At 37.4% G+C, this 60,948-nt stretch overlaps 7 protein-coding genes across 9 annotated transcripts in view; 2 read left to right on the top strand and 5 right to left on the bottom strand.

Moving 5' to 3' along the window:
- Positions 1-1,077: 1,077 nt before the first annotated feature.
- Positions 1,078-4,030, bottom strand: LOC104598120 (intracellular ribonuclease LX-like). Of its 2 annotated transcripts, none has more exons than XM_010260034.3 (4): positions 3,715-4,030; positions 3,401-3,556; positions 1,858-2,056; positions 1,078-1,507 (listed from the first exon to the last, which is right to left on the bottom strand). In XM_010260034.3, the coding sequence occupies exons 1-4, from the start codon at positions 3,814-3,816 to the stop codon at positions 1,284-1,286; spliced, it is 681 nt and encodes a 226-aa protein (XP_010258336.1). In that variant the 5' UTR covers positions 3,817-4,030; the 3' UTR covers positions 1,078-1,283. The 2 variants fall into 2 exon arrangements, with proteins under 2 accessions (XP_010258336.1, XP_088760641.1); XM_088904515.1 differs by having other exon boundaries at positions 3,401-3,549.
- Positions 4,031-11,524: 7,494 nt separating this feature from the next.
- On the bottom strand, positions 11,525-12,707 carry LOC104598204 (protein RKD1-like). Its single transcript, XM_010260129.1, has 4 exons — positions 12,616-12,707; positions 12,360-12,502; positions 11,911-12,260; positions 11,525-11,806 (listed from the first exon to the last, which is right to left on the bottom strand). The coding sequence occupies exons 1-4, from the start codon at positions 12,705-12,707 to the stop codon at positions 11,525-11,527; spliced, it is 867 nt and encodes a 288-aa protein (XP_010258431.1).
- A 2,668-nt stretch (positions 12,708-15,375) lies between these two features.
- On the bottom strand, positions 15,376-17,652 carry OTP85 (Pentatricopeptide repeat (PPR) superfamily protein). Its single transcript, XM_010260036.3, has one exon. The coding sequence runs from the start codon at positions 17,374-17,376 to the stop codon at positions 15,565-15,567; it is 1,812 nt and encodes a 603-aa protein (XP_010258338.1). The 5' UTR covers positions 17,377-17,652; the 3' UTR covers positions 15,376-15,564.
- Positions 17,653-23,848: 6,196 nt separating this feature from the next.
- On the top strand, positions 23,849-28,300 carry LOC148792046 (uncharacterized). Its single transcript, XM_088904532.1, has 2 exons — positions 23,849-24,856; positions 25,138-28,300. The coding sequence occupies exons 1-2, from the start codon at positions 24,112-24,114 to the stop codon at positions 25,170-25,172; spliced, it is 780 nt and encodes a 259-aa protein (XP_088760658.1). The 5' UTR covers positions 23,849-24,111; the 3' UTR covers positions 25,173-28,300.
- An 11,948-nt stretch (positions 28,301-40,248) lies between these two features.
- Positions 40,249-46,431, top strand: LOC104598123 (amino acid transporter AVT1I-like). 2 transcript variants are annotated; one of them, XM_010260037.3, is made up of 4 exons: positions 40,249-40,393; positions 40,681-40,881; positions 44,975-45,582; positions 45,688-46,431. In XM_010260037.3, the coding sequence occupies exons 2-4, from the start codon at positions 40,788-40,790 to the stop codon at positions 46,198-46,200; spliced, it is 1,215 nt and encodes a 404-aa protein (XP_010258339.1). In that variant the 5' UTR covers positions 40,249-40,393; positions 40,681-40,787; the 3' UTR covers positions 46,201-46,431. The 2 variants fall into 2 exon arrangements, with proteins under 2 accessions (XP_010258339.1, XP_088758578.1); XM_088902452.1 differs by lacking the exon at positions 40,249-40,393 and having other exon boundaries at positions 40,775-41,004.
- Positions 46,432-48,264: 1,833 nt separating this feature from the next.
- On the bottom strand, positions 48,265-50,375 carry LOC104598124 (uncharacterized). The gene is made up of 2 exons (XM_010260038.3): positions 49,813-50,375; positions 48,265-48,745 (listed from the first exon to the last, which is right to left on the bottom strand). Exons 1-2 carry the CDS (start codon positions 50,209-50,211, stop codon positions 48,425-48,427), a joined length of 720 nt encoding a protein of 239 aa, XP_010258340.1. The 5' UTR covers positions 50,212-50,375; the 3' UTR covers positions 48,265-48,424.
- Positions 50,376-60,386: 10,011 nt separating this feature from the next.
- LOC104598125 (amino acid transporter AVT1I-like) overlaps positions 60,387-60,948 on the bottom strand; it is a 4,492-nt gene continuing 3,930 nt past the window's right edge. Inside the window, exon 3 of the mRNA XM_010260039.2 lies at positions 60,387-60,948. This exon is cut by the window's right edge and continues 171 nt beyond it. Within this exon, the coding sequence (XP_010258341.1) occupies positions 60,604-60,948 (345 nt within the window). The 3' untranslated portion in view covers positions 60,387-60,603.

Raw genomic sequence — 60,948 nt, 5'->3', positions numbered from 1 at the left:
GCTTTCAAATTAATTGCCATATAAACCTCTCTTTTGATATTATTATCATTGCCTATTGTTTAATCAGTCGATGTCAGGCAAAATGAATTAAAAACCTTGGAGCTTTCCACCATGCTCGACTCAGTCACCAACCGTGATGTGGAGCTGGTTGCTGATTGTTTCTTGTTTCCATAAACCGTTGAAATATATGTTATTACCCTGAGAATGAGGTTGAATTAATCCAGATCAAACTTGTCTTCAAGTCTTTTACATTATTGTAGTTATTGTACCAATCGGGTCTCATATGTAGAGTTCAAAATATTTAAGGCACATGGTTAGCAAGATGTGGGTTTTATGTGTCAGATCCAACTAAGGACTTGATAGACTCTAGATACATGCATGCATCTGCTACCAGAAGGGCAGATATAAAATTAATTTTATGCTGTGTTTAGCTTGAAGGAAAAGATAGGGAAAGGAAGAAAAAAATTTAATTTGTACAGGTTTCCCTATCTATCCCTACCTCTTCAAATACAACATTTTGTCTCTTATCCTGGTTTCAATATCTCTATAAATAATATAAAGTGTAAGTCAAATAAGATGGACTGGTTTAGTGATAGGATAAGGAAAAACCAACTGAAAATAAGCAAACTTGATGCAACTATAAGGTAAGTATATATATAAGGACGAAGGGAAGAACAAGGAAAACTTGGACTGGGGAGATGAGGAATGATTAAAGGACTAATAACTAAATATTTAATATTTTACATAAGAAATTAAAGAGCCAGATAAAAGCATATGGTGGGACAGGATTCATATGGCTAACACCTAGAGGCGGAGCCAAAATTTTTTTGTGAGGGGGCCAAAACCTAAAGTAGAACGGGAGAGGGGGGAATAAGTATGGATGGACCCATAGTGGGGCCAACCATTGGGGTGGGGAGTTTGGGAGGGGGAATTGATTTTACATGGAAAATTCTATTCGAAATGGAGAATTCTGGGGGCCATGGCTCCCCTGGTAACACCCAAAAAGCTTCAAGTTATCGTGACTGCTATTTTAACGTACTTTAATCAATAACAGTTGTACGTATAAACAGGGGAAAATTGATTTGCATATGTTCAAATTTGTTTATAATTTCTCAAATAAGATGACATGAATTTTCCTCCACTTTATTTTTATTTATACATTTTATTATCAGCATCAGCACAGGGGTCTAGTTATGATCGAGGATATGCATGATATTTGAATTTAATATAACAACGGTTACAACGTCGAAAGAGAAACCCCTCTGGCCTCTGCCGTTCCTTGCTCAGAAGGAAGGGAATTCGATTCTCGAACTGCACCTGCTGCTCGGGAGTATTGGGCACTGGATGAAGTTGGAGGCCGATGTGTCCACGCACAAGTATATCTGATATAGCTGACTATTTCCGGACTTATCAACGTTGCACTCTATTCCAGGAGTATATCCAATTCCTTGTGTTAAGGCATCCTTAATACTGTCCAAACTATAAAAGCCTCCGTTGGGCTGGATTCCTGCAATATTTAGTGCCATTCATTTAGTACACAGACATGAACTCAGGAAAGGTAATCGAACTGGTTGGAGCCCAAGACCATTGAATTCAATGGTACGCCCATACACCAATCAAATCAAAACCATGTATGATCGATGTAACTAGGTGTAACAATCACCCAAGCCCAACTCAATAGAAGTAGAAGCCTAGCCCATAACTAGTATGGGCCAGGCTGCAGCTGGCTGGAAAAGTAGGTTTCCATGGACCATGATTGAAATTGTAATATGTCAAAGTACGTACGTGTAGGTGATGAGGGATGTGTATCATGAATCATGAATCATGATGAATGGGGGCAGACCCATTACCCATTACCTGCATTTCGTAGGATTTGGAGGAGGTTGGCTTTGTTCTGGAGATTGAGAGTTGACTGGAAGTATCCGTGTTGATCGAGGACAGACTCTGAGCAAGTCCCATGCTTCTGCCATTCATGCGACCAGAACTTGAGACCATCACTGCTTGGGCAGCTAAGCGATGGCCAACTCCTCTGCATTCTACTGGTCAAGTCCGAGATCTGAGCACCACCAAATAAGGCGAGCAAGTTTAATTTAGACAAATTGGCATCAAAAGAAACCTCTGCTGTTACCGTTCTATTTTCACAGCGGCGCGAGAAGCAGATCCCGACGACGAAACCCCAAGTTGAGAATCTTGGATGGATGTTTTGCGTGAGTGAGCTGTATACTTTTGTGGTCGTGGGATTGTTTTTGGCAATTAATTTGCATTGTCATTGATTGGGTGTTGGTGTTGCCTACACAACCTTTACTTGCAAGATTTTCTTGTCGGCGCTTCGCTTCCTTTGCAAGGACAAGCATTGTGGGTTGTGGCTTTCAATTCAAGTATCTAACAGCCGGTCCATTAATGGACTCGCGTCAATACAACGACCATCCCAAAATTTACACGCTCACAGTTGCTGAAATTTGTAAGAGAAACTGGTTTTATCATCGCCTGCCCGGTTGGTCCCAGCCTCCCAGCTATCAGCCTCGGGTGTGTGTATGGACTAGGGAGGGGTCGGCTCCACACCACTAGATATATATAGTTATATTACTGACCTAATGGGCCCAATCGAGGTCACATCAGCGCCCCACAATGCCCCCACGGCACATTCCTACCTTGTATTAGGAATATCTCCTGGTGATGGTACCGGAGATTATAAGACTTGGTGGGGAGATGTCCACAATACAAGATTGGGATCTCCTCCCACGAGAACTCTGCCTATCCACAATATAATTATCCTTGTGAATTGGAAACAAACATTTTTCCTTATATAATCCTTCTTTATGTATACTTGTAATAAACATGAACACCCGTGGGCAGGAGATCCGGACTACTTATTAAAGGTCCGTTTCTAAATTACCAACCCCGTGTAGTGTATGTTTAAACTTGAAAGGGCCTGGTCTGATGATTCTGATCTCTTGTTTTCTGTAGCTTTCGTCATCAAAGATAATCGTTTACGTTAGTGGTTCTAGGCTTCCAGCCTTGGGCTAAAACCGACCGTTATTGCTGTGGCTCCACCTAAACTGGGTGAAATGACATTAAGGTGGGGGCCACAGAAACACACCGGCGGCTATGATTTCACGGAAGCCCTAGTCTAAAACCATTAAAAAAAAAGTTGGAAATCTTAAGAAAGGTCAAGCGAGAACCAATACTGAATAGGATGGACGGACCACCAAAGCACAAACCCCATATATGGCTGTGTTCGTCAGTTCCAAATCCCCTATTCTAAATTTTAACCCACAAAGAAAAAAAAAAAAAAGAAGGGAGAACAAGCCGGCAACCTCATCGATCAGATTCAAATTCTCAATATCTTCCACTCAAATTTTCAATATTGTCTAACCAAAAAATAGTATTTTTTTTTTACCTCCGATGAATCCAAAGGGCTATTGGGATCACAGTTGGATGGGTACGATCCATCATTGTAATTGGGCCAAAGTCCATGAATGCTGAAATCCGATGCAGGCTTCCCTGTAGCTGGGTAGCAGCAACTTTGCTTTGTATCACAGTACGAACCTGGCCACTAAAATTAATAAGTAGAGAATAAGAAGATGATGACGATGAAGTGGAGGAAGCCATTGCATAATGAGCTTTTAGAGAGTGACCGAAACAAGTGGGATTATAGAAAAAAGGAGGGAGGAATTGGTTGATCTTCTTTCTTCAACAACAGAAACTACTCACCTGTTGAACAAAATAGAAGAAGTCGAAATCCTGTGAAACGCATAGCGCTGCCAAAAATTGTATTATAAGAATCTGAACGAGGATTGGGTGAATGGATTTCATGGTTTCTCTATTTTTCCTTCTTACTTTAGGGGCTTTGTTTGCCTTTGTTTTGCTTGCAGTTGTGGTGACTGGTGAGGCTGCAACCTCGTCGGGATTTCTCTATATTTATAGGCAAAAAGCAAGAGCAGGCGGGATTTGATCGGAATATTCGATAACTTTAATCCTTGATATCGTAGTCTTGCGTGATGGGCCTGCAATGCTCTGTGTCGATTTGCCTCTGCTAATTAATTGGCAATAACGCCCTTCTTTATTTGCCTTGTTGTTTTCTGGAATAATCTAATTAACCCGGCCAACTCCACAGATCCACTCCACTCACCCGGAAGTGAGAAAGGGAAAATAGGAAAGAAAGGCATACTCTTACCAGTTGCTTACACGTGTTGATAAGAAGTGAGCAGTTACAAAACAAAGGTCTCCCTCCAAAACAAACACCTTTCACGTGCGCATGCATGTTATTGGCTTTATTCATTGTCTTTAAAGTTTAAACTTTTAAACCATGCAAGAACGAACGAGACTCAGACAGAGACAAACACACGGACGGAAGGAAGAATTTGGCTTGGGACTTGGGAGATATATGTAAAATTAAATTAATTAGCAAAATGTACAACCTGCTAATAATACTAGACTGCGCAGTTAGCGCTGTTTCCTAGTTACTAGTTAGTACGTGATAGTATAGACCGATAGGGCTTTCAATATTTTATTCAAACCCTAATATGGAATTTTTTTATTGGTCGGAATTGGTTTCCAAATCATAATGCATTAGTTCTGTTATCATGTGCTGTACTCCTCTGTCTTTCTTTTTCCTTCAAGCCCCTTCATCGTTTGAACACGGCAACCAAAAAGAGCGCTGATGCCCCCAAATGTGTCGGCCTTTTGCGAAAGTTTTATTTTTATTTTTTTAATTAAAAATGAATGCCATGGCCAACTTTCTTTGTTTCCCGGAAATTTGGTTTTTTAGATCTAGGGAGAGAGAGAGAGAGAGACACGGAAGTAAGTGTAGGTATATACATCGATAGTAACCCGGACCCGTTTAGTGGCGAGAGAAGGGATTAGCTGGACAATTTTGATAGGTGTGTTAAGTGAGAGGATGTGAAACCAATTATTGTGGTGCATGTGAGCCATATAGACTCCATATGGAGGCATTGTCTATACTATCACGTAAGCGGGGTGTATTGGATGAGGATGTGGCATTTAAGTTGGGTTTTCCTTTTCGGAAAAATGTATTGAAAAATTGGGGTCATCGAAATTTAAAACAGAAGCTCTTAGGTGTATATGTTATTTTCTCCTATTCAGTTTTATTGACTTTGCTGTTGGGATACTGGCAAATTCATTTCCAGGATACAATTGAGTTTTGGGCGATAATTTACAACTAGCAAAGTTGAAGATTTTTCGAAGAAAAAACTCCTTAAATAATTTTTGAAGAGTCATGGAACATAGGGTTGTTCATTGGTCAGGTTGCATTGGTTTACTAGTTTTTTTTTCAACCAATCCGACTTGGTTGGGTTACCTAAAGAGTAAACCGAAACCAACTTGGTCGGTTTGGGTTGGTTCTGGAAATATATTTAAAACTGAAATATACATTTTAGAACATATATATATATATATACATACATACATACATACATACATATTAAACTAGAATATACATATTATATATAATATTTTAGAATATATTTTTTGGAAATATATTTAAAACCAAAATATATATACAAATATATCAGAATATATGTTTCGGAAATATATATCTGATATATTTCAGAATATATATAATTTTTAGATATATTTATTATTTAAAACTGAAATATTTATATTTAACATATATTTTTTCAGAATATGTATTTTTCAGATATATATTTATTATTTAAAACTGAAATATCTATATTTAACAGATATTTTTTCAGAATATATATTTTTCAGATATATATTTTTTCATATATTTCGGTTTTGATGCAAAACAGAAATATCTATATTTAATAGTTTTAAATATAATATATATATATATATATATATATATATATTTAAATTAAAACCAAAATATATATTTAAATGGATTAGTTTTTCATACAAAACTGAAGTTTTTTGTGCAAATATATCATAAATAACCGGATTTTTTTTCAAAGCTTAAACAAAACACAAATAAAATATATCAACTATTAACATGCATTAAATTTTAAAAATATTAAATAAAAAAATACTAACCTGTGAATGTGATGCTTGAGTCTTGAGAAGTTGAAACTTGAGAGTTGAGAGAATGAGAGTTGAGATTTGACAAGATAGGAGAGCCAAGTGAATGAGTGATATTGAAATTTGAAAATCTTGAGAGTGCTTAAGCCTTGAGGAGGCAGACCAAGAAAGAAAGAGTCAAAGAAGAATGAAATTTGGAAGAAAACTAGGACTTGCAGTGCTTACAGAATAGAGAACCTCTAGTTTAGGAAAGAAAGGACTCCTATTTGCCTATTTGGTGTAAAAGATAGTGGGATACCTTAGGGAGTAGAGAACCTCTCTTTTAATCTTTTTAAAAATGCAAGAAGCCAATCTTTCTAAAGGTATAGGGAGTAGAAATTTTGCTTACCTTGCAATGCTTGCCATTAATGCCAATCCTAAAGACTAGAAAGAATAAATAACTAAGTTAGTAAGTAACTAAAAAATTAATGCTAAAAATAAGTAACTAAGTTAGTAACTAACTAAAAAGTAGGATAGAGATAACCTACTTAGATAACTCGGTTCGGTCGGGCTGGGTTAGTAACAAACCGAATTATCGATTTATCCATCTTTACAATTTGAAATTGATTGGTGGTGAAGAAAAACTGGACAAATCAGTCGGGTCGGGCTGGGTTGGTCGATTTGGCATTGTTTGTGAACAGTCCTAATAGAACATAGGAAGGTGCTGGTTCAGAAATAGTGCTTTTTTATCACACTTGATGGAATTGTGTGTGAGGCTGAGCAAAGCCGCCATTCGCAAGCCACGCTGGTGCAAACAAAGTGCGCCTCATTATTCCGCACATACATACAATATGGGACAAGTTTTATAATTTTCTAAGGAGTGTAAATAAGCTCCTATTTAAAAACTTAAAACAAGTTTTGTTAATTTTCAATATAGGACAAGTTAAAAACTAGTTTTAATAAAAAAACTATTTTTCAAAATATGTGTACGAATATATTTTTTTATATAATTAATTAATCAAATTCTATTAAATTTAATCTTTAATGAGATTAAAATCCAACAATATGTTGCTGGACGCCACACATCTAAGGAAGGGTGCCTTTCCTCAATTCCTCTGCTTGTTACTGTTTAGCACAGAAATTGAACACGGCTGATGGTCCCAGGCAGGCAGGCTCCCAGCTGCTGTGCAAATGCATGTGTGCCCATTGAATAATACAACCCGTAATAAAATGTAAAACCAGGGGTTCACATGGACTAGTGCTTAGTTTGGTAATTAGGCAAACTTGAAAGTTGAAGAATCTCCAGATTTTATTCATAAGATTTACATAATAAATATGTAAATCTTATAATTAACATAATACAGTTATATCAGTACTCTTGGCTCATTTATTGAGTATGAATAAAATTCATTAACCAAGTAAGCTGACTCAATTATACATAAATATTTAATAAGAATTTCTATCACCAAATAATTAATTGTATGGATGATGCATGGAACATTATATATTCAAACCTTCAGAGGATCAGGACCTATTATTTTCTTTTTCTTCAACGGGGGTAGCCCATCTTCAACTCAGGTGCATGTCAATCTCAAAGTCTTTGTTACAATCAATGTTTTTGAATCGTCGTTGATTCAGACAGTAAGACCGTTTAGTCTGAAAATTGTCCAAACAACTATTTCTATTTTACCTCTAACCTGTATCTGTTGCCGCCACTTTGCCATTGCCGCCGCTGATGACATTGAACCATCATCTTCCTCTTGTTTTTCTTCCCTCCTTTATTTCCTTTCTCTTCTTTTCTTTTTTCCCTTTTTCTTTTCTTTCTTTCTTTTCTTCTTTCTTTTTTTTTTTTCTTTCTTAGTCAACGCCTCTTCTCCACTCTAATTCTCCTTTCTCAAATCTCATATAAAATATTTGCCCTAACCCTAATATACAAACTGTTCAAACCATTTAACCCGAACAGTCGAATCGCTGACCCAGAAACCGGTACCTAGAACAATTCTATTTCCAGATCGGTTTTTAAAACCTTGGTTACAACCAATAGGATACTGGATACCTTACCAACTAAATAGTTGGCACCTTGCAGGATCAGGGCCTACTATAGGATCAGGCCCCTATAAAAAATCTGACTGCTAAGATGACATTAATTTCTTATCTAATTTCAGAACTTGGAGAAAATAAATTTTGATAAAACTGATTTGTGACATTCAAGTGCCTGCACCAAACTACTAGGAGAGACATGGTGGGCTCCAGGGTTTACGGGGATGTGCCAACAACTCATGAGACTTCCTCGTGGCAGAACAAACTAATCTGGTCTGGGGATGCACAACGCAAGATGTAGCGCTAGCGGCAAGTTCAATTTTGCTCTGAATCCGGCAGCTTGGGTTGAAGACGTCCACTGGGTTGGGTGGACTTGGACTCGGGTCCAGGCAGGCAGGCAGATTGTTAGATCTTGGATGTGGATAAATCCTTATGCTATGTTTGGTTTGAAGGAAAATGTAGGGAAAGGAAGGTGGTGGTGCACGATGTGATGCTCCCTATTGGTGAAGAGTTTGGACGGCGGACTAGGTAGGTCATTAGGTTGAGCTATAAAGAAAGAGAGAAAAGATCCGAGTACTCGAGCTATTTTGCCCGGTGTGAGTATTCCGATGCTTAATTTAGTGAAATGGAGTTTTTAGAAAGCTAGAGAGAGAGAGAGAGAGAGAGAGTTTGAGTGCTAAATCGCACGTCCCTTTCTTAGAAAATGTCGGTGCCTGGTGTCAGTTGGCGTGAACTTCATGCACCGCGTCCGAGATCCCCAGGACAATGTGACTAGGCTGCAAATAAGTCGAATTAGATCCGATCTGAATTTCATATCAATCCGTTAAGAGGCGGATTTGGTTATCCCTCTTGATCCTAACAAATCAGATCGGATCAGAAAAGCCGATTCGTTAACTTAACGGATCGAATTTGGATATTGGCCGATCCAATCCGTTGTGACACGATTTGATTTGTTAATTATGAATATTATATATGATGTATTATTTACATATTATATATGTATATTCTATATATTATTTATATATTATATATTATATATTTTAATATATTACAATATTATATAAATAATATAATATATTATTTTATAAATATAATTCTAATCGAATTGGATTCAAATCGAATATCCAATAATATATTCAAATTCGAATTCGAATCATACTTTTGAAAATCTGACGGATCCTTATTAGGTTCGGATCAACCAAATTTTCTTAATGGGTCAAATTGGTATGCCCTTAATGAATCTGATCCGATCCATTTATAGCCCTAGACGTGACTTATCAGTCTGAAGTCCTCGGAGGTAGTTTCGCATGTGGGCTAGGCTTTCATGCCTTATTTGGTTGCCTCCAGAACGATCGGTGTGGGAGCTAACTTTTGGAGGACCTGGAAGTGATAAGGCGCATGCAGGTCGGCGAGCACGTCTCGTAGGTCGCCACCTGGACCTTAGTCAGGTCGATAAGTCCTTCGGGGGAGGTTGCTCCTCATGTTGAGGTCCCTTAGACCGGTACTGATGAGGTACCACAGGTCGGCCCTAGATGAGGTGCTGCTAGCCGCTCCCCCTAGGTGTCTGAGCTATGTACGAGTTGCTCGGACTAGTTCTGTGGTGTGCCTCCTTAACTTAGTGAGATTTGCAATTGTTCGTGTGACACTAAAGTGCTATGTGATGGTCTATTGTGCCACGTGTTATGATATCATTTGAGGACTAAATTACCCTTATCAAGGTAGAAAAATCTATGCAAGGTTTATAAAGGTTTCCTTACTTTTTCCTTCAAACCAAATAAAGCCCTACCGTAGAATGCTAGGGTTGGGCTTAGTGTGCACTCGATAGTCTCGTTTTGAAGATTTTACACTACATTATTTCCAGGCTTCCGAGCAAGGTTGGGCCCGTTCAACTTTTTAGAAAATCCCAACCCAAGCCGGCCCAAGTTGAACTACTAGGTTGGGGCAACGCCCCAGGCCCTAGCCTTGGTGCCGTTATCCAACATGGGATAGATTAAATTCCGCTGTGGCTGCAAGAAAAGCTCGCCCTAGAAAACTTTTAAAAATCTTGGGGCGTTGGGAAAGAATCCTCAAGGCTGCTGGGCGTTGGCTTACTTGCAAAAAATTAAATGGTATAATCTGTAATAGCCTTTTCAGTGGAGCAAATGAGACAAAGTGATGAGGAAGTAGTTTGTTTTCAGCGAAGCAGTGGAGCTGGGTGGTGCGGCTGATGAATGATGAGGAAGGAAGCCTATTACACTTTACACATCGGGAGGAGGAGGGAGGTCCTATTTGCGGGCAATGCACAAATAGAAATGTTCATGCATGTTTGGGCCTTTCCTTTCTTGGATGGTGAGGACTGAGGAGCAGACTAGGGAAATTTCCAAGGAGTTGGAAGAAGCAGCCATTAGACCAAGACCATCCAAAGATTATCTGAGAAAGAGGGTAAAGAGGCAGTTGATGATGTGGATGCAGATCTTTGTTATTTTAGGAGTTTCTCTTGGCAACAGAAAGTTGAGGAATCTAGTGGGTTTAAGGTGGTTCAAGAGGGTTATAAAGGTCCAAAGAGCGTCAAGGGCTGAGAGAGAGAGAGAGAGAGGTAATCAAGGGATGAAAACGGCTTAATCTCAGAGATTGGTGTGATTAGGAGGCTTAATTAACACAAGAGCTGTGAGTTGGTAGCTTTATTGAAGTTTGTCTGTAAATTAAATATTGTATGTTTTGGCTTGGCTGATTGTAAATCATGTACATCTCTTTTTTACCACTGCTGCTTGTTGTTTTAGGTGGGCCGGCTGTTTCTCTCAAGCCTGTTTGTAGATGCTGTTGGACTAGATTTTTTTTCGGAGTGGGTTAAGGTTGTGGGCTTTTTTATTGGAATGGCTCTGTTTTGTTGGGGTGGGTTTATGAGCCTCTTTTGTTGAGTCGGGCTCTTTTTTATCTTTTTCATTTCAATAATTTTTTTTTTTTGCTTTACTTTCAGAAAGGAAAAAAAACAACAACAATAATGGAGTATGAGAGGAAGCATAATTGGCTCCACTTTCTCCTTAAAAAATCTTTATTTTTCCCTTTATTTGGTTTATTTTCTTTATATATATTTTCTACCATTTTTTTCTTGTATCGCACGTGAAAAGCCTTTCCACGCTAATGGGGGGCAATGGAAACAGTATCAACAAAGTCAACAGACGTGTCTTGTGTTACTGTAGAGGTAGAGGATGCGATATAATTCTCCATTACCCCCTTTTTCTTATGTGCACTTGCACAGTTTTGATTAATGCACAGGATCACAAACAGATATAGAAAAATCTAATATATTTGATGACTACGATCATGTGATCATCACCCAAATTGATTTACACCCAAAAAGAGGGAGATTCAAGCTTCTGAACAAAGAATTAGTAATTTAAGATTAAATTAGCAGAACAAGAGATCATTGGTGCATAATATGAAAGTAAGAATTTGATGGATATATACCATTTTGTTATCAGCGGGATGGGTAACATATTTTTTATGAGCTTGATAGAGATGATACCAGTTACATTGAACTTTGCCCTCTTTTTTGAGTTTGAATCTCTCCACAGAGAGAATCATAAGACTCCGGCCATGTATTGGTGGTTGACGAAGTGGGTAAATCTATCATCCCCATAAGTTTTCTCTTTTTGTAATTGGCCTTGAAACAGGCTTGTCTAAGCTTCTTCGTCTTTTCCTCAAGTTGCAAATCAGGCATTTCCTCCATCAACTTTCTCTCCTGCTCCAGTATCTCCACTGCATTCCTGAGCTTTTCTCGACTCACATCTCGGTTTTCTTTACCCAGTTCCTGATTTAACCATGCCATTAAGAAAAAAAAAAGGTTAACGCAGCCACTGATACGTGTGCATGAGAGAGAGAGAGAGAGAGAGAGAAACGCTAGAGCTTAAGTACCTGAACGTTTTTGATGAGGGTCTGCAAGCTAATCAATTTCCTATGAGGCCATCTCCGAATTCCTAATTCCCTACACCTTTTCTTCAAGAGTGTTAACCCAATGTTTAGTTCTTTGGCAGCTTGTGTGATGGGCATGTAGAAGTAACGGGATATGGTACTACGGGTCAACTCATTCGAACCTAAACTTTTTTCTTCCCTGACCCTCTTTGGCTTCTCTCTTATCAAACTCTCACCAGCCTCTTTACTATTATCATTATACAAAATAATCTCTTTCCCTGTTTCAACTTCAAATCCAAAATTCAGGTCGTCCCAGATTCCGATTCCATTTCTATGACCAATGTAGAAATCCTCTACAGATGATTAAAAAAAGGGAGCGATTGAAAACAATCAAATATAATTACAGGAAGGCAAAAATCAATCGTAATGGTAAGATTGAAATGGATACTCACCTTGGCATAGAAATGGGTTTTCAAATTCCTCAATTGATGTGTAAATAGGATCAGTTGGGAAGCTCTCCATTAGAGGTATAGGTTCAAAGATACTCTCGGGGATGGGAAACTCCCATTGCCAACTTAGTGGAATGGGGTATCCACTTGAGAAAAATACAAAGAAAATTCGTTAAAACTTGCCGGTTTGCGTCTTTTAAATAAAAGATATAAAATAGAGCTGCAGCTCACAAACTCAAAATCAGAAAGGTAATCTTACCTAAAGTCAAGATGAGTCAAGTATTTTGAACATGCATCTTCTTCACACGCCATTTTCTCATATCCACACCAGTTGAGTGTCTTGGTTTCCATGCTGGAGTAAGATGCAAACATACACTGTGAGAGAGAGAGAGAGAGAGAGGTTCTCTGGTATTGCAGGAGAGATCTAGTTAGAAGGACCCAAAAAATAGTGGAGGGGAGATTAAAAGGAGGAAAGGAGCGAGAAGTGTATCTATGACTTGGAGATCGTGCGCCGTCCAAGGATAAAAACTGCCATGCATTAGCTTGATTAATGATGGACGTGTGAGAGTTACAAGATTATAGAGAAGGAGAAATTTGAGGAAGTTAATGATGATGAGAGAGAGAGAGAGACGATTGGATTAAGTTAAACCGAAACAGCCACACCTCCTCCCATGCATGGGCCACCTCTCCATTATTTCTTCATTACTTGAGAGAGATTTATTTGAGACTGGGCAATCAACTCATTTGCATGGAGATTGGAGAGAACCACAGGTTTCAGGCGTGCACGTTAATTAGTAGGACAATTTGGAGCGTTATTAGGCCAAAAATCATCAGATTGGAATCCTTACCTTCTGGTGGAGCATCTGGCTACAAAATGCCGCCTTAGCACTCCATAACTATAAGCACAACCATAGACTCTTCCAAAGCAGCTCGAGTCCACATTTCCGCCCCACACCACATCTCCGCCGGAGATGTTCCCAATACAAGGCGGGGATGTGAACTCCCAAAGCTTTTTTTAATGCAAATGACACAATGACACACACACGAGGCTCATCGGGAGTGGTAGAATACTGCAATGTGTATGTCAGTATGTGGGCGTGGGCGGCTCTTAATAATAAAGTTAAATCTTAATACGCTAAGATCGTAAACCAAGGCTCTCTCCCCCGGTTCAGCTTGCAAATCATGACAAGTACAACAACTACTTCTCGTCGGTAAGAGTCCCAAATGATGTTTTTAGTTTAATGCAGAGCCAATCAATCAACTGTACTCTATTTGTTTTGGCATCTATCGTGCTGCCCCTCGCAATTTGTAAATTGTAAAACACACGTCTGGACTGTCAAGTATAATCACCATTTCTCCTTCAATCTCAAGGTTTGGCCACTGGAGTAAGTTAGCATGCGTGAGTGAGTGATGCACCATCAGGACTCTATGACTATCCAGTGCTTCTCTGATCTCTGCAACTGCAAGGAAGTGGAACCACTGGATCGGGAAGAGCTCAATAAGTTACACTCAACTCAACACCCATTTCTAAAGTAACTCAAACCATTTCTTAGCACCGATTAGCTCAATGACAAGTGTATATTTAGGACACTAGAAATTATAACATAAATGAAAAATATTGCAACTAATTAATTTACTTATTTGAGTTGTATGGTAATATAGGATTTACATAACTTATAATAATTTATTTGATTATGAAGAAATTAACAGTGTCATAAGTAAGGTATATGGGTAGTATTTCAATTTTCAAAGAAATGAATAAGCCTTCAAATCATGAAGCAGCAGTGCTTTAAAACTGGCTCGTCAGAGTGAAATGATTATCGGAACTATCTATTGTAGTCTTTACTACTAGATTAGAACAAAAGAAATACGCCTTGTTGAGGGGGAAAAAAATTAAAAGGAAGGGAAATGATCAGTTAAACATCAAAGTTAGGCGCTACATATCAGAAAGCTAAGATTTTCTCAGTTCTTAGGGGACTAACAGTAACAGGCTATTCACTATTGATTGGAGGCGAAATCAAGGGCCACTACATTCTTCAATTCTTATGGGTAATATATGTACATAATTTCTGGGCAACTCAATGCCAAAGTAACGCCACCATCATCGTCTTGGATGAAGTAATTGGAATAAATGCAGAGAGTTTCTACATTATATACTACCACTAGTAAAAATATTAATGATTGCTATAATACCTAGCAAAAGATTAGCTTCTTCATTGAACATAAGTAGTGGTGATGGTGTGCCTTAATCCAATAAAGCGGAAATTAATGAAGGGGGCGGGGAGGAGGTTACACCTTACACGAGCGACGAGTTGGTTGGAATTTGGAAATATCTCGTCTCTCGTCGTCTGTGCAAATGGTGGAGGTCTTTCCTTCCTTAAAATTATATTACCCATGAAATTATATTTTACCAAATCAACATCTGGTCCTACTTTTTAAAGGTTGAATATCTATATCAACAATTCACCATCTGGTTGTAGACTAGTAGTAGTGCAATTTAGAGTTGGAATACACATTATTGTACAATATACAAACTCCAAAATCATTAAATTACGCACTTGCAGTCATCCAATCAAGTTCAATTTTGGCCCCGGTGATTTCCTACAAGAGACCCAATGTTTCTCACATGTTAAATACATCATGGTTCAGGGCTCGAGCTAAAAGAAAAAGTAATTAGTTTGGCTCTAGCATTTTTCCATAATTACTCTTGAAACTTCGTTCCTTCTTTTGTTCCCTCTTTTTTAGAGCTTTTCACAATCCAAGCCAAATGAATACCAAAAACAAAATTTACTCTTGGTTTTCCCTTCGCATATCTCTTGGATGCTGGCATTCAGCATTTTGAAGATGGCATGCATATTTTTTGCTAATTCAAACTTGGTTGGCAGAGGAAAACCAGAGATGAGCTCATAACCATCCAGTCCATTCAACAGCAAGACCATGTCATCTGATTAACAGAGCAGGGGACTCTAACCTTTCTATCACTATGAGTAAGAAATGCATAGCTCCATAAAACCAATCCGAAACTTGACATGCATGACTTTTGCTGCAACATGTGTACATACATAAGACCGATCCAATGCAATTGTAATATCCATAATAATTTGCCATGGACCATGGTAATGCCCTTGCTTACAGAAAAAATCACACAAACTGTAGCTGTAGGTATTATATCAACAACAGAATGTACATTCTATAATGAAATTTTATATTACCAAAAATCCCCACAAGAGCACTTTCCTTGCTTAAAATGATGGAAGCGGTGGAGGTCTCGGAGAATTATTTCTCTATTGAAGATCATGGATATAAATTTTGCAGCAGAATGGCAATCCCCACAAACACGAAGGTTCTTCACCACTCGTATGGTTGTTCTCGGGGGAGTGTTTATTAGACCAAAGGCAATTGCCAACTTCTCACTGTGATATCTAAGAGTAGCTTCTTTTTCTTTCTCTGTCATATCTGCGTGAAACACCAGAGAGGTATCAGGCACATATCCAACCATCTTCAATTCTTCAACCAACTCATCCAGTACCCTATACAACCCTCTAGATTCGGGATGTTTCCCATCCCCTGAGAAGAATTCATGCACCACATTGTCCACCTCAACCGAGCTACACCCAGGTACCTTGGTGACTCCCCTGTCTTTCATCAACTTCCTCACATAATTTACATCCTCCCATCTCCCTGCTCTTGCACACATGTTTGATAAAATCACATAGTCCCCACCATGTGAGTCGTCTAATTCGAAAATACGCTTGATCACGCGCTTGCCCAACTCTACATTGCCATGGCTGCTACAGGAAGATAACAATGTTCGCCAGAGTATGGGCGTGGGCTTGATTGGCAAACCCTCAATGAACTGGTAAGCCTCTTCCAGTCGTCCAGCTCGGCCTAGCAAATCCACCATACAACCATAATGTTTGATCCCTGGAGCAACACCATAAAGACCATTCATGGCACGGAAATATTTGTAACCTTCCTCCACCAAACCTGTATGACTACACGCGTATAAGATACCAAGAAATGTAACTTCATCTGGTTGAACTCCTGCGCTTTTCATCTCCTCAAACATGGATATGGCTTTATTACCATGCCCATGAATAGCATAAGCCACGATCATTGTTGACCACGCTTGCGTATCTCTATATCGCATATTCTCAAACACAGAAACAGCATCCTCCAAGCTGCCGCACTTGGCAAACATGTCAATAAGGGCGGTGTTGACCTTCACGTATTCATTGAACCCATTCCTTTTGATATAGTCATCTATCCACTTTCCTAATTCCAGAGCGCCTAACAAAGCACATGATAAAAGTATGCTGAGCATTGTTACATCCGTGGGCTTGAGATTACTTGCTTGCAGTTCTCTAAACAAGGACAATGCTTCGTTTGGTCGACTATTCCTAACATAACCTGTGATCATGGCATTGTAGGTGACAACGCACGGTTTTAGAATCCTGTCAAAGATTCGGCGAGCTGCAAGCACATCGCCGCACTCCGTGTACATGTTAATAAGAGTGGGATGGACATAGATGTTACGATAAAACCCAAGCTTTATAGCAAGGCAGTGGATTTGTTTGCCTTCTTCCAAGGATTTAGAGTTGGCACATGCCTTGAGAAGAGAAGGAAAAGTGTAGTCATCCGGGAGAAGACCCGACCTAAGAATGTGAACGAAAAGGGCCACGGCTCGAATGGATGTGCCTGTTCTAGCGTACCCACGAGCCATGGTATTGAAGAGGACAATATCTGGTTCGGGAATTTGGTCGAAGAGGTGCTGGGCGTAATCCATGGTTGTAGAGGGATTAAGGGTGCAGAAATTGATGAGCTTGGTGATGACGGAGAGGTCGTGCTGGAGGTGGGATTTTATTGTAGCGGCATGGATTTGCCTCAGTTCTCTCAGGGAGCTGCATTTGGGCAAGAGGGAGAGGGGAGATGGGTGTGTGTCCTTTGAGCTGTCTGTCTTAGATGTAGAACTAGAAGAGAAAAGAGGACCTAAACTTAGAGGGAGAGTCGCCACAGACATTATAATAGTTCAGTTCAAATCAACCAGCCAAAGAGGGAAAAGGGAGATAAAGAAGATGAAGATGAGGAATCCGGCACTGCCGTGACAAATGTTTACCAGAATTGGACAGCTGTTTGCTCATGGAACTCCAAATTCCACAAGTCCAAATAGTTGTCTAGCACTGATAGGCACGAGGCAATGCAAAATTTGCTACAATATCCGCTGATCGAATATCCCAAGATAGAATATAAGGACCACTTATCGGAATCTCATGAATGATGATAGGATAGGAGTAGCCGAGTAGGGCTGCATAGGGGTGTCAATCGAATTGGTTTGAAATCTCATAAAATCGGATTTAGACAGGTTCATTATAATTATTAGATTGAGCCAATCTAAAATAAATTAGATCTGAATCAACTTTTTAATAGTCTGATCATTAGGTTAAATCTTTACTTAATTTGAAATCAATTAAAATTGAAAATAGCATAAAATTACTTTTATGAAAATATTTTTATGGAAACATTTTTATAAAAGTAATTTTATGAAAAGTACTTTTACAAAAGCACTTATAAAAATATTTTTACGAAAGTATTTTTACAAAAGTACTTTTATAGAAGTAGTTTTATAAAAGCACGTTTATAAAATCATTTTAATAAAAGCACGTTTACAAAATCATTTTAATAAAAGCACTTTTACAAATGTACTTTTATGAAAACACTTTTATAAAAGTACTTTTACATGAAAGCACTTTTATGAAATCACTTCTACAAAAAAAAAAAACTTTTATGAAAGTACTTTTATGAAAGAACTTTTATAGAAGTACTTTTATAAAAACACTTTTACAAAAGCACTTTTAGAAAATCACTTTTATAAAAGTGCTTTTAAAAACACTTCTACGAAAATACTTTTACAAAATCACTTTTATGAAAGTACTTTTACAAAATCACTTTTATGAAAGTACTTTTACAAAAGCACTTTGCTTTTGTAAAAGCATTTTTATGAAAATATCTTTATCAAAGTACTTTTACAAAAGTGTTTTTTCAATGTTAAAAGTGCTTTTATATAATTTTTGATATTTCATTCCGTTTGGATTGGATCCAATCCAATCCATTTACATTTTAATGGATTGGATTGGATTTGGACTTTTGTCCATTTATAAGTGGACTCACATTGGACTAGATCGGGTTGGACCAAATCTGTCCAATTGACACCTCTAGGGCTGCATGTCGGGTTGAGGCCAAGCCAAGTCTAAGTTATAAACCTCCAACCGGACCTATTCAATTCCAACTCTATAATCTTAATATTAATTAAATTCCCTCAATTTCAATCTAATCCAAAATCAACTTTTTAGACTTGGATTGGGTCTTAGTGTCCAATCCAACTTTCTTTCTATTTCTTAAAATCCTATAAAATTTTTTAATTTCAAAATTTAATTCAATGTTTATTATACATTAATTTTATGTTTTATTAGTATTTTGTTTGTTGGTGTTTTTATTGATTCTTTTAATATAAAATTAAAAAAAAAGTGTTTGAAATAATTATAATTTATTATGAGTTAGGATTTATGATAAATCTTTTATAGGCAGAAAGTTATGGGTGGCAAACAACAAAGAGGAGATGAAGAATAAAATATATAAAAAACATAAAATATGTTATTAGGGTTTTCATTAGTACTAAGTGAAGTGATTATATTAAAGAAATACATAATAGTATATGATGGGAGCTATACAACTATCATACATATAAACAAATCAATATATAATATATCATATATATAACATATATTTATATATGACATGTATTATAGAGTCGAGTTTGGGTTATGTCAGGTTGTTCGAGGGTGTCAACTCTAACCCAACCCAGAGTAAAGTCGGATTCATAAATTTCAACCCTAACCGTAATCCAAGCATCAACCCATCCCAATCCAATTCAACATTTTTGAGTTGAGTTTGTATTGGGTTTGGGCCAACCTAGCCCAAGTTGCAGCCTTAGACGGGAGGATGCAAGCAATGGGAGTAAACCCAAACTAAACTCACATGTGTATACACAACTCTCATGCAAAAAGGGTTCGTATAGGCTTGTCAATGATATGGGAAAAATTTGACATCCGATCCAATTATCTCGTATTCGGATAATATATTTATGTAATTGGATTGGATTTGAATTTTGCAATCTGCATCAATTAATAATTGGATTGGATTTAGATTTGACTCCATATGGTCCAATTAAATCCGAATTCAATTATATTATAATACTTATTAATTTTAATATATAAATTTTATATAGTTATTTTAAAATTATAAAAATATATTTTTATATTATATATATTCAATGCGTTATATTTATATTAATTTGTTATATATAAAAATTGAAAAATAATTAAAAAAGGTCGACTTGTCAGGTCAGTTTAGATAGGGTAAACCCTTAGACCTTGGAACCGGTTTGGGTGGGGATCAATTTCAAGAATTTGGAACCATACCCTATAGTATAATAGATTGGGTAGAGTCGGTTCCATTCGGTTTCGGGTAGAACCTACCCATTTGCTCACCCTTAATACATGGGACATGTGTGAATATTTTGATATTGGCCCCATTTGGTGCGTCTTTCTGCGAGGTCTTTCGGCTATTTACAAGTCGGGCAGACCGTGCCGTAGTCTTTTTCATTTGGTTCGTAACAAATTTAGCTGCCAAAAGTCAATGTGCCGAAAAGACGTGAGAAGCCCATTTTGGGCTGATTTCGGGAAGCTCCATATGGAGATTTTTGCATCTTTCTCACTTTATTCTCATGCGGAAAGACATAGAAAGATGCACAATAGGCAAATTATCTTCAGGCTGCTCAGATCTTCATGCAAAAGCTCAATGCGTCTTTTGACTGTCAGAGCTACCAGAAGATCTTCCCAAAAAGACTTGCCAAACGGCCCTATTGTCTTTTAATTAGTATGTTCACCGGGTATACTTATCAGATCAAGACTCAAAAGCTATAGAGAGTTTATCATGGTTTTCAAAATCGGACTGGACTGGATGGTTGGACTGGAAAAACCGGGAACCGATCAAGTGACTGGTTCCATTTTTCTCCAAAAATCGTTGATTTTGGTCAGCAAACTACTGACCCGAGCGGTTAACCATTCAAACCGTTCGAACGGTTTTGACCATTTTTATTTTTGATTTTTATTAAATTTTTTTTGTCAGAACGGGCCGACCGATCGACCTAGAAACCAAACCCTAACCGGTTCGTTCTCCAGGTCACTTTTAAAAACCTTGGAGTTTATTGGACCAAGATAGGATCTACAATATAAGAGTTAGAAAAATAAATAAAATAAGCTTAGTCGAAGTCTAATAAGCCAATCTTTGCTCAAAGTTGGTCAAGTAAGCCTTTTGGGCTCAGGCCTTGGACCAAGCTTGAGCCAGCCTTGACTTGTGACCTCCAAACAGTTTATAAGGCAACCCATATCTTTCAAATGTCTGTTACATGTTATGGGTAGGGGTGACAACGAGTCGAGCTTTTCACGAGCTGCTCAAGATCGGCTCGGTTTCAGCCGAGCTCGAGCCCAATTCAGTGGCTCGATTATTAAGAGCTTGGCTCGTGAGGTTTGCTAGTCGGCTCGAATATATATATATATAATAAAATTATAGAAAATAATATATGTAATAAAAATATTATAATTCTTAAAATTTTAAATATAAAATAATTTTTTTTATATATAATTTTTATTTTTATAAAAAAAAATTTCTAAATATTTTTATAATAAAATATATAATAAAATATTTTTATAAAATATAAAACAAGTTGAGTCGAGCCGAGCTCAAGCTTATGAACTTTTGACTCGAGTCGAGCTCAAGTTTATGAACTTTTGACTCGAGTCGAGCTCAAGCTTATGAACTTTTGACTCGAGCCGAGCTCGAGTTCATGGTTCTAGCTCGAATCGAGCTTGAGCCTTGTAGAATAGTTTCGAGCCGAGCTCAAGCTTATGAACTTTTGACTCGAGTCGAGCTCGAGTTTAAGGTTTTAGCTCGAATCGAGCTTGAGCCTTGTAGAATAGTCTTGAGCCGAGCTCGAGCCTGGTACTATTTGGCTCGGCTCGGCTCGAATCCACCCCTAGTTATGGGGACCCAACCAGGCAACCATCTAAGGGCTTGGAAGGGGTGGACTGGATACAAATCTAAACTTTGACATTCTTTTAATACAAAGTGAAACCCGTATTCTCATGCTAGTAAGCCTGAGATGTTATCATAATGGCCCCTGGTTCCATGTTATGGGATCTATGTCTTTTAATTCTTTTTCTTATGATTTTTAGGTTGTATTTGACATTCTTTATTGTAAAGACTTATCTCCTTTTTACAATTAAAATATCCTTATTTACATTGAATTTTTAATAGTAAAAAAGGAAAGGGAAATTGTCAAAAACTCACCATGAGTTTTCAGTATTTCTCTTAAATTCACCACAACTTTTCAAAATGTCTAAAATTCAGCATGTCACAAACTTGACGTTAAAGAGACTAAGGGTTGTTAATATATTACCATTTTAACCTTCATATAAAAAATATAAAATATATACATATATAAAATATATACATATATTTTAATATTTAGACATGAAAAAAGGAAAAGTTCAAAAAATATTTTCAAATATAAAATACAAAAAACACAGAAATTACAAAAAATATAAAAAATTATAGAAATTGCACACAAAATAAAAAATTGTTTTCAAATTATAGAAACTATAGAAATTGAAAAACAAAAGTAGAAAATGTAAAAAAATACAAAAATGTTAAGAAACAGAAATTATAAAAAATATTAGAAATTATAACAAAACACTAAAATTAAAAAAAAAGAAATTTGAAAAATGAAAAAGACCCTTTTCCTCTAACTCGCCATTCAAGAGTGATTTGGTCATAAAAATTGTTATTTATGTTGATATGAACACTTCTGTTAAGAAACATTAACGGTGCACTAACGGAAGGTGAGTTTTAGACGTTTTAAAAAATTGTGGTGAGTTTAAGAGAAATGCTGAAAACTCATGATGAATTTTAGACAATTTTCCAAAAAGAAATAAAGTCCTAAAAATAAGAAATGCCAAATGCAGCCTTAAACAGCCTACGTTATGGCATCCTCAGCCTCTTGGCTGAAAACCAGAACCCTATCTCAGATACTCAAAACTCCAACTTGTTCCTTTTTTTGGAAGAAAGCTTTGACTTGGATTAGACTAAATTCAACCCCAATTAAACTTAGTTAATAAATTCCAAGCTTTTCTTCTCTTGGGTTAGGGGCAAGGCGGGTTAAATTTTCCCCTGTGCGTCTTTCAAGTTTCAGCAATATTGACAATAGTTAATAAAATTTTAAGACTATCGCCCCTCAGGCCACCTAAAATAAAAAATAAAAAAAATTCGAGACATCAAGATAGGGCTATTATTAGAAATGACAACTGAATTGATATAAAATGGGTTAGCTTAGGATTGAGTTATAGGGCAACCCATTTCATTTTTCTTCTCAATTCAAAACCCTTAAACCCACACGTACACACACTGTTGAATAATAGAAGGTGAAGGGGCAATAGAAATAGTATAATGTCATACAGAATACATAATCAATCATGATAGTATGATACTACGCCTGCGACGGAAATAGAGTTCACTATTCTAATTGCAAATAAAATTGCCTATAACACAAAACCGTCCACAAGGAATCAAGATAATGCAAGTACATTAGGGATGATCATAGGCTGGGCCGGGTTATGACAGGAATATTAGAGGACTTAGGGCTGAGACTGAGAGAGAGAGCTTCCACGAGAGGTTATAAAATAGGATCCATTTCATGATCTCACCAATGGTCACCATGTAAACATTTCTTATAAAATCTAACCCATTTCGTGATCCAATCTCTAAAATCTGTTACTTTTGAGTTTTGAAAAGAATATTGAACAATCTCACCTTGCCACGTGTAATTAGAAAATTTGGATCTCATATAACATCGCAGCCACACATGGAGGACATCTCATCCTCCTACATAGTATTATGCACGGGAGATGTTCCCGGATAGAATATTGTGGGTAGACAAGGATAGAGATCTTATGGGCAGAATATCTAGAATCGTTAGAAATGCCCTGCTTTTCTTTGTTACAATGTGAGGTTGAATACATGATTCTTGGTACAACCCTCCCACAAATGTCACAATGTTATGTAATCTAGTGTTAGTTTGGCTTGTCTGTTTCTTTGTTACCCACATTCAGTAAAAGTGTGCACATTGATTTCTTTGTGTTAATTAATGGAGATATTGTAGATACTGTATATATTTAGAAAGATATTATTTAGGAAGTTGCTAATATTGTATTTAGGAAGTTGCTAATATTGTGGATAGAGTTTTAGGAAGTTATGGTTTTAGAAAGTTGCTAATTTCTAGAGTTGCTAATTTGATCATGATGTAATTGTATATATATGGGGCGGTTGCCTCCATTGAAAGACAAGACAGAATAGTCATTCCTTTGAATTTTGATCCATACAATTCTTTATGGTATCAGAGCCATACTTACACTATGGCTGATTCGAAATCCCCTTATTACCTTGGTTCGCAAGACAACCCCGGCTTGGTCGTGACCCCTATCGTCTTGAAAGGGGATAACTATGATGAATGGGCAAAAGCTGTGAAAAACGCATTCCGAGCAAAGAAGAAATTAGCTTTCCTTGAAGGAAATGTGACGAAACCTGGTGATAATGCCGGCGAATTGGAAGATTGGTATAGTGTGAATTCCATGTTGGTAGCATGGATATTCAATTGAAGAGCGACTTGGCCAATTGCAAACAAGAAGGTATGACTGTATCCGCATATTATGGGAAGATGAAGACCATGTGGGAGGAATTGGCTGGGTATGTGAAGAACCCACAATGCACATGTGGTGGATGCAAGTGTGGAGCGGCGACCGAGCTGACGTTGGAGCGGGAAAAGGAGAAAATTCATCAATTCCTCATGGGTCTTGACAGTGCAGTTTATGGTACTGTTAGATCGAACATTTTGAGTACAGAACCTTTACCTTCTTTAAACCGAATATATGCAATAATTGTGCAAGAAGAACGACACAAAATGGTGGCTCGAGCACGTGAAGAACGAGTAGAGGCTGTAGGATTTGCTGTGCCAACTAGAAATAGAACCAAATCTCAAAACAAGGATGAGAAGACATGCTCTCACTGTGGGAAAACTGGACATGAGGTACTCGAATGCTTCCAGCTTGTAGGCTACCCAGATTGGTGGTTTGTAGGCAAAGGAGGTCGCTCTGGTGGTCGTGGAGGACGAGGATGTCGAGGCACGGGAACCGGAAAAGGTCGAGGAGGATCTGGTTCAGCGGCGGCCAATGCTGTCCAAACACCAGGAAATTGCGACACCAGCACCACTGCTGCGGTTGTACGGACCAGCGATAAAGCTGGCTTTCCCGGACTTAATGATGAACAATGGGCAACATTAATGGCGATGATCAATTCACACAAGGAATCCACTTCAGAAAAATTGACGGGTAAGAAAATGTGGTTGATTGATTCAGGGTGTTCTCATAATATGACCAGGAATTTGGAGCTATTGAAGAATGTGCATGAAATCGCTCCGTGCGCCGTTGGACTCCCTGATGGAAAGAATATGATGGCGTTGCAAGAAGGAGAAGTACAACTTGGGAAAGGATTGAACTTAAAACATGTTTTATATGTTCCCAACTTGAATTGCAATTTGATATCTGTGTCTCAATTTATTGATGAATTAAAATGTACAGTCACGTTTTCTGACAATTTATGTGTAATGCAGGACCCCACTTCGAGGACAGTGATTGGTGTGGGTGAGAAGCGTGATGGGGTCTATCTTTGGCGTTGTGTGGCAAGGACAAGTGCATGTAGGTTGGAAAAGGTGGACTCATATGAGCTGTGGCACAGGCGAATGGGACATCCCTCAAAACAAGTTGTTAGTTTACTTCCTACTATTAAAAATAAACTTGCTAGTCAAGAAACATCCAGTGATTGTGTGATATTTGTTTAAGAGCTAAACAAACTCGTGATGTGTTTCCTCTAAGTTCTAATAAAGCTTCTGCACCTTTTGCCTTAATTCACTGTGATGTTTGGGGACCATATCGTACTCCTGTTTCATGTGGTGCTATATATTTCCTGACTATCGTTGATGATTACTCACGGGCAGTGTGGATTTATTTAATGGCAGAAAAGAGTGAAGTTGGTGCTAATATTGTGAAATTTTGTGCCATGGTAATGACCCAATTCGACAGTAAGGTTAGGGTGATAAGAAGTGATAATGGGTCGGAATTTGTAGCCTTGAGTAATTATTGTAATATTCATGGCATCATTCAACAAACATCTTGTGTAGGGACACCTCAACAAAATGGCAGGGTGGAACGCAAGCATTGACACATTTTGAATGTTGCACGTGCTTTGCGTTTTCAGGCAAACTTACCGGTGAGTTTTTGGGGTGAATGTGTGTTGACTGCCGAGTACCTAATTAACCGTACTCCAAGTTCTTTACTTGATGGAAAGAGTCCATGTGAATTGCTGTTTAGGAAGGAACCAACTTACAAACATATTCATGTTTTTGGGTGTTTATGTCATGCTCATTATCAGGGGCGTGACAAAGACAAGTTTGGTTCTTGAAGTCAAAGGTGCATATTTGTTGGGTACCCTTTCGGTAAGAAAGGATGGAGACTCTATGACTTAGATACAAATGAGTTCTTTGTATCTCATGATGTTGTATTTTCCGAACATATATTTCCTTATAAAGCTGTTGTTTCTGAATCCCTTAACCCCGGTGTGGCCAAGCAACCGTCTGTCTGTAATAATGATGTACAATTCTTTGATGACCATGAGGCGAACAGTGCAGAAAATTCGAATGATGAATCAACTCCTGAAGAAGATGTGACTCCAGAAGCAAGGGGGAGTGGTGAAGATCTTTATGAACAGAGAGAGGGCAACATGAACTTGGAAAGCAACAGTGAAGGAGAAAACCTTGGCCGAGGATGTAGGGAAAGGCGTCCTCCTGAGAAGCTGAAGGACTATATATGCCACACAACGCAGCACATTAACGACCCCCTCACGGATCATGCCACATCATACCACTCCTGAGGTGCGTCCTATCCTATTACACGTTACGTGACTTGTACTAACTTTTCTTTGAGACATAGATAGTTTTTGGCAACTATAACTGCAGGGAAAGATCCCACATATTTTTCAGAAGCAATCCGTGAGTCACATTGGAGACAAGCCATGAAGGAAGAAATTGAAGCTCTCGAGCGCAATGGGACCCGGACCCTTGAACCGTTGTCCCCCGGGAAGCGAGCCATCGGGTGCAAATGGGTATACAAGACCAAGTATAATTCAGATGGAACGATCGAAAGATACAAGGCAAGATTGGTGATTTTAGGGAACAACCAGAAGGCCGGGATAAACTATAATGAGACTTTCGCACCAGTGGCAAAGATGGTGACTGTTCGGTTGTTCTTGGTTGTAGCAGTGGCACGAAAGTGGGAGCTTCATCAGATGGACGCGCATAATGCCTTTTTGCATGGTGACCTGACGGAAGAGGTGTATATGCGATTGCCCCCGGTTTTTTATCTACACATTTAGGGAAAGTATGTCGTCTGCGCAAATCTCTGTACGGATTGCGACAGACACCCAGAAACTGGTTTGCCAAATTAGGTACGGCGTTAAAGACGTATAGTTTTACTCAATCACATTCAGACTATTCTTTATTCACTTACCATAAAAAACGGAGCTACACTATGTGTTTTGGTGTATGTGGATGATCTTGTCGTGGGAGGAAACAATGGGGAGATGATACATCAATTCAAACAATATCTGAGTTGGTGTTTTCACATGAAGGATCTTGGAACACTAAAGTATTTTCTTGGCATCGAAGTCACTAGAGGAGATGAGGGCATCTATCTCTGCCAACGAAAATATGCATTAGATATTATTTATGAAACAGGACTACTGGGGGCTAAACCGGCCCATCTGCCCATGGAACAAAATCATCGACTCGCATTGGCCGATGGGAAGTTCCTGGATGATCCAGAAAAATATAGACGTCTAGTAGGGAGATTAATTTATCTTACTATAACACGACCTGAGATTTGTTATTCTGTGCATATATTGGTTCAATTTATGCAACAACCACGACAAGAACATTGGGATGCAGCTCTACGGGTGGTCCGACACTTAAAAGGAAATCCAGGACAGGGAATCATGTTAAGCGTCAATAGTGATCTCAGATTATATGCTTATTGTGACTCCGATTGGGCCAGTTGTCCTTTGACACGACGCTCTTTGACTGCGTATTTTGTAATGCTTGGACGGTCTCCTGTTTCCTGGAAAACCAAGAAGCAACATACAGTCTCACGATCATCTGTAGAAGCAGAGTACAGGTCTCTGGCTGCTGCGACGTGTGAATTGAAATGGTTGAAGAGTGTCCTTCGTGATCTTGGGGTAGAACATCCCAGACCTATGAAATTGCATTGTGATAGTCGTGCCACTATGTATATTGCGGCTAATCCGGTGTTTCATGAGCGCACCAAACATATAGAGGTTGATTGTCACTTTGTTCGTGATGCCTTGCATGCCCAGACTATTGAGACTGCTCATGTACGGACTTATAATCAGTTGGCAGATATTTTGACCAAGGCACTTGAGCGACGACAGTTCGATTTTCTTCTTCGCAAGTTGGGCATACGTGACCTACATGCTCCAACTTGAGGGGGAGTAATGGAGATATTGTAGATACTGTATATATTTAGAAAGATATTATTTAGGAAGTTGCTAATATTGTATTTAGGAAGTTGTTAATATTGTAAGTTGCTAATATTGTGGATAGAGTTTTAGGAAATTATGGTTTTAGGAAGTTGCTAATTTCTAGAGTTGCTAATTTGATCATGATGTAATTGTATATATATGGGGCGATTGCCTCCATTGAAAGACAAGACAGAATAGCCATTCCTTTGAATTTCGATCCATACAATTCTTTATTAATATGTGGGAATCTCTCATGTTGATTTGATTTAGGGGGTCTTTTACAGTGTGAATTGTTTTTCTTGTTGTCAGTTCCAAAAAGAAATCAAACCCATCTTGTTTAAAAACAGATTGTTTCTTAAAACATGAACACAAAAAACATGTTCTTGGTTGTATGTGTGTATTTTCTGTTTTCAGAACTGAAACCAAAATCATGTTCTTAAATCTGGTTTCAGAAAAAATGATTTCATTTGATTATTCAACATCATCATGTTTCATAAATCGTCTAATTTCTATACTAAAAGTTTTGTTTTTGTTTTCAAAACCAATATTTTGTTGGTTTAAAAAACATGTATTTTTTTTGAAACAAAACCAACTTAGTTTATCCTTTAAAAAACCAAAACAGAGTTAAAGAACATGTTTTTGTTTTCTTGATGCGGCGATTCCAAAAACAAATTAAAAATTCATATTGTACAACACCCCCTTAGTGTTTCTTTTGATTTGATATCTCTTGCCATGTGGTCTACAGTTGTGGGTTTTTATTCTTTACAAATGAAGTAGTTTTTTTTTTTTTTTTTTTTTTTTTTTCTCTCCTAGCTTCCTTGCTATGAGCGCACCATATTTTTTTTTGTTCTTGAGGTGATTTCCGTTTTACTGATTTCTTTTGTTATTTTCCTTTTATTTAGTTAAATTTGTGTGGTCCTAGTAACTCGATTAATGCTTTTTGTGTAGCCTCCGCTGCTCATGGTAGGCTTTGTGGTTTGACATTGAAAATAAATTCATTCTTCCCATAGTAGTTTATGAACAAATAAACTCATTGGTTGGACCTAATCATCTCTTAGAGACTTAGACTTACCATTACCCGTATTTGCTTTGCCAGTATATAGTTTATGAACAAATAAAATAACCTTCGTTTTCCTGTCTTGCCCCGTATAAGCAAAACAGATGTTGCTTTAATTAAATACCCTTTTGTTTCTCATACTTTTGGTAAAATATATTTTAATAAAACTTAGCTTTGTTTTATCTATCAAATTCATTTATGACATGCTGCATTTCTCCTACAAGTTATATGGCTTAATTAGGGCTTAATGGTTACAGCATATTGTCAGGATATGCTGCACCAGTGACATTGATTGAAAGAGGCATATTAGACATTCTTGTTTTGGGACGTAAAGGATCTTTGGTTTAATTCATTTTGCTGTTTAATGGGAGATGAAGTTTTTGTTTTCATTTTCTTTTGGAATTGCCACATCAGAAAAAATTAAAAACGCATTTTTGAATTCTGTTTTTGTTTTCAAAGGAAAAAGTAAATTGGTTTAACTATACATGCTTTTGGAATCAATAAAATATTGGTTTTTAAAACAAAAAACATTTTTTCTAGTATAGAGATTATATGATTTATGGAACATGATGTTGAATAAACAAATGAAAACATGTTTTTGAAAACAAGAAACACATACACAATTGAGAACAAGTTTCCTGTGTTTTTGTTTGGAGAAACAGGCTATTTTCAAACAAATTGATTTTGATTTATTTTTAGAACCAGCAACAAAAAAAAAACAATTTATTTCAGTTGCCGGTGAGCATATTTAATGTTGGGAAGGACTCTAGTTAGCTGGACAGTTAGGTGTGCCTGGGTTTTCTTAGAGCTGATTCCTAAAAGGAAGGGATTAGTCTTGGGGTGTAAGTGGAGCGAACTCAAAAAGGAAAAAGGAATTTGATTCAATATCTGAACTCAAATGTGATTAGGAAACCAATGATCTGAATTTGATTCAATATTCGATAGGCCCCTGAAAAGACCAACTGAATTTGCTTTTACTTTGGTTTTGGTGGTTGGGATGTTTTTTTATGGAAGTCTCTTGTTGAGTTTTAGCTCTGTTGGAGGCATAACCCTCCTTCTAGTATCTTAGATTTGCAGCGTTTTGTAGAGCTCTCACAACTTGTTTCTCCCGGGCTCAGAGTCAGAGTCAGTTTCTTCTTCCATTGCAGATTGTTTTGTAGTCTGTTTTCGGGTTTATTTCTCCATTTACCTTGATTCCTTATTGGACTAACTTGTAATTCCGGGCTGTACTCTGAGCTTTTATTAATGAAACTTTGCATTTATCGCATCATAAAAACGATTTGCTTTTGGCTAATTGTTGACAAATTCAAACTCGATTTGAATTCAAACATCCAAATCTGAACCAAATCTAATTGAATTGTTTTCGCTTTATATACCCTATATAAAATAAAGGAAAAGCTAGTACTAACACAATTTTATTAGAGAGAAATAAAGTGTATTTAGGTAATTTAATATGTAAATATTAATGTTGTGGTCCTTCCGGGATGTTTATCAAATCGAATCATGCCATATCTGACTTTGACCAATTATCATAAATTCAATTCAATTATGTCAAACTTTAAATATAAAGGGATTATATTTGATAAAGGCAATTTTTGGGCCTTAATATCAATAAAAGTAATATTTTTAATAAAATTTAAAAAATAGGTTAAATTTTTAAAAAGAATATCAAATAAGGGTAAAAATACTGTTCATCTTCTTCCTCTTACAAACCGCTACCCACCACCACCTCTAACAACCTCTGACAATGCTTCTGCCTACCTCCACCACCTTTGCCCATCTCTGACAATGCCTCCACCCACCTCCACCTCCACCTCTGGAGGTGGATAAGCATAGAGTATCAAGAAATTAACATTCAAGCAATCTTCCCAAGAGAGTACCTTGAAGACAGACCATAGAGGTGATGGCCCCTTAGAGAACTGTTAGAACAATTCAAAGGAGAAGGGCTTATTTGCAAGAACAAATAATTACCAGAAAAAGGTCGCCCATATGACCTTTGCTTTCCTTCAACCTCTTCACAACCTTATTCCAGGAAAGTCTAGCAGCAGTTAGTAGCCTTGCTTTTCTTCTCAAGAATCTTCTTAAGCCTGGGATTCTGATCCTCGATCTCTTCCTGTTGCCCAACTTTCTAAACCTGGACCAACTTCTTGTTCTCCCTGATAGAGTATGATAGAATCATACATCTGTCAAACTCTATCCTGTACACCTGTCAATTTCTATCATGTTCTAACTTATTGCATTCTCATCTTGTACATACATGTATGATGAAGACTCCTGTACACTGAAGACTCCTATACACATACTACTCTTAAGTATCAATATAAATTCAAGTCCAAGAACTCACCGAAATCATCAAGGTGAGATTACTAATTTCTGTGTTTCGTGATATTACTGTTCATAGTGTTCTGTTTTATGGTATCAGAGCTCAAGTTGTTAGCCTCTTTTGCAACTCAATCATGTCGACTGTATCTGCAAGCTCAGGCGCTACTGAAGCTGGAGTCACAACCGTTGTGAACCTGAATCTGCCAACTACAACAAGCCATTTAATCTCCATCAAACTAGATCGCATGAACTACTTACTATGGCAATCTCAGTTTGTGGCTGCTCTTAAAGGTTTTAAAGCTATGGGCTACGTTGATGGTACTATCCAATGCCCACCTAAGACCATTGAGAAGGATGGTACTTATACCATGAAGCGTATGGAATGCCTTGTCAAGGCTGTTTTGGCCCAGGTTATTGGGTACATTACCTCAAGAAGGTGTTTTGGCCCAGGTTATTGGGTACATTACCTCAAGAAGCGTATGGAATGCCTTGTCAAGGCTGTTTGCTTCAAAATCAAAAGCTCGTGTGATGCAACTTAGATTTGAATTGACCCATTTGAAGAAGATGAATCGGTCAATGGCTGATTATCTAGAAAAGGCTTGTTTGATCTCTGATAGCCTTACTTCTGTTGGTGAAACAGTCACAGACTCTGAACTGATTCAATTTGTGCTAGGAGGACTTGGCCCAGACTATGAATCTCTTGTTACTACTCTCTTGCTGAAGGGAGAAGATCTATCATTTGATGACATACATGCTATTCTTCTCAATCATGAAATTTGAATGCAGCACACTAGATCTCTGTTTGATCCAATATCTCCCCAAGCCAATGTTGCAATGAAAAAGCAATCTCAGTCATTCAAAACAGATGGCTACAAGTCTAAGTCAAAGCCAGGTGAGTAGAAAGGTAAGAAACCTAATCCCTATCAAGGGGTTAGGTGCCAGATATGTCTAAAATTCAATCATACAGCTTACAAGTGCAGGGCTCGTTTTGATAAGAATTTTCGTCCTGATTCATCTCCTTCTTCATATACTACTACAACTAGTCTAGTCATTGATAACAGTTGGTACCCAGATTTGGGTGCAAGCCACCATATGACTGCAGACTTGGCAAATCTTCATCTTCAATCTGAATATACTGGACCAGATCAAATAACGATTGAAAATGGAGAAGATCTGTCTATTGCACATACTGGTACCTCTACATTACATGGTTCTGAACATTTCTTTATTTTGAAAGACATACTCCATGTTCCCAACATTACTAAGAATTTACTTTTTGTGGCTAAATTTTCTAAAGACAACAATTGTTTCTTTGAATTTCACCCCAATGAGTTCTTTGTGAAGGACCAGGAGACAGGCAAAGTGTTACTTTAGGGTCATAGTAAACACAACTTGTATGGGTTATAGGGGATTTCAAGTGGAGTTACAAATAATGTCCCTCCTCCTACTGCATTCCTTGGGGTGCGGATTTCTATTGATCGCTGGCATGAAAGGCTTGGGCATCCTGCTGCAAGGCTGGTTCGATATGTCGTCACCTTTGATAATCTTCCTCTATCTTCTAATAAGCGGATGACATTTTGTCATTCTTGTCCTCTTGGTAAGTCGCATAAACTACCATTCTCTTCTAGTTCTACTACATATACGTCTCCACTTGAACTTATTTTTAATGATGTATGGGGACCTTCTTCTGTGAACTCCATTAATGGATTCAGGTACTATATTGTCTTTGTTGATGGCTTTAGCAGATATCAGTGGATTTTTCCTCTTGTTCACAAATCAGATGCACTTCCTTCATTTGTCAAATTTAAACAACAGGGTGAAAATCTTTTCAATGTTAAAATTAAATGTCTTCAAACTGATGGTGGGGGAGAGTTCAGAAAATTTCAGTCTTACCTCAAGCACTGTGACATTTCTCATCGACTCTCTTGTCCACATACACAAGAGTAAAATGGGATGGCTGAAAGACGCCATCGCCAAATTGTTGAAACAAGACTGACATTATTAGGAAAGTCCTTAGTGCCTCGAGATTACTGGTGGGAGGCCTTTCATGCAGCAGCGTTTCTGGCTAATAGACTTTCCATGTCGACACTCAACATGTAATCACCATTTGAACTATTGTTCAAACGTAAGCCTGATTATGAGTTCTTAAAGGTTTTTGGGTGTTTATGCTTCCCATATCTTCGGCCCTATGCTTGTAATAAACTGGACTTTTGTTCATCAGCTTGTGTGTTCTTGGGATACTATGATGATTACAAAGGATATCAGTGCTTACATTTGCCCTCTCAACGCATTTTTACATCTCGACATGTCCTATTTGATGAAGATGTGTTTCCATTTGAATCTCATGAACCCAAACAACAGTCTTCACCTTTATGGTTTTCTCTTGAACCGCCTCCTATGGTAAGTCGTGTCCCTTCAGTGCCATGTCCCACTACTACTGATGCTCCTCCTATTGCACATTCCGCTGACCCGCCACTCTCCTTACCACCCTCATCTACATCACCTGATTTGGTATAGTCATGTACCTCACCTTCACCAATTGATTCTACTCCATCTCCTTTACCTGAACCAGAAACTAGTACTAGTGAGCTTGTTTCTCCCTCCTCTACTAATGATGCTCTGGTGTTGCCCTCCTCTGCTTTTCTGAACCGTCATCTTATGCAGAGCAGGAGAAAAAGTGGGATATTCAAACCTAAAACAAATATGGCTTCCAAGTATCCACTATCCTCTTTGTCTACTAAGCCGACATCATTTGCTGAGGCCAATGCTAATCCAGAATGGAGAGCATCTATGCAGCCTGAAATATGATAGAGTATGATAGAGTCATACATCTGTCAAACTCTATCTTGTACACCTGTCAATTTCTATCTTGTTCTAACTTACTGCATTCTTATCTTGTACATACCTGTATGATGAAGACTCCTGTACACATAGTACTCTTAAGAATCAATATAAATTCAAGTCCAAGAACTCACCGAAATCATCAAGGTGAGATTACTAATTTCTATGTTCTGTTTTACTCCCAAATGCTCTCTCATCTCTTTCTTCTTTTTCTTCTTGTACATCAAACCCACCTTCATTTCTGAATCTCTGATAAGAAAGTCTGATGGGTGAAGCCATTTTAATTGCAAACATGGTGGGGTGATTCCCGAGGAATTCAAGGAGAACCCAAACCAAATGTTGTTGACAATCGAGGAAAGATGAGTTGGGCTTCTTTTATCTTCACGGGTTCTGGTAATCTGGTTTACTTGTTCCTTCTTTATTTGCCCATAACCACAAGAGAGAGGTGGCATGCATAAGCTGTTGAGTGCATTAAATACCAAAAAGGAGTTCTAGTAGATGTCTGTGGGTAGCTTGTTACTGGTGGTTGGCCACTTTGGGCGGAGGCAGCGGTGTTGGGCAGAGGTGGAGGCATTGCCGGAGGTTGCCGGAGGCGACGGTGGGTGGCGGTTTGCAAGAGGAAGAAGATGAACAATATTTTTGCCCTTATTTGATTTTATTTTTAAAAAGTTAACATATTTTTGAAATTTTATTAAAAGTATTACTTTTATTGATATTAGGGCCCAAAAGTTGCCCTTCTCAGCTATAATCCCAATATAAAATCCGACTTTTGAATACTGTTTATACCCCTAAATCAATAGTCTGAATTTGATCAATTACCATACTAAAATTATCTAAAACTTGATTCAATTATGTCAAACTTTAAATATAAAATCGTATTTTCAATACCGTTTACACCCTTAAATCAATCATCCCACATTATCACGAGCATTGCTCTTTCTTATGTTTCTGGACGCCCTAATGAGTAAGCTTCCACTAACAGGAGATCCCTTAAGGCAAAAACCCTCTTTCACTACAATGTTAAGTGCTTCCTCTTCCCCATTTCTGTCTGCTTTGGAGTTTGGATCCACCCAAGATTGAGATCCATTTGCAACCATTGTCATTGAAGGGAGGAGAACCTGTGGAGATTGTCTTCAGTCGGTGCAAACCTGTTCTCACACCGTTGGAACAGCCTCTTGCAACCTTAAATTGGGAATATCTCTCCCATGAAATAAAGTACAAAAGTATAGAGATATTCCCAATGCAAGGATGTAAAGGCTGTTTGAACGGGCTTTGCACTGACTGAAGCCAAACTTGAACCCCCTAGGGTTTTATTTTCTTATAGATGATCATCTCTTGTTGATGTTATGGAGTTTTTAATCAGTACTTTTTCCCTAAAGAAAGGTCTAGTGGTGTCTGCCTTGAATCAACGTCATGTTGTTTTACGTTTCCCTGATGAATTTGAGTTCCTTAGAAATTGGATGAAAGAGGCTTTTTTTTTTGGGTATGCTTAAGTACCAGGATTAGAGATTGACTGGGAGCCCTCTGTTGTTCCTATTTGGATCCATTTCCCCTAGTTGTTAGTTAACCTTTACAACTACATGTTTATTTGTTCAATATTGTAACCAAGGCTCAGTTTGGAAGGAGTAGAAATACAAATATGCAGAGTGCAACACTTTGTATTTTGTATGTATTTGTACTCTTTCCAAACTAAGCCTAGAAACTTATGCGAATCACTACTACAAGGGTTTGTGTTGAATTTGATTTGATGACAGATAAGCCTTCCAGTGCGTGGATTGGAATGGAAAGAGATGGTTTTTGGCAAAAGATTACCTATGAAAATCTTTCACTGTATTGCCTTTTTTGTTTCAAGCATGGGCATGAGGAGGCTTATTTTCGAGTTAAGGTAGAGAAGGAGAATAATGGAAGGAGACCATCAAAGAAACTAAGTTGTGGTTGAACAGGTGAATGCACATCAACAAAACTCTAGTACAGTTGTTCCTACAATTAAGAATACTATAAGGAAACTAAACCCTTAGAGGCTAAGAGGAAATAGATTTATTAGAGAACAGGGAAGGAAGTTCCTCCAGGTGCTCAGTATCTCTGTGATGCATTGATTTTTATTGATGTATTGATTTTTTGTGCTAAGTACCTCGTCATTTGGTCTGCTTCCAAGTGGCCGATGACTCAGGCCGATGTGGAGAACTTTGGCTGTCGAGCTGAGTCAAGCTGGGCAGGCTAGATGGTGAGTTAGCTATAGTGCCGAGTTGCTTATGAGGTGCCGAGCTACCTAGCTGCCTGTGAGGTGCCGGGCTGACCTGGTGGCGAGCTGCTTGTGAGGTGCCGGGATGACCTGGTGGCGAGCTGCCTGTGAGGTGTCGAGCTGACCTAGTGGCGAGCTGGATTGATGAGATTCATTGCTCTTTAGAGACCTACAAGGAACCAAATGTCAAAGGACCTGGGGTGGCTAACCCGGTGAGGTCGCTCTGATGTTTAAGTCAGTACTCTCATAGTAGACTGCGAGCTAAAAATCACACAGTATGAGAGCTAGAATTTGCTTACTTGCTTACTCCTCACTTGCCCCTCCTGTCATTGGGGTTGATGCCTTTATATAGGCCTTGCTCACGTACCGCCCCCGAGATCTCTGGGAGGTCGTGTCTAACTGGTCCGAGATCCTCGGAGGTAACTGCCATGCACGTTGACTATCTTCCAGAACGAGAGCCAACCTCCAAGGATCGTGGGGTATGCATGCCGAATTTGTCGGCGAGCACATCTCGCAGGTCGCCAGGTCGGCGCTCGGGCCAAGCCGCCAGGTTGGACACCATCAACTTGGCAAGTTGTTGCCTGAGTGGTTCCGGGTGTCACCTAATTGTTCTGAGGTGCCATGTGTCACAATGTCATTGGAGGGCCAAATCCGCCCTCATGGAACTGAATAATTTTCCAAGCGCTGATAGTAACCTGAATTTTCCTTAGGGTGTGGTGAGTGCAAAGTAGGCGATGGTGCAACCAAAGTGTCCTAATCGGGATCCTATTCCTAATGATCAGCCTACTGCTTTTGGGGACATGTCAGGTGTTTAGGAAAATGACCCGGTGCTGATTAGGGCACATCTACACAAGTCCCAGAACAATGTAAGATGAAATCAACAAAACGTATTCAACAAAATGTCAATAAGGTCACAGGGAGGGAACAAGAAGATCAAATAGAGAAAGGTAATTAATTAGAAGATTTTTTTTTAACAAAGAGTCACAAGAGACGATGGAAACAGAACAAGCAAACGATGAAAGAGTGTGGTGATGGCAAGCTGTATTTTCCTTGGCCAATGATAAATCAAAGGAGCCATGACGATTAGGAGATTGGACTCCATAACAATAACAATGTGGACTTCCTTTTTTATAGATCTCATCATTAAAGAGCTAAGGGTGTTTTTGATGATATATGCGTGATGATCTCTATTCATGTATCCACTCCTGCAATGAAAGTTGATCCTACAAGTGAGAACTCAATTGAAACTGTTATGCCCAAGGACAAATGATTCAAATTAGGATTGTGTGACAATAGAAAGCAAGAGGAAGAAAAAGAATTTTAAAGTTAGGAAGATCTAGGAGACATCTTAATTCAGGAAATGTTCATAGATACTCTAGACCAAACAAAGGCTACAACCCCTGTTATTCTTATGTTACTCATTTTTTTTTTTTTGGGATTTTAGTTTGCTTTCTTTTGTATCAAGCTGTGGCTCATAGTTTTGTTTGGAGGGTTAGGTCTTATGCCCTCCTCTTTTTATTTATTAATAAATTCTTCTTTTTCTTAAAAAAGGTTGTTAGGTGGACGTAATCATACCAGAAGGACCAATTGGCCAGTTGGACAAAATTTTCTTGCCTTAACTTGTTAAATTAATTCTCACTTCACAAAATTTTCTTGCCTAAACTTGTTAACTATTTAACCACAAAGACAAAAATAAACAAAATTGGTACAAACTCCACAAATGGATATTTAATGTCAAGGAAGAAACTAACTCCCCAGAAACTAGTATTTCCCATAAAAGGGTGAGATGACATACAAATGGAAAAAGGTGAGACCTAACGTTCTAAAAGTACTGGTCAATTGAATTCAAACCAGAAATGCAAAACTTAGTGGCAACTTTAAATTATTCTGTTTCTTTTACTAACAAACAAAAGAAAAAAATTTTTAATGCTTTCTTTTTTGTCCGACCTCCTTTTCTAATGCAGAAAGAACTGCCGTGAACGATTTAATTTTTGTATCCGGTGGTTCGTCGTCATCAGAGAATATTCAAACCCACCATGCTGGCGGCGAGTGTAAGCTGGCCTGGCCACGATTTAAACTGCTTCCACCACGAGGTCCATTTGATTCACCATCTAATATATAACATCGTCCATACACTTTTCTTTTATCATGTTTAGTTTTCTGTTATTCTAGGTGGACCGCACGGTGAAGCGTTCTGGCTCTCCTTAGCATAAACAGTCTTAAATAGTATTGCAAATGTTATTAATTTAATTGTCCATGTTGGAAAATGAAAAATTATTCAAAGAATTCATCTAACAATTTAAGTTTTTAGATTGGATGGTTCTTAATATGGAATCAAGTGGTCTAGTATTTGATTCTCGTCATCCTCATTGAAAATAATTAAATTTCAACACATGATATAGGTTAACCTCTTCTTGTCTACACTTTAAGTCCATTGAGATTTTGCCTGAAGAGGCATGTTAGAGAACGAAAACCTATTCAGGGACCTCAGGAACAGCTCAAGCTTCTGGGTTTAATGGGTCCTTGAGAGTGCCAAATTCTAATTCAACTTGATATGGTTAAGGGTGATTGTAATTGTCTCTATACGATCCAATATTGTAATCCAATTCATATTTAAAATTTAAATTTTATCTATTAATTTTGTTCGTTGTGATTTTATTAAACAGTTTTTAAGAGAACCTGCTATCAATATATGTTGTTGATGATTAGGGGTGCAATTTGGGCCAGATCTAAGTTAGGTTTTTGTCAATATTTGATTAGGCCCGACCCAAAGCAGTGTAAAATGCTTAATCAGGCCAACCTGAATGTTTTATTTATTTATTTTTTTTGTTTCGTTGGACTACACAACAAAATCGAGTTATCTCCTTATTCATGATACAATTCTAAAGTTATTTTTAGTTTATTTTATTAATCATATATAGTATTTTGATCATATTTAATTTGATTTCTTGATGCTATTCAACGTCCCATTGCAACCTGTTCGGGCTCAGTTTGGAAGGAATAGAAATACAAGTACCTACCTTGTATTTTAAATTATTTTGTATGTATTTATATTGTACATATTTGTACTCTTTTGAGATTAAGCCTTTCTCTCAATTTGAAAAAATATATAAATATAAATATAAATACATACAAAATATTATAAAATACAAGATTTTACACTCTACGTAATTATAATTGTACACTTTCCAAAATAAACCTTAGGCTCCATTTAGAAAAAAATACAAATATAAATATGTAGAGTGCAAAATCTTATATTTTGTATTATTTTTTATGTATTTATACTGTATACATTTATATTTATACTCCTTCCAAACTGAGCCTATTCCTGATAAATTATATATTCCGTTTAGATGAGATTCTTTGCACGAGTGTATCCTAAAAGTCTATTTCATGGATACTGGATAAAAGTCTGACATAATGGAAAAGACTGGATTCTTTTAATCCATCCCTGATGAGAGTAACTATTGTAGATTCTGGCCATCTCTGGAAGGGGACAGGTGCCTAACAAAGTTAAAGGTATGGATACATGCAATACACAAATTTGTATTTGTATGTTGCATGGTTTAAGGGGACGAAACTCTTAGATTATTATTATTTAAGTTTTGAGGAATTAAGTGAAGAGATATTAGAGTGAATTAACCTTTGGTATTTGGTGCCCTACAGTTGATAACTTCCCCTTGAACCCTTCTTTGCTGGTTGCGGGATTCAATATAATTCTGCATAAATGCTGGAAGAAAGAGGCAGCCCTCAATTGGTGTATATTAGTGGATTCAAAAGCTGATGCTTTACTGATATCATATCAATACACGACTGGTATGTTCAACTCTTTGAACATTAATGCTTAAAAATATTGAGTATTTTATATAACAGGATGTCGGAACATGATTTTAGTTTGATCAATATTTCAGCCAATTCATAAATCTTGTTTTGCTAAAGCCAACATTAGAATGCAATTATTAACCTAGCTAGAAAATACTGTACAGTGCACTCAAAATAAAAAGCTGGAAAGCGACCCACAGAGTTGGGTATCCCAAAATAGTGTACAACCATTTGGATTGAGAAGTCCCATTTTCCTTTTTTTATCTTTTTCTTTTTGTTAGGTTGAATGGATATCTACTCACCTTCACTATCTTACTCCCCAAAACAAAATGGAGCTGATACCCCATTTTAAGGAGCCACCCTTGTTCATCCTTTGTACCACAAAACAATGGGAGCGGTGGAAAGCCAGAGCGACCAGCTGCAACCAAAGACCGGGACGTCTTTTCTTCGGACTTGTTTCAATGGAGTTAATGCCTTGTCAGGTCTCTCTCTCTCTCAACATACACATACACATACCAACCCTATTCTCAGGTTGCATCACGTTATTATTCCTACGGCCGGTGGTAAAGCTGGTTAACTCATCTCCACATACATTGTTGTCATAGGTCATAGCCTACTTTTTCTTTAAGTATATTTTTCTTCTAATCTTTAAATTTCTCGTCATTTGCTTCTTTGGAAGTAGGAATTTTTTCTTAGAAAATTATTATCGATGGAAAACAGTTCTCATACAAAAACAAAACATATAGGCTGCCTTTGCTTATGGTGTAAAGGTACAAGTATATCGATTGGTTTAATGTGGTGAACCGTTAAAGTGAAGAAGGTGTAAATGTGTAATCAGGCGTGGAAACAATTACATTGATTATGGATGTAAAAACTCCACTGTGAGTGGAGTGGAGTTTACATAATTTTTGATATAAATTAAACTTACATCGAAAACAAATAGGAACAGGCTAGGGTGTAAAATTTATCCTGGTTCTCATTTATACTGAAGACAAACACAGCAATAGGAAAAAGAAACGAAAGAAGAGAAACTAGAAAAGGAACATGCCTGATGACATGCAAGTATATCATGCATATTGGCTCAACCAAAATCTGCATGAGATATGTTTTTATGATGCATGCCATCGGTTAAACCGGTTGGTGATGGTGCTAGTTTTTTTGTTTCTTTAAAGACAATTCATTGGAAAAAATATAGATCGATAAAAGGATAACATCCAGCAATAGATAGAGCAGAAAAACAGTTTAACTAAAAGAACAAACACAACAGACTCGAACTATATATAGACTCTACAGCCTTCAAGCAGATCAATTACATCCCTGATCCAAGCCGGAATAGCTAAAACAATTTCTTTCCCTGCATAAAAGCCTCTATTTTCTGCATATTGAGCTAACATCAGAATCCTGTATCAATTTAAATTAATGCATCTTGAACAAAAGACCAGACTCCTTAATTATGCTGCTTTGGCTGTTTCACCTTTAATCATCATATATATCTAAGATCTGCTTGCAATCCCCTTCCAAAATAATTGTTGTTCACCCTGAAGCCTTAGTTTTGCAAAGCGGATCCCTTCAAATAAAACAGCTCTCATTTCACCTTGGAGTGTAGTAGCAGCACCAATCTTGCCAAACTTTATTCCAATTTTCAAAAACTAACCTTCCCTACTTCTCCTTCATCCCAGACTTGGGTTGTATTTGGGATGATGATTTGAGACGACGACTGCATTCATATTATCGTCAAGCCTGAAGCAAAACTAAACACCGCAAAAGCTCGGATCGAGTTTGGTCGCGTCTGCTGGGGTTTTGAATCCTCAGCTGTTGGAATGCAATAAGCTAAAGCTTTCCCTGTAACAGCTTTCATTCTAAGTAGTATATATATATTTTTTTTGTTATTGGTACTCTACTACCAATTGTTAGGTTCTTTAACCAATATGCCTAGAACCGTTGGGAACTTCGAATAGATCAAGCCAAACCATTTAATCTTTAGGACCATAATAGATTGTTTCAATGTTCTTGCTGATTGACTAGTTGCTGAAGCTTTTTGTTTTTCTGTACTTTCTTTTTTTCTAGTTTTTAGTTAATTTCTTGGCGGTTTTGTTCCTCCATATTGTATATTTGTGTTCTGGCAGCATCATTACTATTGTATTTCTATTCTTTTCTGTATTCATCGAAAATCTTAGATTTTTGTTACGGCTATGTTTGGTTTGAAGGAAAAAGGTAGGGAAAGGAAGGAAAATGTAGGGAAATTATACAAGGTTACCTTTTGGTGTTGTTTGATTCATGGTTACGAAGAAAGAAAACCCTACCAATCTCTTTTTGAATATGACGATTTTTTTATTTGAACCACAAAATGCAAATTAAATTAGGATGTTCCATCTTGTGTGTGAGACATACTATATATAACCACTATGTCATGCTTACTTTAGTGGACCATAAAAGTAAGCACCATGTTGCCTAGTTGAAGAAGCTATAACTATAAGAAATTATAAAAGAAAGAAACATGGTTCACTCATGAATCTCTGGTAATGTCTTTAATTCGTAATGATTGTTAGTTCAAAGTAAATAGTGTGAGTGCATCTATATATGATATGAATCATGCAATCAATTCTCACATATTATGGTTCAAAACTGTCGTTGGTCCGGACAGTTGGATCATTCTGTGTAGGAATCGTTTAGGCAACCGATTCTATTTTATCTAAAATTCGGTTTCTGTCTAAAATTTATTGAATTGATTAATCATTGCAATTAAATCGTCGACCCGATTGACCCGTTCAATAGGTTTGGCCATTGTTTATTTTAATTATTCTCATCGAAATTGGCCATCCGCTTGAACTGAACGGTCAAACCCTTGAAAGGAAAACTGGTGGTTAGAATAATTCTATTTCCAGATCGATTTTTAAAACCTTGCCATGAACAGACACAATGCATGGTTCAAAAAGAAAATGGTGTGGTTATGCAACTATACCGCCCTTTTCTAGTCAAGCAACAAGCATCACCTTAGTTTCTACTTTGCTGCAAAACCTGGGAACCATGAAAACAGTGTTCAATACTTTATTAAAAAAAACTGAAACTTAAAATAGAAAAATAAAGCTTACAAAAATTAAATCAAATATTTTTTTCTTGAGAACCCAAGTCGGCTCTCCCTTTATCATCTTCTTTCTTTATCTACGTATGGTCCAAGGTGCAGAACTAGAAAAAGGGAATAGCTTGAGTTTCAAAAGGAGATGAAAATATTGAACCAGATTGGATCTCCAAAACATTTTCTTGGTAACCTCTGTGACATCTTCTTTTTCCTTTTCCTCCTTATAACCCAGACCTCCCTCTCTTTTTAGGCTTTCAAATCTCATCACCCAGATGTCCATTTTTTCATTGGTCTTTCCTCAAAATTTATATAGGGTTTTTAGGTATAAAGAAAAGAAATAAGGGAAACTGTTTGTAGGTTTAAACTTTTTGTGAGATTTTATTTTTCTTTTACGTTTTAGTTCCTTGAACGTTTGATACCAATTTCTATTAGTTTTTCCCTCTCTTTTCTATTTTAGTTTCCTTTTCAAAGTATTTGAAACCATCTCATCGGTTCCTTAGATAGCATGCCCACGTGTTCCATATTGAGATAGCAAGCAGACTAGTCTTCCCTGCTCTTTCGTCTAGGAGAGATTGCGCTAAATTGTACTCCTTCCAAACTGAGCCTAGCTTTGTCTAAAGCCCACATGTAATAAGTTGCACTCAGAACCCATTTGAGAGTGCTTAAACTTTAATTGAGGGCTATTAAAACAAGCATCATCAGAATATTGATTTCCTAGCTGAATCAAAGCATATTTGCCCTTTCAAATAAAAAAAGGCATATTTGGGCTTTCTGGGTTTTCCACCAAACACAACTTTTAAGCTTTCCATGCGAGCCCACCTTGCAAGTAGAGGCCAGATTTAACATTTTATACTGATTTGGGCTTGGATTTCATGTCGGGCCTATTCAAATTTTGACAAAAGCTAACCCAATCCCACCCAAGTTGCACCCCCCAACTTGCAAGGATAGAAGCCACTGTGTTAAAACCCTCCAAACAAGCATTCAATCTCAGGCTTGGTTCATCGAAGCCCGAATACAAAGTGTCCATAGTCTGGTCCTCTGTTCGATAGTAGCTATAGCCACCCTGTCTATTTCATTGGAGAAGGCTAAATGACTAAGAAGACCTACACCAACAATCAAAGTAATCAGATATCTTTTACAACATTTCAGCTTTCAAAAAGTTCAAAGTAATGTTATCAACCTGGATGAACAATATCAATATGAATGGTTTTGATTTTGAAAATAAAAGACAACTACCCCATTAGCAAAAGCAATATAATTTTGCCTATGCGGCAGTTGTTTTTGTTTTAAAAACAAAACCATACATATTATTTGCTAAACGCCCCTCCTAATGATTCAACTTTATTTTTTTTGTAAGTTTTTATGTAATTTATAAACCACCTTTGTGAACTCGAAGTGTTCACAAATAATTCCAACTTGATTAGGAGAGTTTGTGATAAGCTGAGCAAATTAAAATGCAGACTTGTCTCAAGCTCGGTTGTTTTTTTAATTATCAGGAGTTGGGATATTGTCGATTCCATATGCACTTGCTGAAGGGGGGTGGTTGAGCCTTGTACTTCTTTTGTTGATGGCAATCATTTGCTTCTACACTGGGCTGCTTCTACATAGATGTATGCAAGCACACCCACGTATCAGAACCTATCCCGAAATAGGCGAACTTGCTTTTGGCTATAAAGGCAGAACCCTGGTAGCCCTCTTCATGTATATGGAATTGTATCTGGTTGCCATTGAATTTTTAATATTGGAAGGTGACAACTTAGAGAAGTTGTTTCCCAATACAAGTTTTAAAGTTGGAGGATTGAGAATTGGAGGAAAACAAGCTTTTGTTGTGGTCGCAGCCCTTATAATCTTGCCAACGACGTGGTTAAGGAGTTTGGGTGTCCTTGCCTATGTTTCTGCTGGTGGGGTCTTGGCTTCTATTATTGTGGTGTGTTCTGTTTTTTGGGCTGGTGCGATTGATGGCGTTGGGTTCAATGAAAGAGGAAAACTGTTTAATTGGATTGGAATGCCTACTTCTATCAGCTTGTATGCCTTCTGTTACTGTGGTCATGCGGTATTTCCCACTTTATGTTCTTCAATGAAAGACAGGAACCAATTTCCTAAGGTAAGAATTTCTACCTGTTGTTCTTAATTTGTTCAATTCTAGTTAAATATTTCTCTTAATTATCTCATTTCATATCCCTCCCTCTCTCTGTCTGTATGTATGTAGGTGTTGATAGTCTGCTTTATTATTTGCACCTTCAATTATGGATCAATGGCTGTTTTGGGGTACCTGATGTATGGACAAGGTGTGAAATCCCAAGTGACCTTAAATCTACCAATTGGAAAAGTAAGCTCCCATATAGCAATCTATACTACATTAATCAATCCTTTAACTAAGTACGCGATTATGGTTATTCCCATTGCAATGGCAATTGAAGACTGGTATCCCTTCCGCAAAAGCAGACCCATCAGCGTCCTTATCAGAACGTCCATACTTATCACTAATGTCGTTGTGGCATTGACTATTCCATTTTTCGGATACCTAATGGCATTTATAGGTGCATTTCTTAGCGTCACGGCTTCTCTTTTGTTGCCATGTGTTTGCTATCTCAAGATTTCAAAGTCTTCCCGAAGTTTTGGATTAGAGTTGATTATCATTGTGGGGATTTTAGCATTGGGTTCCCTGGTTGCAGTCCTGGGGACTTTCATTTCTCTCAGGGAAATCATAAAACATATGTGAACTTGACATCCGATAGATCAAGCATATATGTATTTGGGTTTTTTTTTTTCTTTTTTTTTAAATCTATAAAATACTAAACTTATTTATCGGTATCTATATCTAATATAGACCCAATATAATATTGGGTGATCCTCCTGATTGTGTACAATTATCAAAATTCAAAGCTAGACAGAGCGTTGATATATATGAATAAAAACAATTTAGTAAGCGGGTTAGTATATATAAAACAAAGTTTAAGATGAAATCCATGAAATTTTTGAAGAGGGAAAAAGTGTAAAGTGCACCAGCTCCAGGCCAGCATCCACAAATTCTAGCTAGGCTAGTATCTTTCATACCGAATTCATTAGGAAATCCATTGTGGCACATGAACAGATAATTTGTTTATTTATTTGAGAAAAGCCTGTAGAAAAACATTCATTCAACAAACTCGGTTAGTACATCTGAAATAAGGATAGCCTCCAAAAACCGGGGAGGATTTGTCCATGTAAAAATAGGAGGTGACTGAAACAATGAACCACAGTATGTGCAGCAATAGTAGCTTGACGTGGTACACATCAAACCAAGATGGGAGAGAGGCGGTGAATTAAACTCGTACAGGCTTCAATATTGTGATGAATCCGCCATGGTGGAATTGATGATTCCAAATTGAACTACAGACTGAGCATCGCCTTCAAGAATGAAACCCTATATGGGGAGCTTCTTTATTTCTCTCCATAAATAATTCAATACATGAACCCCTACATCGTTGCATTACAAAGATTTTTGGGCTCAAATTCATCCACTGATAGCCTGATCTGATAGGGAATAAAAAGATACGCGATATAGACCATCCCCATTAGAAACCTAATCTTTAGGCCCATTTTTGTTAACTCAGTGGATCCTGGGGTACTTTGTCAAAATGGTATCCAATTCTTCTCATGAAAAACTAATCTATAACCATGTTGGTAATGACTCTCACCATAAGCAGTCATGAAATCTCCGATACAATAAGCGAGGCAAATTAATAAAAGAAAAGAAACGAGACATTTAATTACACCACTATGGCTTCATATCATTACTAACACCTACCCTAAAGAAAGAAATTATAAAATCAAAACGAAAACAGCCAAATCATATCTTATCATATCATATCTTTCCCATATCATAGATTTTCCATTATTATTTACATGGTAACATACCTTCTATAAGGTACCAAGGGTCCGAATCTCGAATATAAAGTTGGAAAGTAATTGATAAAACTGGGTATGGCAAAAAAAAAAAAAACTGTAGAACCATTTGAATTAAGAGTATCATTTTCTTTTTTATCTTTCAGGATTATTTAAATATTTTAATAAAATTCTCATTTTATTATATACTTAACTTTTGTTTAATATAATGAATATATATATTTAAAATAATCTCATTCGATTTAAACCATATAAATATTTAATCAAAATTGAACAAATTAAGAACAATAGGTAGCAAATCGAACTATTTCAGTTACAAAAGACATATAATCCATGCCATTTCTAAGAGAAGAAAAAAAAATTGCAAAATGCACCTCCCAACATCCACAAACTCTAGCCTGCCATCTTTCATGGTGATTTTATCAGAAAATCTGTTGGCACATATAACCATATTATAATACATCTATCTATTTCACTCTCTATTCATGTGCTTACGTATTTAATTAATATTGATTCAGAATGCAACCCACATTTTCCAACTGCCTTGATGTAAATTTCATGAATGTGTCCTAGATGAAAAATTAAATTGCATAGAATTACAATTACAGAATGTGGTTTTCTGAAGATAGTGAGATACCTCAACATTCAATTGGAGCTCTTCGGACAATACCTTGTTGGATAGCATCCGACCAATAAACTTGTAATCAGTGCATTGCAACAGAAGAATTGGTTAATAAAAAGAATGATTGAGTAAATTGGATGGATAAACAGAAAGAGGATGACTTGGTTGAGGTTTGCAACTTCAATTGGTCCGCCTAGATTAGCCGGTGCACCTAAATGAAGAGTGAAAAAGTGCACCTCCCAAACTCAGTTGTAAGATGACAGTGATCAGAATATTCAAACAATTTAAGGCATTATATAAATGAACTATGGACAAGCAAAGTTGCAAATAAACAAAGCCATTCGGCTAAATATAACATAAAAAAGTGATTCCTACTTTTTTCTCATAGTCTTTCGTTTTAAAGCAAGATACAAAACCTAGTAATTATTATTCAATCTCAATTTCTAGACCAGTTTCCTCTTCTACTGCCACGCCCACATCTTCCACCCACCTTCTGATGGCGTCCACCCTTACTTCCACCCAAAACCTTGTTAACATCCGAATTCACTTTCATGCTTTCAGGTAATGGGAGTATGTGATCTATACACTTCCTGAAACTGAAGTCATCAACAGATTCATCCTGCCTTATGAGAAAGAAGCATCGCTTTTTCCACAATGGATGGTAACGGACTTGAAAAGCGTCGACTCCTCCTCCTAGTTTCCTCTCTGCATCAGCATGGCCCTTCTCTAGCAAGTTCAACAACATCATGTGCTCATACTGCAGAACCATTATTATTGAGTGAATAATATAATTAGAATCGTCAAATGGGTACATTATGTGCACGACAGAAATTACATTGCTTGACAATCAACTACTTGGTGTTGCCATACTAATAAAAACAAAGAAATGAAAGTGAAAAAAAAAAAAAAAACCCTGATGTGGTTGAAATCGAACCGAATTCCTAATTTCTTACTCAATGGCAACAACTATAGATATCAGAGGAAAAAAAGGATTTTGGTTTTTGGGTAGATTCTCTAAAATGTGATTGATAATGTGGCCTCAACAAAGTTTCCAGCTTTCTAGCTTTAATTCACTTTTCATTGCTCATGCTGATACATACCACCAAGTGGCAGTAGGTGTTATTCGGTCTTCAGGTGAATTACAATCTTTCGTTATCTTAAATGTGTTCTTGATTCAAATCAGTCATCCTTAGTGCCTACTCTGAGACTCAAAGATATAACAGTCCTCTGGGTTGTCATGATCATTTTGAATATACATGGATCAAACCTCATACTGATCACATCATGCAAATTCTTTTCCATAATGTTCTAACTTTTCCACTTCACCAAAATCCTTTTTCCCTTTTTTAGTGTAAAACAGATAAAACATACAAGAGAAAAATAAAGTACTAGTTATATCACCTTTGTAAGAGTGGGAGTTTATAGAGGATTTCCGTGCTTCATTGGAGCAGTCAAGGAAAAAAAATGGGATAGCTTATACTACACTTCTTTAAGGAACTTAATGTAGGTGCTATTAGGCACATATGCTTCCCTCCAGAAACCCCAAGCAAAATGTGGTACTCACGTTCCAAACTGAATCTCTTGTACCAAGTGCGTCTTTTGAATAATAATTAAAGTTGAAGCGCAAATATGGCACTGATGTGTAGTTGTAACATTTCCAAGATGCATTTACAGGGATCAAAATAATATACATTCATTAAGATATTCATATGTGGTTGATTGGGATGATTGATTTCTAATCGAAGCAGAGATAAAGTGATAAAACTGATAAGGAAATCTGAAACTCCATAAAATCCATAATCGAAAATTTAATAAAAAAAATACCTGGTTGACGTTGACATTTGGAGGCCAGCAATGAAGGAACTTGTAGAAGTAATTAAAAATCTCCTCCGATGAACTGAAATTCTTAGGACCGACACTAACAGGTTCTGTTTTCTTCTCTTCTTCTTTTTCTGCTTCTTTCACCTCCTCTTCTTCCTCGTTTTGTTGTAATTTGTCAAGGCATTCTTCTTCTACTAACTTTTCGATCTTCTGTTTCTTTGAAATCTCATCCTCTTCTTCTGATTCGCTGCCTTCTCTCGGTCGCTTCGTATCGTCGTTTGAGATCTTCGTGGACGACTGATCTCCATTAAATTCTGGTTTTTTGCCTTCGCCCATCGGCTCTTGTTCGGAAACGTTAGACTTTGGATTGACTGCTCCGATTTCCAAAGGCATGTCTGTCATGTCTTGCGTTCAAAGCTCTGACCTCTGAGGGTTTCTGCTACTTCAGCCATCTCCCGTTTTAGAAATATTAGGGAAGACCCGTGCGATGCACGGCCTGGCGTGGCGCCCATGTTCCACAACCGGAGAGTGGCTTACATTTCACTATTTCAGTTTCCTAATTAAAAGGAAACTAATTGTTTGTGGGTGAATTTAATTACCATTTCATTTTATTTGTTGTACATGACCTGATGGCCTCGTGGGACGTGGAGCACAGAACGGAGTAGCTCATACTCCCCCTCCCGTCCCGTCCCGGCCTCCCCCACCCCACCCTTCGTGGCAAACAGAATATTTTCCTTTTTTTTCAAAGTGTCATTTACTAAGAAACGCCCTGTAATTTGTCATATTTATTAAACTACACTCTGTAGTTTGCATATTACTAAAATACCCTTGCAGTTTGCACCCGGTAATGCCCTGGTCTGGGCTGGTTCGAGGGTTTATGGCCCGTGGGCCATGTTGCCCACAATCCACATATATATAATTTTATTTTATACTATTTTATTTCAATTTCATTTTATTATACTATTATACTATTATATTATTTTATTATTTCATATGTTTTAAATTTTATTATACCATTTATTTTTATCTTGTTAATTTATTTTAAATGTTTCTTAAAAAAATCATGTTGGCTCGTGGCCAGGGCATTGTTGTAATCTATTTCAATTTTATTTTTTTATTTCATATATAAATAGTTGTATACGTGAAAATTCATATAGAATAAAATTTTAAGTTTTTTCAATGTATTGCCTATGCTGTTAATTTGTTTTAAATTTTCATTATTATTTTTTCTTTTTCTTTTAAATCATGTTGACTCGGGCCTTGGGCCAAGCACGACCCGCTACGGTGCAAACAGCCCGTGGCCCACATTACACGTAAAAGGGCATGGTCTCACAATTTCTATCTCAAAAATACCCCTTGCAACTCTCATATTATGAGTTTATGACTTTAGAAACAAAACCCTCCCTGCATACAAAACTTGTTCTAGAGTAGCACCATTGAAACATTATTGAGGAGGTTAATCTATCGAAGCTTGAGAAAATCGTGCAACTGAGGTTGAGGTTAGTGCTGTTTTTTTTTTTCATTTCCCCCTTTTAATTGCCAAATCTCCATACAAACCTGAAATGTTAGGTTGTCTCTCCACCAATTCACAAATGACTTTGGATTAGTAGCATATTGAAATCAATTCCAAGCCATTGTTGGATAATTTACAGCATGAAAGTCATGTTCTTTTACTAGTGAAGTATGAGTTCTATGGAAACAAAACTTTTACTTGCATAAGTTTTCGGCAAATTACTTTGGAAAGTTTTACCCACTTGGGAGGTGGTTTCTTTTGAAAGTCCACTTGGAGAGGTGGTTAAGTTACTTATTCATGGAGATGAGAAATAATTTTCCAAAGTGTATAGGATTAAAATATCAGTTACAAAGAAAAAAAAAAAAAAGAAAACTTAGGGATCTTTCAGGAAATTCACTTACTTACCCATCTAGAAAAAGAACATAAATAAATGTACTTACCTGATAACAATTTTTCAAGTAACATTTATCCGAATAAATGCATTTTCTCAAGTTACTTATTACCAAGCAAACCGGGTCTTAAAGAATTAACTGATGTCATTTACCAAAGTAGCATGAAAGTAACTAAGGGTGAGCATTATTCGGTTAAAACCAAAAATTTTGGTTTCGATTTTTTCGGATCGGTTTTTGGGTAATTCGGTTTGATTAGTTCGATTTTTAGGAATTTTGATTTTTAAAGTTAGAAATTCGATTAATTGAAAAAACCGAATTAATCGAAATTCATTATATAATATGTAATATAAAGGTCTCATTCGCTTTTTGGTAAGTTACTTATCCAAGTAAATGTAGTTATTTGGGTAAATTTTTCATGGGAAACACTTACCCGGATAAATGCATTTACCCATGTTCTTTTATTTCTCATGTAAATAAGGCAATGACCATTTTAGCCATAAAAATCCATTATTAAAAGAGGCATTTTTGTCCCATTCAAGTGTTGGCAACATTCTCCCTAGGTGAGAAAGTTATTTACCCACCTAGGTGAGAAAGTTATTTACCCAACATTCTCCCTAAGTGTTGGCAACATTCTCACTTACTCGGGTATCACTTACCCGAGTAAGTGATACCTAGGAAAATAAACTTCATTGGTCCCCACATAAATCTAAAAAAAGAACATGGGATTCTTGGTCAATGGGAACCAAAATCCCATTGATCAACTTTCCCCTCTCTCAAAATCTGAAAAAAGAATGCCCTCATAATGTAAAATATATAACATATAATATATAATATGCTATATATATTTATATATATATATATTGTATTATCATGAAATTTCATAATATATATTATAATATCATATATATATATATATTATTAGTTAAATTTGATTTTTAATCGAAATAACTAAAAACCGAACCGAAAATTTTGGTTTCGGTTATTTTGGTTTTGTTTGGTTTTCATTTTTTATTTCAGTTTTTAAATTTCTGTTTATTCGGTTCAGTTTTTAACCGAATAAACCGAATGCTCACCCCTAAAAGTAATCATCAGCATCTTGGAATGAATTCCAAGCCAAAAGCATATATGAATTACTCCCTAAAAATCAGTATGATGGCCTTGAAGAATTGCACTTTATCTTGTCAAAATTCCAATGACTAGCTAGACAAGAATGACATGGCTCCTCGAAATTCCAACAATAGGCTATGTTTGGTTTATTGCTTTGGACCTCATTCTTTTAATTCTTGTTCATTCTAGGCAAGAATGGGCAAGAATGAATAATATTAGAGTGATTGGTTACAAAATTCTTGCCATGGGCCACATTCTTTTTAGAATGAAAAATTAGCCCCATAGCACAAAAATTGAATAGCCTGTGGCATGAAAAATAATCATGTCCCATCTTGCTCATTTTCATTCTTTGAGGAAACCCTGCCCGCAAAACTTTTGCAATAGATGTTTAATTTTGTGAAACCACTTTTACAAAAGTACTTTTATGAAAGTACTTTTATAAAAACACTTTTACAAAAGTACTTTTACACAAAAACACTTTTATGAAAGTAAATTTATGAAAAGTACTTTTATGAAAGTAAATTTATGAAAAGTACTTTTGTGAGAGTAAAATACTTTTACGAAAGCACTTTTATAAAAGTACTTCTACAAGCACTTTTATAAAAGTAAATTTATGAAAAGTACTTTTGCGAAAGTAAAGTAATTTTATAGAAGTACATTTACAAAACATCTATGCCAACTGGTAAATATTGACTGTTAGCCATCCACCGGTAAATATCTATGCCAACAATTTTGGAGACCTAGGTTGGTGGTTTATAAATACTAGCACAATTTATTATTATTATTATTATTATTATTATTATTTTAAGAATGAAAATGAGCAACATAGGGCACTTGTCAGTCTAAAGAGAATTCATTCTTAGGAAAAAAGTGTTTAGTTCATAGGAATATTTTCTCATTTTGCCTATTTTTACCCATTCTTGTCCATTTTAGAATTTCATCTTGGGTAGGAATAAAAAAAAAATGAGAATTGAACCAAACATGACCTAAGTGTAAGCAATCGATGGTGGAAATGATTTCTATCTGGCATCCAAAGTTCATTCTTGTGGGACACATTATCTGTTGGTTTGATTTCTTTCCTTTGTCTCTAGCTTGTGGAGGCTCAACTTCTTTTATTTTTTCTTCACAAACTCAAAAGAACTCTGCAACCTGCAGTGTGTATCTTAAAATCAACTACAATTGAAATGTGTAAGGATGGAATTTGCGTAAATAAATCAGTTAAGTGGTAATACATACCAATTCGCTATAACCCATGTAACAAACCTTTTTTTTCATGAAATTGTCAAGTATCAAATTCTTTGATTTTTCATGTAAAGAAGAGTATTAGTTTTGAAATAACGGATGGTCTCATATTCTCAATGTTCATGGAAGGCTGAGTTCAAATCAGCCCCCCACAACATCCCACAGCATATCCCCGCTGTGTATTGGGAACATCTCCCGATGATGACATCATTGTTTCTGGTATTAACACAGAGATGTTCCCAATACACGGCGGGGATGTGTTGTGGGACGTTGTGGGGGGCAATCTTGTGAGGGGCTGATTTGATCTCTCAAAGTCCATCTAAAACAAATTTCAAAAGAAACATTTCCCTATTGTCGTTTGAATGCAATAAAAAAATATGGTTATCACTTATAATCTTCTGTACACTGGTTTATAGATAAGATCAATGATTTTGAACTGTTGTTGATCTAGACGATTGGACTGTTCGACCTGAAAACAGTCTAGGCAACTGGTTCTGTTTCACCCTTGATCCGTTCCTAGGCCAAAACCCATTGACTTGGTCAGAGAACTGCTGACCCGGGCAGTTGAACCATCAACTCGTTTGACTCGGACAACGGTTCATGGGTACCACAAAAAAAGAGAAAAACATCTTAAGTTTGAGACAAGAACGATCTCTGATCTGATATCCAGGTACAACAGAGATAAGAAGAAGAAGAAGAAGAAGAAGAAGAAGAAGATTGCACAGGTTGGAGACCAGAGAGAAATCAGATCTCATATCTCATATCTCATATCTGAAATCTGCATTTCTATTGTCGTTGTAGTCACCGTTGCCATCCTCATCGGTGGTGAAGGGCGAATCCTCCTCTTCCTCTTCCTTCTCTTCCCTCTTTCCTTTCCTTTTTTTTTTCTTTTTCTTCTTCCATTCTTTCTTTCTTTTCTTCTTTTCTTCTTCTTTCTTTCTTTCTTAGCCGGCAACCACAACCTCTTTCTCATAAAAATAAAAGTCTAAAACACTAATACCAACATTTATCCTAATAATGTAAATCGTCCAAACCATTCAACCTAGACGGTCAAACCAATGACCCAAAAACCGGTGGCCACAACAGTTCCGTTTCCGGGTTGGTTTTTAAAGCCTTGGATAAGAAGATCTAGTAGAGGTAGGATTGGTTAGGAATGTAACGATGAGTTCCCATATGAAAAATAAGAAACAATTTCTATATTATGAGGGGATTTCTTGCCTACTACTTCTATCCACGATTTCTATCGTACAATGCAATCACACATCAACATCTTGAATTGGGGATATGTGGCTGCAATTCGTGGCAGATAGGCTAGAGTGTGAGTAGAAAAAGTGAGTAAGAATTTTGGGTTTCAATAAAGCAACATGACACCATGACCAATGTGCTGAAAAGTTTGATTGATTCAGTTATATTGGATGGAGACTTTGACCCACTAAATCAGTTGGTTTGTTAACTGATTCGCTCTAGTATAGGCATGGATTCGATTTCCACAGCCACGGACTTTGGGAAGGGGGTAACATACTTTGATGCCTATCAAATTGGATAGAGGTGTGTTCATATTCGATCAAATTATAAATAGATCAAACTAGCTAGAATCAGCCCTAACAACATTGCACGAAAGTAAGATTTGCATTCCTCGTACTGCAATAAGAAGTTCATCAAAGTTCATAGTTTGTCAAGATCAAAAGAGTGTTAGCTGTACACGAGATTATCCATCTGAATTGTAATTGGATAATGATTATCTCAGCCCTCACTGAACCTCATCATTATCTCATTAACTCTTGTAACCCTCACTGAACCTCATCATTATCTCATTATCTCTTGTAACCTCCATCATTATCTCTTGTAATCATTGTGTATATATACACCAAATGGATACAATCAGATCATTAGTTTTTGATCCCCAAATCATCCTAGTTCTATCTTGGTATCCGAGCTGAAAGCCCCATGGCCTCATCCTCTTCCTCAACCCAAACCTTCTCCCTCTCATTAGCTATTTCTCCCTTAGAAAATCTATCCAACCTCATTTTGATAAAGCTCAATAAACACAACTTTCTGTTCTGGAAAGCTCAATGTGAGCCATTGCTCGATGGCTTTGGATTGATGGGATATCTCAATGGCTCCAATAGATGTCCTGAACGCACAATCACCATAGAAAAAGATGGCGTAAGGACTTCAGCCATGAATCTAGATTATGTTCAGTGGCAAACTCATGATAAGTTGCTGTTGAGCTGGTTACTAGCAACTCTATCTAAGAGTGCTCTTGCTCAAGTAGTAGGTTGCAGATCTTGTCATGAAGCCTGGAGCAGTCTCCACCGTGTGTATGCTTCTACCTCAATGGCTCACATCATGCAACTAAAAAATGATTTGCATCATATATAGAAGGGGTCAAAGCCAATGTCAGAATACCTGTAGAAAATCAAAATGCTCACAGATTTTCTTTCTGTTGTTGGACAAACACTATCCACTGAAGATATCATTTTATACACTACTGGAGGACTAGGACCTAACTACGACTTCCTAGTAACAGCCATCACTACTCGTGCTGATCCCGTCTCCCTTGAAGAACTCCATGGTTTGCTCCTTCAACACGAATGGTGACTAGAATGACATTGCACTTCATCAAAATTCAACATGGCCGCTAGTGTTGCCACACATCGTCCCTCCAACAAACCTTCTTAAAATAACAACTCTCCAAACAAGGGACATGGTGGTGCTCCATCCCGAGGAGGTAGAAGTGGCGGTCGTGGTCATGGTAGCCATCCCTCTTCTCAGTCACAACCTAAGATCACTTGTTAGGTCTGTGGCCGCTTGAGTCATTCTGCTTTCTCATGCTATTACCGATTTGATCTTACTTATCAAGTTTCTAATTCTCTGCCACAATCCAAAGCTTTGATTGCTTCAAATACATAAGATTTTTCTGACACTAACTGGTACCCCGACACTGGAGCCACAAACCATCTGACATCAAACCTCAACAATCTTTCTCTTCATTCTGAATATCAAGGCAATGATAAGGTCACAGAAGTGGACAGTACAGGTTTGCATATACAACATATTGGAAGTTCACTCTGACATTCCAATTCTCATACTTTCAAATTGAATAGACTCTTACATGTGCCTGAGATTAAACATAATTTACGCAATTTTGTGAAGACAATGACGTCTCATTTGAATTTGATGCTTTTGGTTTTACCATGAAGGACAAACAGCTGGGGACACCTCTTCTCACTGGACCAATTAAAGATGGTCTTTATCACTTATCTACTACCACTAATAAAGCTCAAAATAAGGGACCAATGGCCTTGGTAGGAGTTCGAACGATTGCAAATAGTTTGAATCGGAGACTAGGACATCCACACGTCTATTTGGTGCATGATATACTTCAACGTCATCTGCAACCTATCACTACCAAACCCACATTTAGTTTCTGTTCTTCTTGTTCTAAAGGAAAACATCATCGTCTTCCTTATGTTCCTTCTACAAGTGTCATTTCTGAACCACTTCAGTTAATTTATTCAGATTTGTAGGGCCCTACCCCTATTGCTTCTACTAATGGTCACCATATTATATCTCATTCATAGATGCACATAGTAGATATACATGGATATACCCCTTATACCTGAAATCTGAGGCACTCCATACCTTCATTTTATTTCGCACAATGGTTGAAATACAATTCGATAGACCCATTAAAATGTTTCAATCCGATGAAGGGGGTGAATTTCTAAAATTCAAATCCTACCTCAAAATTTCAGGTATCATCCAACGATTCAGTTGCCCTCACTCTCATGCCAAAAATGGTGTTGTGGAACGAAAACCCTGACACATTGTTGGCATCGGGCTGACCCTTCTTGCTCAAGCAAACCTACCTTGTTCCTTTTGGTTGGAAGCCTTTACCACCGCCGTCTCCCTGATCAATTGACTCCCATCACGGAATGTCGGCCATGCGTCCCCACTTGAGCTCTTATTTGGTAAGTCCCCAGATTACTGTTTACTAAGAGTTTTCGGTTGTGATTGCTATCCAAATCTCAAGCCTTACAACAAAGAGAAATTCAATTTTTGATCAGAATTGTGCACCTTTATTGGCTATACAGATGATCATAAGGGCTATATCACTGTCTTCATGTTCCCACTCGCTGCATTTACACTTCTAGAGATGTGTTGTTTCATGAAAATTCATTCTCCTATGCAAGATTGGCATCCTCCCCAAAGGTGGAACAACGACCATCCCCATCATTATTGGGCCCTCCTCCGATAGTCCGTCATGCCTCGGCACCTCACCATGACAGTAATGATGCTACTGATAATCGCTCCACTGATCTGTCTTCGTTGGTTTCTCCTCCATCTGGTGCTGAATTGCCATCTCCATCTCATACAGAATCTGGTTTTCCTTCTAGTCCATCATCTTTAACTCATGAGGTTATTGCAACACTCTCTCAGCCACCTCTTCATTACGAGTCCACTGCCACATCATCCCATGCCACGTAGACCAGATCCAAATCTGGTATTTATCGCCCAAATCTGAAATATGCTATGTTTTCTCATACGATGGACGATGATGAACCTACATCATATACATAGGCAGCAAGAGATCCTCAATGGCATGGAGCTATGAATGCTGAATTTGATGTCTTCTGCAAAATAATACATGGTCTTTGGTTCCTCTTCCATCTAACAAACAAGCTATTGGCTGCCACTGGGTTTACAATATCAAACACAAGTCTAATGGGTCTATTGAGCACTTCAAGGCGTGCCTTGTTGCTAAAGGCTATCACCAATAGGAAGGCATTGATTTTGAAGACACCTTTAGTCCAGTTGTTAAACCAATCACTGTGCACTTAATCCTTGCCATGGTTGTTTCTCTCTCTTGGACCACTCGTCAATTGGATGTAAGTAATGCTTTCCTCCATGGTCTCCTTGACGAAGAAGTCTACATGGTCCAACCGCTGGATTTTGCTTATTCTTCATATCCAAATCATGTGTGTAAGCTTCATCGCTCTCTCTATGGCCTTCGCCAATCTCCAAGAGCCTGGTTTACAACATTGCGAGATTCTCTTCTTGCTCAGGGATTCACAGAATCGAAAGCTGAGGCTTCGCTCTTCATATATCACTCTCATTCTGGTGTATGTGGACGACATCATCATTAATGGTTCCAATGCTTCAATGATTCAGTCCATTATTGATCGCCTCTCCAATGAATTTTCTTTACGTGATCTCGGCCCACTTTACTTCTTTCTTGGCATTCAATGTACATAGACATCTACTAATCTTCATCTTTCTTAATCTCAATATGCTTATGAGATTCTAAAGTGCACAAAGATGACCGAAGCCAAGCCATGTTCCACACCGATGGCCATTAGTACCAAGCTTGTTGCAGATCCTTCCTCACCCTTTGAGGATCCCTCTCTGCTTTGTAGCACTGTAGGTGCCCTTCAATATCTTACAGTGACACGACCTGATTTAGCGTACTCCATGAACAAAGTATTTCAATTTATGTCTCAGCCGTCTGTATCTCATTGGGTCGCTGTTAAGCGCATCCTGCGCTACGTCAAACACACCCTTCATTTGGGTCTCACTATTACCAAGAGTTCATCCTTTCAATTACATGGTTTTAGTGACTCCAGCTGGGCTGGTTGCCCTGACGATCGGCATTCTCGTGGCGGGTATTGCATCTACTATGGACCTAACTTGGTGTCTTGGGCATCCAAGAAGCAGCCAACGGTTTCCCGCTCTAGTACAGAGGCAAAATACTGCTCTCTTGCTCATCTTGCTGCGGAACTAACTTGGCTTCAGATGTTACTTCAAGGGTTGGACATGCCTCCCTCCTCTCCTCCCATCATGTGGTGTGACAATACCAGAGCTACATACCTTGCCTCTAACCCCGCTCACCATGCCCGCAGCAAACACATTGCATTAGATTATCATTTTGTACGAGACTAGGTCCAACAAAAGCAACTTCAAGTGTGTTTTTTGTCCACTATCGATCAGACAACAGATATTTTCACCAAACGTCTTCATGTTAATCGGTTCAGTTCTCTTCGTGACAAGATCACTGTAGCTCCCCCAGTTTCGCTTGAGGGGGGTGTTAGCTGTACACGAGATTATCCGAGTTGTAATTGGATAATGATTATCTCAGTAATGAATTTGTTAATGGATTATGCCTAGACTATATCTTTACCAAAATTTGTTAATGGGTAATGCCTAACAAAATTTGTTAATAAAAACTTTAAATGCCTAGACAATATATCTTTACCAAACTTGTTTAATTAATAACCAAAAAAAAAAAAAACTTTGAAGAATTAAGTGGTACATTGCATTGCTAATATATTATAGTCCAAGACAAGGAAAGATAAATTGCAGAATGCCAAACACCACCCCGGATGGTAACATATAAACCAACGCCACTTCACAGTTCACATGGTCTAATATATTGATCATGACGTATCCTGCTTCTTGGCAATATCTTCATACTTGTTGGACAAATTGAATATGGAGGAGTGCATAACAAGTATTGTCAAAACATCTCTACTAATAAATTTATAAATGGCCTATTATTTGTTTTAGAGATGTGTAAGTACCTACGACTACAACTAACAGACCAATTAATATAATCCCCATTATAAAGACAAACTCATACCCCCATCTCCGATAATTGCCAGATATCTTTAGGTAACACAAGCATGGCAGTATAATTGAAGCTGTGACACTTAGAAATGCTCCAACCAGGGCCATCAAATACCCGAAAAATGGAACCATTAAGGCCACAATTGCGGTGCTCATCAACAACATAGTCCTTACCAGGAGGTTAATGCATCTGCTCTTGTAAGCATATGGCAGAGAATTCTCCACAGCTTCCCTTATAGGAGTAATCACTAATGCATA

Source organism: Nelumbo nucifera, chromosome 4 (genome assembly GCF_055504915.1).
Source record: "Nelumbo nucifera cultivar China Antique chromosome 4, China Antique-T2T, whole genome shotgun sequence".
Taxonomy (NCBI): domain Eukaryota; kingdom Viridiplantae; phylum Streptophyta; class Magnoliopsida; order Proteales; family Nelumbonaceae; genus Nelumbo; species Nelumbo nucifera.
The sequence above is the reverse complement of the archived record's forward strand: the minus strand, read 5'-3'. Positions and strand labels throughout refer to the sequence as shown.

Bases quoted from the DNA above. Each gene is read 5' to 3' on its own strand.
- LOC104598124 (XM_010260038.3), bottom strand. From the start codon at position 50,211: ATGACAGACATGCCTTTGGAAATCGGAGCAGTCAATCCAAAGTCTAAC. The intron at 48,746-49,812 runs GTATTTTTTTTA...ATGGTTCTGCAG, and splicing joins CAAATGTCAACGTCAACCAG to TATGAGCACATGATGTTGTT.
- LOC104598204 (XM_010260129.1), bottom strand. From the start codon at position 12,707: ATGGAAACCAAGACACTCAACTGGTGTGGATATGAGAAAATGGCGTGT. The intron at 12,503-12,615 runs GTAAGATTACCT...ATTTTTCTCAAG, and splicing joins TTGACTCATCTTGACTTTAG to TGGATACCCCATTCCACTAA. The intron at 12,261-12,359 runs GTGAGTATCCAT...AATCATCTGTAG, and splicing joins AAACCCATTTCTATGCCAAG to AGGATTTCTACATTGGTCAT.
- LOC104598120 (XM_010260034.3), bottom strand. From the start codon at position 3,816: ATGAAATCCATTCACCCAATCCTCGTTCAGATTCTTATAATACAATTT. The intron at 3,557-3,714 runs GTGAGTAGTTTC...TATTAATTTTAG, and splicing joins TCTTCTATTTTGTTCAACAG to TGGCCAGGTTCGTACTGTGA. The intron at 2,057-3,400 runs GTAAAAAAAAAA...GGTGGTGCTCAG, and splicing joins GCCCTTTGGATTCATCGGAG to ATCTCGGACTTGACCAGTAG.
- LOC104598123 (XM_010260037.3), top strand. From the start codon at position 40,788: ATGGGAGCGGTGGAAAGCCAGAGCGACCAGCTGCAACCAAAGACCGGG. The intron at 40,882-44,974 runs GTCTCTCTCTCT...TTTAATTATCAG, and splicing joins TGGAGTTAATGCCTTGTCAG to GAGTTGGGATATTGTCGATT. The intron at 45,583-45,687 runs GTAAGAATTTCT...GTATGTATGTAG, and splicing joins ACAGGAACCAATTTCCTAAG to GTGTTGATAGTCTGCTTTAT.
- LOC148792046 (XM_088904532.1), top strand. From the start codon at position 24,112: ATGGATATTCAATTGAAGAGCGACTTGGCCAATTGCAAACAAGAAGGT. The intron at 24,857-25,137 runs GTAAGAAAATGT...TGTGTAATGCAG, and splicing joins CACTTCAGAAAAATTGACGG to GACCCCACTTCGAGGACAGT.
- OTP85 (XM_010260036.3), bottom strand. From the start codon at position 17,376: ATGTCTGTGGCGACTCTCCCTCTAAGTTTAGGTCCTCTTTTCTCTTCT.